At 34.3% G+C, this 72089-nt stretch overlaps 2 protein-coding genes across 2 annotated transcripts; both read right to left on the bottom strand.

Annotated features, from left to right (window-relative positions):
• Positions 1-38401: 38401 nt before the first annotated feature.
• On the bottom strand, positions 38402-40068 carry LOC115697853 (uncharacterized). Its single transcript, XM_030625008.2, has 3 exons — positions 39889-40068; positions 39447-39779; positions 38402-38888 (listed from the first exon to the last, which is right to left on the bottom strand). The coding sequence occupies exons 1-3, from the start codon at positions 39950-39952 to the stop codon at positions 38740-38742; spliced, it is 546 nt and encodes a 181-aa protein (XP_030480868.1). The 5' UTR covers positions 39953-40068; the 3' UTR covers positions 38402-38739.
• A 5524-nt stretch (positions 40069-45592) lies between these two features.
• Positions 45593-51604, bottom strand: LOC133029303 (uncharacterized). The gene is made up of 2 exons (XM_061101811.1): positions 51103-51604; positions 45593-45818 (listed from the first exon to the last, which is right to left on the bottom strand). The coding sequence occupies exons 1-2, from the start codon at positions 51536-51538 to the stop codon at positions 45811-45813; spliced, it is 444 nt and encodes a 147-aa protein (XP_060957794.1). The 5' UTR covers positions 51539-51604; the 3' UTR covers positions 45593-45810.
• Positions 51605-72089: the final 20485 nt, after the last annotated feature.

The raw sequence follows: 72089 nt of genomic DNA, 5'->3' as shown, positions 1-72089 counted from the left end.
GAAATCAGCAGAAACATTATGCTGATTAAAAATACAATCTGACGAAAAATAAGACTCTCTAGCGAGACAATGAGCAGCCCTATTTGCAGATCGCTTAACAAATTTTAAAGACACATTATTTAAAGGCGATATTAAAGTCCTAGAGTCTCCAATAAGTAATCCAAACTGAGAATGCATTAAGAATGAGCTATTAATAGCTTGAACCACAACCAGAGCATCAGTTTCAATCACTACATTGGACCATTGTTTCCTCTCTATCCAACTTAAAGACTCCTTTATTCCAATCGTCTCAGCTATAACAGACTTAACCACCCCAAGCCGTGATGCAGAAATAGCTTCAAGAAGGAGACCATTTGTGTCACGGGCCACACACCCAAAGCCAAACTTGTTTTGATTCTGAAAAATAGCCCCATCAACATTTATCTTGACCATATATGAGATACTGGCTTCCTCCACTGCTCGTCCACATTATTAATATTGTCAATTAATAATGCACCCGTAATCTGAGATTGAGCAGAAATATATTGGTCAAGCAACACTCTAGCCGATCGGACTACATCCATAGCAGAACAATTTTTTTTATTCCATAGCAGTTCATTTCGAGCAGACCAAAGTCTCCAACTAATGACTGCTGCCTCCTTCACCACAGCAGTAGATGCTATCTTAGAGAGATCAAAGAACCAGGTATTGAAATCGACATTATCAACACCAACAGGAACACTTGAAACACACCAGCAGGACCTTGCAAACCGGCACTCAATCAGCACATGACGAATAGTTTCCAATGCCGAGTTACAAAAAGGACAGTTGAAATCAACATTTACATTTTTAGTGCCAAGTTGAACCTTGGTAGAGAGGCATCCCACTAGAACACGCCACAGAAAATGTTGGACTTTCGGGGGTATGTCCAGCTGCCACAAAAACTTGAACAAAACTTGGTCATTAACAGCAACAGTAGCACGAGTAGCCTGCTGCAACAACCAGTAGGCACTTTTCTTAGTATAAAATCCACTATTTTCTTCACTCCAATGCCACTTATCAGTAATGGCATGCTCACTCAACTGGATGGATAATATCAAATTCTTATCCCTATCGGCAAACAGATCATTAAGAACATCAATATCCCAACTTTTAGATTGTGCAGAGAACAAGCTAGAGACATTGTGATTTAATAATCCAGGATGATCAAACAAGACATAGGGATTAAGTGGATCGGGAAGCCAAGGATCTAAGAGAATGCTTACAGTAGACCCATTGCCAATTGACTTCCTTGCACCAGCTTGAACCAAACCTTGCGCTTCCAAAATGCTTTTCCAAATAAAGCTTGGGTTTTGTCCCAAGGTAGCAGTAAGAAAACTACCCGAGGGATAATACCGAGCGTTATATATCTTGCTTACCAAAGAGTCTTCATTAGTCAAAAGCCGCCACCCTTGTTTACCAAGGAAAGCAAGATTGTAATCCCGAAGATCCCGAAAGCCCATACTGCCATCGTTCTTATGTCTACTCAACCTTTTCCAACTTATCCAACTCACTCCCTTAGACCCCGATTGTGATTGGGACTTCCACCAAAACTTAGCCATCAACCCTTCAAGGTTAGAGCAAATCTCCTTCGTTAACAAGAACACATTCATGGCATAACAAGGCAATGCCTGAGCAACAGACTTCAGTAAAACCTCCTTGCCAGTTTTCGATAGAAACCGACTCTCCCAAGTGAAGATTTTCTTCTTCATCTTCTCTTGTAAAAAACCAAGAATAGCTTTCTTGTTTCGGCCCAGAATACATGGTAATCCAAGATAGAAGCTATCATCCCCAGCCTCCACCATTCCCATGAGTTGACACAAACTAGACCGAGTATCAACAGAACAATTCTTGCTGAAAAAGACTGAAGACTTAGAATAATTCACCTGTTGGCCCGACGCTTGCTCATATATTTGAAGAAGGTGCATCACATGTGTAGCTTCACTCACATTCACTTTACAGTACACATAGCTATCATTAGCAAATAGCATATGTGAAACCTGAGGAGCACTCCTAGCCACTTTACAACCAGTCAACCATCTACGTTGCTCATAAAGAGTTAAAAGCGAAGAAAGACCTTCAGCACAAACCAGAAATAAGTACGGAGATATGGGGTCCCCTTGACGTATCCCACGGCCTGGTACAATCGGTCCCATAATCTTTCCACCATAAGTAACATTATATCTCATAGTCGACACTCAATACATTATGAGAGCAACGAATCTCGAGTTGAACCCCATTTGAACCAACATAGCCTCAAGAAAAGCCCAACCAACCCTATCATAAGATTTGCTCATGTCAAGCTTAACTGCCATAAAACCATCTTTTCCCATTCTTTTCCGTTTCATGTAATGCATAACCTCATAAGAGATCATAATATTGTCGGAAATTAAACGACCCGGCAAAAACGTACTTTGATTAGTAGAGATAACTGATGGCAAAACAGACTTCATCCTATTGGCAATCACTTTAGAAACGACCTTGTAAAGAACATTACAAAGCGATATAGGCCGAAGATCACCCATTCGCTCAGGAATTTTCTTTTTTGGAACAAGAACAATATTAGTTTCATTCAAAACAGAAGGAAACTCACCAGTAGCAAAGAAAACTTGAACCAGCCGCACCACATCATCACTTACCAAGTGCCAAATTTTTTGATAGAAGCCTGAAGTCATTCCATCGGGACCGGGAGCCTTATCGGGATGCATTTGAAACAAAGCTTTCTTGATTTCCATACGGGTAACTTCCTCAAGCAACAAAGCATTTTGGTGTTCAGTGACCAAATGAGGGACGCAATTAATGACAGAAGAAAAATCAGTAGCTGAATCATGAAACAAATGATGAAAGTAATTTACCACAGTATCAGGAAGTCCGGTTTCCCAGCCCACCCACTCTCCAGCAGTATTTTTCAGGTGCTGGATCACATTGGACCGTCTTCTAGATGTTGCTTTGGCATGAAAATATTTTGAATTACGATCACCCTCCCGCAACCATAATTGTTTACTCCTCTGCTTCCAGAAAATCTCCCTTTGCAAGTAAAGATTATTTAGTTGAAGTTCAGCCGCTTTGTAACAAGCAATGGAGTTTTGATCCCTTCCTTTCTTCCATTTCTTAATCTCAGCCTTACAAGCTTTAATCCTCTTCCCAAAATTACCTGTGTAGTCTTTCCCCCATTCTAACAAAACACTACCACAAGCTTTTATTTTTTCAGTAATAGGAAGGCCGTGGGACAGCTCCCAATTATCTTCAACAACTTTAAAACAAATAGGTTCTTTCAACCACGAATTTTCGAACCTAAAGGTACGTTTAGGGACATGAATTGGTTCTGAAACTGGAACCAAATGTAAAGGGAAATGATCTGAAGTGGACACTTCAAGGTTATATAGCTTAGCCAATGGAAACTTACCAATCCAACCTTGAGAAACAAGGGCTCTGTCAAGTCTAGCTTCCACCCAAGAATCCGTCCCTCTACCACGTTTCCATGTATAAGGATACCCATTCAACTCCATATCATACAACTCACACTCATCCAAAGTATCACAAAAACCCTCAATCAACCAATTCGGGTAAAGATTACCTCCGTTTTTATCTTGCTGAGAAGTTACATTGTTCATATCCCCCACTATACACCACGACAAGTCACTTTCCATCTTCAAAGACCGAATTAAATCCCAAGTACGCTTCCTCAAGCTTCGATTAGGTTCACCATATAACCCAGTCAACCTCCACTCCCCATGGTCACGGCTTTGGACAGAAACATCAATGTAATTAGAACCAAACCTTAGTAGTTGAACCTCCTCAGCATCACGCCAAAGTAAAGCCACCCCTCCACTCTTTCCTTGAGCATCCACACTGAACGCACCTTCGAACCCAATAGACAGTCGAAGCTTCTTAATCGCCTCTTTTTTGGCCAACGTCTCACAAAGAAACAACACAATGGGCTTCTTTTGGATAACAACATCCTTTATGAATTGGATAGTCCATGGGTTCCCAAGCCCATGGCAATTCCAAGCTATTAGACTCATAATGTTGGGTGGGCTTGGGAACCAAGACCCACCTTTGATAAGTTTTTTGGCCCAACACCAATATCCTCTTCCTTATCCATCATAATACACTCATCTGATGCCACTTCAGCATTCTCACAACAATCCCCACCCTCCATACGCCTCCTCTTAGAATCAAGAATAATTTTGGAAACTATATCCCCATCATTTATTTGGTCAACAGATTTCGTTAAACTATATCCTCTTAAAAAATTAATTTAAATTATAAACTTATTACGAAAAAAAAAAACAAAAATCTTTCTTTTCTTTTCCATATGTATTCTTCTTCCTTTTTTTTTTATCTCGAGTTTATTTGCTACTTCACTTTAATTAGGCATTTATGAAAATATCTCTTATGCAAAATCAAATTAGATTAGATTATTAGTTACGATTAAATTAAGACTCAATTATTAGTTAGAGGTCTTATATGGGCTCGTATTTGCTATGCAAATTTAGATTAGACTTGATTGGATTATTAGTTAGGATTAAATTACACTTTATTATATGTAAAAAAAAAATACACTTTATTTGTTAGCATTGGCATAGTAAAAAAAATCTAAATAAAGTGTAAACACTACTAAAAAATCCTGAATTTGCGTCGGTTTTACATTGTCGATCAAAGAATTCCTAACAGTCCATAAAATCGTCGCCTATACGAACGTTGCGAATACTGAGTAGAATCGACGATGGTTGAAAACAGTCGGGGAAATAGTATGGGCCACAATTTTAAACTGTTGCCTATACTATAGGTCACGATTTAAAACTGTCGCCTATAATGTTATAGGCACGGTTTTAAACCGTCACCTATATTAAAAGTTTTCAGTTTGATTATAATTTTTGTATTTTTCAGCAACGATTTTTGCCAATCATTGGGTTGCAAAAAAAAAAAAAGGAAAAAAAATTTACTTTTTCTTCCTGTATTAATTAATTTTTACTAATTTTTATATTGTCACTACTAATTAGTTAGGATAAAGTATAAATATAAATTAAAAATGAACAAAAATTAAAATACATACAAACTACGTACTGAAATTGAATTGTTAGTTATATGAAAGTAACTGGTTATAGTGTAAAGTATAAACAAAAATAGAAACTGATCATCATAATAGCCCTTGTCGCACTACATGTCTGTAGTGTTCAGACGTATTTAATCCATTGATCACGCAAAATATTTATCTCGTCATTTGAGTACAGATTGCTCTTACTCTGAAAAAAAAATAGAAAGAAATTATATATTAATTATCTTTATATATTAAAAGTGTCTATCTAACGACAATTAGTTTAACGATATTATTTTGTTTCTTCCGTTAACTTTAACAGAATATTCTTATTTAATTTATATTATTTTTTTAACAAAAATTTATATTATTTTAAACTATTCGTTTAAATTGATGGATTGAATTCTTCTAATTAAATAATTAACACTAAAATAAATAATATTAATAATAGCAGATATTTAAGATTTTAACAATATAATCCCGAACTCTCTGTTTGAAAAATAAAACTATATAATGTAAGATAGAAATTTCAGTCGATTATTCTCTTCTTCTATTTTTATTTTTCTCGGTGAAGTGCGATTTTGGGCTTCAGATCTCAATACATTCTCTCTCCTCTCCAGATCTTTCGCCACCGTTGATGGCGATTCAGCCATCTCCAACCAGCGTCTCCTCCAATAGCTATGTTCGCCAGCAGTAACAGTGTAGCACCAGCAAAGCCTGTTCAAAGAACATATATTTACTGTGTATGATTACTATGTTTATAAATATTATACTGTACCAGGATATAAAATGTCATTACTAATGTGTCTATAATAAGAGTATAGACATCCTCTTTCATTATAAATGTGTATTGAATAATATGTATGTTTTTGTAGAAATTAGAAGAGGGGCAATATTGTATTTGATCATGTGATGTTTCAACATGATTTTTTATGTAAGTTATGACAACAACAGATTGCAGACTCTCTTTTCTTATTTTTTTTTTCTAATCAATAATTTTGGATTTTAACGAGCTCTCATTTATTGGTTTAAAATGTTTTTCTTTTTAGAAAATAGACGGAGATGTTAACTTTCCTTCTCCAACCATTTCAGATCACAGTTTTCTAATCTCAAACCAATTTGTCCTTAAGTGAATAGAATTTCTCTTTTTTCTATTCTTAATATTTCCATTTTAAGAAAAAAAAAATATTTATTTTCAGGTAAAAAAAAAAAAGTAATTCTTAAAATAAACAAATTCCTCTTATGATGAAATCTATAAACTTTATAATGGGATAATTTTTAATGTAATCAAAGAGCATATAATTTCAATTAATTACATATATTTGGTCAATCTATCAATACAGACTGTTTGTGGATAATCTTCATTACTGTAAATTTACTATCGTAAGTTAAAGATTTTTATTTCATTTATAAAAACAAATTAAAATTATGTTCATATAATTTATTTAAATTTTTAAATTTGGGATCTTTTATTTTAAAATAATGAAAAATAATAAATAGTTAAACCTACTGAATATTAAATGTTATAGTGCAATTTCTCTCACCTAGAAACTTGAGACCAGACCCCTACTTAGAGGGCACGTATACTCAAACTTTCCAAAGAAAGCTGAGACGTCCCTGAGGGACTCCTCGAAGTTTTAAACCTCGCTTAAGATAGAATCAGCGAGAGGTGGCGAGCATGACCGAAGTCTAATCGCATCCGAGACAAGAGAGTAGCTCGCATATATCGAACTATATGCGAGCATCCTCCCCATGTCCGTGTAAAAACCAGGAGAACGATTCTCTATAAATGCGAGTTGGACCTAAGAACCCTGTAGCCTTTATAATGTAATATAGACTTGCATGTCTAGGTCCTATCAGCCCGTCATGCGATGTCCACAAGAGGCGACTACCTAAGGACGCAGACATCCCGAACATAATCGATAAACCCGCGAGTTTATCACCAAAATACGAACAGCCAACTCGCAGATTTGGAAGACGCATACGTTGAGGAACTTAGTAACTGCCGTTCATTTATTAATGTTAACGTTGTTTAGTTAATTATTGTAATTCAATGTTTAAAAACGGATTGACAATGAATGAAATCCTTGTATAACTAATTGGACACCTGCTTTGTATATAAAGGGGTGATCCACCATGAAATGGCACCTACGAAACTCTTGCTACAATGGACTAAGCAGACCGTGATCTGACTGAACCACTATAATTCTTTGTCTCATTATTATTTCCAGTATTTTGTTCATTATTTCTCATTCCCAGTTTGAGTACTCGCCATTCTAGGTTGAATACTCGCACTTGTTCTTCACGTAAATTTCTTTTTTGTTACTAATAATATTATATAATCTGGTGTTGCGAAATTCACTCGACAACATTTGGCGCCGTCTGTGAGAACCGAGAATTAAGATCTTATTCACTTCAAGAATCAGCGAATCATGGCTGGAAATCAAACAAACGGAGGAACTAACAACGGGTCCATCAACATTGGGATGATGAACGTACCGTTATCCAGAGCTGGAACGCCGCCTGTGGACGTCGTTAATGGCGGAGTAGGGAGGAGCAACATCAGACCTCTCAACTTGTTCCCAGAAACAACTGACCCTCAAGTCGGGGATAATGTCCACCGCATACATCATACACTATATTCTTTGAGTGCTCTCTATTCTAAGTGAGTACTCACATATCTATTTTTTGGTATTCAAGCAACTCTTAAATACTCGCACAAAATTGGTGTTGTAAAAATTCCTCCGACAACATTTGGCGCCGTTTGTGGGAAACGATATTTTATAATATTTTTATGATTTTTGGAGGAAAATCATGATGCGATGAACTGAGTATACACAGAATCAACCTCTGTTTAAACAGAAAAAATGTGAGCAATCTCAGCCCCAACACTCAGATATCAACCAAAATCAAGAGATCATCAACAACACTGTTCAAAGCAACATAAAAGATCCTAGATTAAAGAAAATTCACATCAGCAAAGTCAAATGAACATCTCCGTTTGAGATTATCCACAAATCCACGCGAAGAGATAAACAACCTCAACCTGAGAAAAACTCCATGTTAGCAAACAGAGAGAATTAAAGATTACATAATATATTCTGCAAGGAAGGAATGACTCTTACCACTATCTCGGACTTTGAAGCCGCCCAGACCTCGAGGAAGCTCAGATCTGGGAACCACTCAAGTCTAAGAGCCTGTCGAGCGTTATCCCTCCGTTCTTGGAGCTGCCTAAAATCTGATTGTTCTTGGATATTGGAACCGCTCAGGCATCGAAGCACCTCGACATTTCAATTTCCTTCAAAGAGATCGTAAATATCGAAGAACAAAATCTTATTCTCACAATAAGAGTTCTCAGATGACAACATAAAGGCTATAAATTCTAACCAAAAAAGAGCCCCTAATACCAAAGATTACAGATTGTTTCAGGAATCATAGCACCAAGAAATCGCATAGGCCAATCCGCGGAGACGGCGATTAGCGGCATGACTGCACAACGAGAAATCAAATTGCACTAAGAAAAAAGTAGCGATGAGGATGCTCAACAAAGAAAGAACAAACTGATCTCACTCACCCTGTCGTCGTTCTCGTTGCCGGAAGAGAGTCTAATCGGTAAACTCCAAACGACATCTTTATGTCTTAAATCAGAAACGTCTATATAAAGTACACCATAAATGGAAAATTAAACGGGTGAAATGGTTCAATTATAGAAATGAATGGAAGCAGCGATAAATTCGTAACTGGGAAGTACCCAAAACGCCACCTCCTTTCATTCTGTGTCAACGCTAATGCATATACTAAAGAGATGGTAAAGCATGAAGCCCTACAAGAGAGAAAGTTACTTTGGGCTTTGATGGTATCTCAAAACGGCAAGCCCATGAGTCCCAAGTAATAAATATCATCGACTGCTATTACTAACGGAAATACACATATGGCCTAACATATGGACCGTACAGTGGGTACAGCCCAAAAAATAGAGTGGAGATTACTCTTGTCCCCAAATTTGAGCTTATGATGGGCCTAGAAGCATGATGAATTCAAGAACGTTTCAAACACACAAGGCCCAATGTAGTCCAAGCAGCTTAAATTCCTTATTATACAGGTGTTATTCTCTCAGTTTATTTATTTAGTCCCCTCTAATATATATTTTTAATTTATAATTTATTAAAGTGAATATAATTTATGTGGGCATGCATTTAACGCTACCACACATCAAAGTTAAGTTTTATTATAATTGCGAAACTGGCGAGCCCAATGTATGCTCGTTCTCCCATAATTGCTTAACAAAATTATTATTACAGTTATTTATAATTGCAAATAGGTGAGCCTAATATAGTGCTCATTTTTGCATTATTGTTTAGCAAACTTGCTATTGTATTTCTATTTGCAAATTGGCAAGCCCTACAAGTGCTCATATTTTGCAAAATTATTTGATAAGTTTGCAATTATGCTTATATACTCTTAAAGAGGCAAACTCAAACACTTATTTTTTTCATACTAAAATACCAAGTATATGGCAAGCTCGCGATAATGCCCAATTATTTTTACCCATTAGCACATCGCAAATATGGCCAATGCGTCGCTTAGACACCACTCTGATTCAATCGGGCGCATAAACCCGAAAGGTTTGTTGGCTAACATCTCAGAAAAATAAAAGAATCGAACCCTACTGAAAAGGTTCGGGCGATGAATTAATTACCAAAGACAAAAGACTTTTTTGTCTCATTTTAGGGCCCGATGGCCCACTTGGTAAATACCACCCTCTTATATATCGAATATATAAAAGTAAAGAGGCACTATACATTAGAGGAACGAGAAGGAATCAATCAATGCTCGGACACTATATGTGCGAATAGCCCAACACCTACAAATTACCAGGTGCACTTTCTCCTTTATTTTAATCAAGTCCAATACTTTGGTCAAAATAATCATTTTATATTTGATACATTATTATTCGTTCAATTCTAAGAGAAATAGAAATATATCTGAATGCATGGTGAATCTATGATTTTACTGTTGGGTTTTATGCCCTAAATAAAACTCATTTTAGTATAATCAGGTTTACTTATTAATATAGATCAGAAATAACATTTAATGTTGCATGGTTCACATGATTTATTTCATGATTATATGTACATAATGTATAAATTCATCTGAAACCCTTTTCACATACTTGATCCTGTTTATTGTGCCGTCAACACATTGGAAAGTAAACATGACTATGTGCATAAAGTTTCCTAGATTTATCAGACATAGGGTTTTACTGATATGATAATCTACAACAGAGTTTACTTGCATTTGGAGAAGTGCTATGTTCTTTCCAGAGCATTGGTTAAAGTAAAGCTCAGGTTGGATGCATGGAGTATGCATCGGAAGGGACCGATATTGAACTTTGACTTAGATTTATTAAACTTACTATAATATCTATTCAAGTCAATATCGCCTAGTTGATCCTAGATCAAATGTTCTTAATCCTGTTATGATTAGGCTCAATCTTGAAAGGCTATACGTGTTCTTTGATTTATTAGTTAAGCCTACTTTTAGGTCAGGGTGATACGTACATTTTAGGAACACGGTAGTGCAATTGAGTGGGAGCGCTAACATAAACATGGAATCTATAGCTTCTATCTGGCGAATAGTAAGCAAAGGATGATCTCCTTCGAGCTTGACCAAACGAACATAAATGGTGGAGTACTCATTTCACATAAGCTGAAATATCATTTATACGGTGTCAAGTGTTTTAAGGAATAAATACATTGTAGGGTGTAACGGTAATTTAATCCCTTTACAGTGTAGATCATTCATATAGAGGATCATTGATCACATTAGGATTATAACAATGGATAAATAATGACGTGTCTATATGGTGGAACATATAGAGCATTTTATATACTGAGAGTGCAATTCTAAGTTCTATGCGTGGATTCAACGAAGAATTAATAAGTTAGTGAATTTTAGTGATAAATTCTTGATCTACTTATTGGAAGCTCGGTTATATAGACCCATGGTCCCCGCACTAGTTGAGATAATATTGCTTGTAAGACTCATATAATTGGTTTTGATTAATCAATTATAATTCTCAATTTAGACTATGTCTATTTGTGAAATTTTCACTAAGTAAGGGCGAAATTGTAAAGAAAGAGTTTTAGGGGCATATTTGTTAATTATGATACTTTGTATGGTTCAATTAATAAATATGATAAATGACAATATTATTTAATAATTATTTATAGTTATTAAATAGTTAAAATTGGTATTTAAATGGTTGAATTTGAAAATTGGCGTTTTTGAGAAAATCAAATGCAGAATTGAGAAAACTGCAAAATCCAAGTAAGGCCCATTACTGTACATGGTCGGCCACTTGGTTTGAATTTTTAAACTGATATTTTTATTATTTTAATGCCAAATAATTCAAACCTAACCCTAGTGGAATGCTATAAATAGATAGTGAAGGCTTCAGGAAAAACACACTTAAATTTTCTACTTTTTCATTCAAAAAAAACTGAGCCTTCTCTCTCCCTATCTTTGGCCGACCCTTCTCTTTCTCCTTTCCTCTTCAATTTCGAAAATCTTAGTGTGAGAGTAGTGCCCACACACAGCAAGTGATACCTCAATCATAGTGAGGAAGATCGTGAAGAAAGACTTTCAGCAAGAAGGAGGTTTCAGCATCAAAGATTCAGAGAAAGAGATCCAGGTTCAGATATTGATAATGCTCTGCTACATAAAGGAATCAAGGGCTAGATATCTGAACGGAAGGAGTCGTTATATTCCGCTGCATCCAATGTAAGGTTTCTTAAACTTTATATGTGTTTATTTCATCGTTTTAGAAAGTTCATATTTAGGGTGTTAATAAACATACTTGTGAGTAGATCTAAGATCCTGGTAAAATAATTTCCAACATTTACATGTGCTCAATTTATTTGCAAAATGGAGTGAAACATGACACTTATTTCTTGCATAATTATTTATAAGCGTATTGCAATACCTATTTTTCATATTCGCAAATTGGCGAGCCCAATGTGTGCTCATTTTTGCATGATACTTAGAGCCAACTATAATGCTCATTTTTGCATACGCTCACAAATAATTGGCAAGTCGAAAATAGGGTTCATTTTTTCCCACGATTATGTTTATCTAATCGCAAATTGGCAAGCACTGTCTATGCTCATTTTTGCATGGCTATTTAGGAGCCAAGTATGCTCTTTATACATTTATTCGTTCATTGGCGAGCCCAATGTGTGCTCATTTTTTGCATAATTATTTGGGCCAACTATGCTCATTCTTAAGTAATCGCAAATTGGCGAGCTATGTGCGCTCATTTTTGCTTAATTATTTAGAGAGTCTATTGCAATAACTATTTTAATAATCATAAATAGGCGAGTCCAAAGACTCATTTTTGCATGATAAAATAACAAATTTATTGCAAACCCCTGATGGTGCTCGGTACTTTTAATACTAGCACATCGTATATATGGCCAAATCTATGCCTTATTTGGACGATTCATGAAAAAATTGCCTCTCCGTCCTAACGGACAGTACAAACTCCAAAGAGTTCTGCTGACAGGGCATCTTGAAAATATAAATGATGATCGATAGTCATTATGAAAACCTCGATAAGGTAAAACTAAAGATCACCTGCAATGTGATAGATCAAATGTCCCTCAAGAAAAGTTCAACGATTAGACAGCAACATGTCATCGCAAGAACTAGGGGCATAAAAAGGGAGCAATTCCCACAGTATTTCCTTGCATGATCGAAACTTGCAAGAAGGTGCGACCGAGTTAGGGTCTAGTCGCACACTATGCATCGCATAGTAAAAATAATAAAAGCGAGACGTAGATAGAAGTTAGCACAGTCGCGACAAATATTGAGTATATACGATGACCCGGTGTTTCTCCCTCAAGCCTATGTAAAGACTGCATCTTTACCAGCATTTGGTCTGGATGACCAATGTGCACGACAACTTGACCAGAACCCGCGAGTTCTATGTTGTCAGCACACGAATGCCCGATACGCGACCCGTTTAGTCGCAGGCATTCCATGACTTAAGAACCCTGAGAGGATACATGAATGCCCGATACGCGACCCGTTTAGTCGCAGGCATTCCATGAGTTAAGAACCCCAAGAGGTTCATACGTGAATGCCCGATACGCGACCCGTTTAGTCGCAAGCATTCCATGACTTAAGAACCCCGAAAGGTTCGTACATGAATGCCCGATATGCGACCCGTTTGGTCGCAGGCATTCCATGTAATAAGAACCTCGAGAGGTTCATACACAAATTCTCGGTACGCGACCCGTTTGGTCGCAGGCATTCCATGTAATAAGAACCCCGAGAGGTTCAACACGAATTCTCGGTACGCGACCTGTTTGGTCGCAGGCATTCCATGAATTATGAACCCCGATAGGTTCACACAACAAAACAAACCCCGAGAGGTTTGTGCATTTATTCGAACCCCGTAAGGTTCATACATCAGTGCAAACTCCGAGAAGTCAATGCATCAATCAGAACCTCACAAGGTTCATAAGAACCCCGATAGGTTCATGCACCAATGAAAACCCTGCGAGGTCCGTGCATCAACACGAATTCTGAGAGGTTCACACATCCAAAAGAACCCCACGAGGTTCACATTTTTATTGTGGCATGATCTTATAAGAAACCTGGGACTTTAAATAATCAATCGAAAATGTGACGCCCAACATAACAAGGCATCATGATCATCGACAATCGCGGGCTCGGACTATTTTAAGTTCTCCAGCACAGAGCAAGCTATACTGAAGAACTAGGGGCATGTATTATCGGCATAAATTTACCCTCCCCGCGAGAAAGACTTGTCTATAGAGAACTCGTTGTATTGAAAGTGGCTCGCAGTACCGAGAGAAAGGATCTTGCAATATTAACTGAAAGAGATCTCGCTATATTAAGAAAGACACACCTTGCATGTTTGATGAAGTCGCAGTATCAATAGGAAAAAGCGCAAATACATACACCAATAAACGGAAGTCAACAGTCAAACATTCAAAGAGCATTCATGACAAACGTTACACATATTTTATAACCGTTGTAATTAATTTGATTAATAAGCCTGTTATTATTATTATTATTATTATCATTTTGTAACGGTCTTATTATGGCAATTATTTGTAACTGATGCCTACTACCTATAAGTAGGGACTTTTCCCTCCATTCAAAGGGGGCTGAGCTGAATAAAAAACAGAGCGAGAGTACTCTTTACAATACTATATTTACAATACTCGCATACATCATACACTATATTCTTTGAGTACTCGCTATTCTAAGTGAGTACTCGCATATCTATTTTTTGGTATTCAAGCAACTCTTGAATACTCGCACAAAATGGGTGTTGTAAAAATTCCTCCGACAACATTAAATGTTTTTTTTTTAAAAATTACTATTATATATTTTTTCAAATTTTATATTAAATATTTGATTTTTCTTAAAATAACATTATTTATTTAATAAAGTTATGTATAACAGTCTTCACTACACACTTAAAAATTATAATACATTATCTAAAAACACTATATATATTATTTAAAAAAAATAGTATATATATATACTGAAAAAAAGTAAATTACTAAATATACTTTATATTAAGCATTTAGTTTTTACAAATTATTATTTTATTTATCTTTCCATACTATATATTAAATATAGTTTATTTAGTATTAAATTTAGTTTATTTCTTTAAGTTATATTCAGTTTCCTTCTAAATAATATTATTTATTTATTTAAATTATGTACAATACTTTCAATATCTATTATAACAAATAAAAATTATAATACATTAAGTGTACGTATATTACACGTAACTTCAATTTAGTATATATATATATAGCTATAAATTTTTAGTGTTTCTTATATTTTTTTTTCTAAAGCTTAGCCAACACATAAGCATAATCATTGTCCATGCAATTTTCGAACTATTAGGACATCAACACTATGACCTAACAGAGACTGAAAGCAGCCAAATAAAGAATATAAACAAGAAACTAGAAACAGTACACTAGCTAAGAAAACATTGAAAATGTAAACAAAAACAAAACTCTTTTAAAAGGGTCATTACTAAGAACACTTTTCAAAGACAACAGTCAAATACTAAACCAAACATAATGATCATCATAAAGTCACTAAACAAATAATCCAAAATAAAAACCTAACTTCTAATCACTTGGAAGGGGTTTTGTTTGGTTGGATTGTGTTGAAATTCATAGAAACTTTTTGAGAGAAAGAAGAGCTTCTCTTTCTTCATTTGCTTCTCCTAAGTCCTAGCTAACTAGCTACCACGAAATTAGTGAAAGACAAGCTTACAACAGATCATCATTACTATGCTTTGTCTATTTTGTACTCAAAGTTGGCCTTGGTATACAAAACAAAACATACCCATTCCATTACTTTTACTTCAGCAATTGATTGCTTCAGTGTAATTGATCCATTTTCAAAGATGTTAATTGAACATTAAAAAAATAATAAGAATAAAAACAAAAATACAGCCTGAAACAAGTATAAGATATCATAAAAGGAATAAAATTCAAAAACATACCTATACGTATACACAAATTCTTAGCAGATAGGAGTTAAGAGACTTGAGTATAAAAGTAAAATTAAAATTCACAGTATCCATCTCAATGATTTCCAAGAAAGTACTCTTTACATTTTCTACTGACTGACTGCATGCTTGTAATAATTTAAAATCAATTACAATTTCTAAATTTATCCAATAAAATATACAAGTATCTATCTACTCTATTCTTAACATACCCCAACTAACTCTGCCACTAATTTAGAATTGACAGTTATCAATTAGGTCTTTAATAACTAGACAATATATGAATTTTGGTAAGTATCCCATCAGTGTAGGTGGTGACAAGTTTTACTACCAAAATGAACTAACCAAGGGAACACTTGAGTAATGTCCATTTGAATGGATTGATGCACACATGAACTATTTTTGGACTCATACACCAAAAGGATCATAGTTTCAAGAAGCTAAAGAACAAAAGTACCACCAACCTATGAATAATATTGGCATTAATTTCTTAAGAGCTATGAACAACTATTGCGCAAAAGGGATCCTAAATAAAGAAAAAAAGAAGGGTTTACATTTTTGAGTTTATCATTCTTAAACTCTCTCCCCTGATTATCATATTCACAACCAAAGAAAACTAATAGGAACTTGCCCACTAACAAATGGTTTTTACAACAGAAAAAGAAATAATAGAGTGGGAGAAAATAAAATGATATTGATATTCCAGGGAACTGGAAAGCCTTGTTCTCTCCCACAATTTCTCCGAACCAGCAAATGAACTCCCTATCTCTATTTATTCTACACTAACAAATCCTAGCTAGGTCCACTACTGATTTGGAGGCGCGAACATGTATTTTTTTGTTGTGGCAAACATATAAGTCTGTATAGATTTATTATATACAATTTTAAATCAAACTAGACAATATGAAAAAAAAAATTATGAAGAATTAATGAAAAATATCAAACAACAAACAGGGTGCCGTAAGCAATATATGGTTTGAAGGATGAATAAAAGGATGCTGATGAGATATGGCTTGAAAGAAAAAGGGAAAACAGAGAGACAGAGAGAGAGTCTTACCGGAGAGAGGTTGCTGCTTACGGTTGGGGCAACGACAAAGGCAGAGGCTTGCTGCTCGCAGTTGGGTCTCGTAAATGATGAACAAAGATATGAAAAATCAAAATGAAACCAAACAAATTGATGTGATCAATTGAGAACGGCAAAGAGTTTGAGAGAGAGAGAGAGGATTTGGTAGGGTTGTTCATCAAACCGCTCAAACCGCCTACACCGCACCACACTGCAAAAAAAATGCAGTTTGGAATTCTTTGCGATGCGGTCGCAGTTTGAATTTTTTCTAAACCGCGTGGTGTGGTGCGGTTTGCGGTTTTGTATTGTTAATATGAGGTTCAAACCGCACCGCACCAAATATTATTAAAATAATAATTTTTATATTTATTTAGGTCCAATTTGTGAAGGCCCAACCTAAGCCTACTAATTATTGTATTGTTAAAACTTGAAACTTTTTTTTTCATATTTATTCTCAAGCCTTATGGTATTTTTGACAAGTGTTGCTCAAATTTTATTGTATTTGTGATAGTTTAATTATTTAGTGATAGTTCAAACTGTTGATGGAATTTATTTTACCAGGATCTTAGATCTACTCACTAGTATGTTGTTTAAACACCCTAAATATGAACTTTCTAAAACGATAAAATAAACACATATAAAGTTAAGAAAACCTTACATTGATGCAGCGAAATTAATGTCTCCTTCCACTCAGATCTCTAACCCTTGTATCCTTTCTGTAGCAGAGTATAATCAAGATCTGAGCCCGAATGTCCTTCTTCTTCAAGTTTGATCCTTCACAGTCTTCCAATCTATGATTGAGTTACTGCTTGCTGTGTGTGGGCACTCACTCTTTCACTAGGGTCGAAATTGATGAAGGAGAAAAGAGGAGAGAGGGTTTCGGCCAGGTATAGAAAGTGGGAAGGCTCAGTTTTCTGAAGAGAGAAATTTCTGTCAAAAAAAGGTTATTCAAAACTTGTGATTTGACTGAGCCATCACTTTCTATTTATAGGCAACTACTAGGTTTAGGTTAGGAATTATTTGGCATTAAAATAATGAAAATATTAATTTGAAAAACCTCAATTAGTGGCCGGCCATGGTTTTGTAGTGGGCCCCACTTGTTTTTGCAGTTTTATCAAATTTTATCTCTATTTTCTCAAAAACGCCAATTTTCCAATTCTAACCTTTTAAATGTCAAAACTAATTATTTAATAACTAAAATAGATTATTAAATAATATTGTCATTTAATTTAATTATTAATTAGACATATAAAGTCTATTAATAAATAAATAAACCTAGAATCTCTTTTCTTTACAATTTCACCCCTGCTTAGTGAAAATTCATAAAATTAGACATAGTCTAACTTTAGAATTATAATTGATCAATCACGAATCAATTAATGAGTCTTACAAGCAGAATGTTCTCAACTAGAATGGGGACCATGGATCTATATGCTGTGCTTCCAATAAGTGAACCAAATTTACCAAGTAAATTCCTACTTATTAATTCTTCGTTGAATCCACTCTTAGAACTTAGAATTGCACTCTCAGACTTATATAGAGCATATTGTATGTTCCACGATATCAATATGCTATCTCATTTAACCATTGTTATAATCTTATTGTGATTTAAAGATCCTCTATATAGATGATCTACATCGAGATGGGATTTCTTTACCGTTCTCACCCCTCAATGCATTTTGCCCCTTAAAACACTTAGCTACATGTAAATGGTGTTTAGTGATCTAATAATTAGTCAGTTAAACAAGAGCTCATCCATTTACTTCTATTTGCTAAGCTCGAAGGGAATCATCACTTTACTTCTATACACCAGTAGAAGCTATAGATTCCATATTTATGTTCAGCACTCCCACTCAATCATACTATCATATTCCCAAAATATACGTTTCACCTTGACCCAAAAGTAGACTTAACTAATAAATCAAAGAACATGAATAGCACTCCTGAGTTGAGCCTCAGCATATCAGGATTTAGATTCTTTTAATCTTAAGATCAACTACTGATATTGACTTGGAAAGATATATATAACGGTAAGTTTGTAATATTTTAACTTAGTTGCAATATCGGTCCAGTCCAATGTATACTCCATACATTCGAAACTAGTATACTTTACTAATGTCCTGGAAAGAACATAACACTTACTCCAAGTGTAATTACACATCATCGCTGATTATCACATTAGTGTAAATCCAATAACACTGATGAAACAGGGACCAAGTCTTTTGATTCATATGATCACAAACACATTCCACTGTGTTGACGATACTATAATTGTGAATAAACATATGATCTGGATTAAACTGATTTTGTGTGTAAACATATTTAAACCATTAGCATGTAAAATTCATGCAAACATCAATCACTTCGAATTTCTTATATTGATAACTAATCAGATTGTAAAGAGTTTTATTTAGGGCATACAACCCAAAAAACCGCATAAACCGCACCGCACCGTACCATTTTCGCGGTGCAATTTTTGCGGTTTTTTAGTTTTGTGGTGCAGTTGCGGTTTGGAAAATTGAAAAAAACCGCATGTGCGGGTTGATTTGAAAAAATAGTCAAAAACCACACCACTTGCACCGCGAACACCCCTAGGATTTGGGGCGAAGAACGGTGTGAGAGAAAGAAAGGGATTGGGGCGAAGAACAGTGAGAGAGAGAGAGAGGGGGGGGGGGGAGGGTAAAGGGTCTGAACGCGTGTTGATGAGAGAGTAGGGTTTTAATTTAGTATCTCCTTCCCTGACGGTTTTGAACCGTCGATCAAAGTATGGACCACAATTCAAAACCGTGGCCAATGCTTTGCCCGACGGTTCTAAACCACAGGGAACATATTTTTTTTTTCAATTTTTTCTCCACATTTATAAATCGTTGCCTAATTTGTAAGAGTGTTAAAATCCTTGGCCTATAGTATACTATAGGTGATGATTTTCAACACTCAAATAATTCTTTTAGCGACGGTCCCAAAACAAAAAGCGTTTTTGGGAACGTTGCAAATTCTGCCTTTTGTAGTAGTGAAATTAATTTTTTTTGTAATATACGCTTATCTTCTCTTCCTATCTCTCCCAATAACTCGCGGCATAGGATAGACCAAAGAAGAAGGAGCGGTCTATTAAAGTGATGATTCAGGCAGCTAGGAAGAAAGGTTTGACGTCATTGGACATTGTTAAGAAGACAAAATTAGTGGTGGAACTGGTTGGAGTAGGCCTAATTGAATCCTTAAACCCCGACCGTGATTCTAAAGCCGTAAATGAAATCAGTGAGATCTTGACTTTGAGATCATCTCCACGGTAGATCCAAAGATAGGAAGAGATTCGTAAGGATTTCTCTCATTTCATGGAAGCATCTGCTAGGTGTGAGAAAGCTTCCTCCTCAAATTCTTCGATTTGGGAATATCATTCTAAACCTAAGTTCAAAATTTTAGGAACCGATAGAGGCTACAAGTAAGACAAGTCCTAGAGTCAAGATTGAGATGGAGGACATTACAAACGAGATCCGATTTTGGAACTTGAAAATGGTATTAAATGTGTTTGGGGCTAATCCCTCTGTAGGTGTCTTAGCTGGTTTTGTTAGAAGACTCTGGAAATAAAGGTTGATAAAGTGGGATTCATCACACACAATGTCTTCATTGTGCTGTTTGTGGATGAGGTAAGCAGGGATAGTGTTTTGAAGAATGAATTAATTTTCTTTGATAAGAAACCAGTAGTGATGAAGGCATGGGACACTTTTGTGGACTTTAATTAAGAAAGTGAATGTACATGTTGTTCCAACATAATTTGGAAAGGGAAATTTGAATTTATATGCTTAAATAATTAAAAATTTTTATTATTATACCAAAAATTTACACTATAAAAAAACTATACTTTTTTTTTCAAAACCCCAAAAATACCCCCTCACAATTCTCTCTCTCTCTGCATCATCTCTCTCTCTATCTCTCTCAGCCAACTCTCTCTCTCTCTCTCTCAACTCACAGTCGACCCCAACGCCACCCGAACCCAAACCCCATCCCCATCGGACCCAAACGCCACCCACTCTCGGACCCAAACGCCACCCACCCTCGGACCGAAACCCACTCTTTCTTCCTCTCTCTCTCTCTCAAATCGCAGAAAAAAAAAAAAAGTTTCAGAGCCGATGGTCGGACCCCAAGGTCCGACCATCGGACCTTTCTCTTCCTCTCTCTCTCAAATCGCAGAAAGAAAAAAAAAAAAAAAAGTTCACGGCTGGTCGGACCTTGGTGTCCGATGGGGTCCGACCAATCGGACCCATCGGACCCCAAGGTCCGATGGTCGGACCTTTCTCTTCCTCTCTCTCTCAAATCGCAGAAAGAAAAAAAAAAAGTTTCACAGCCTGGTCGGACCTTGGGGTCCGATGGGGTCCGACCAATCGGACCCATCGGACCCCAAGGTCCGACCATCTGACCTCTTTCTTCCTCTCTGAAATGCGAAGAAAAAAAAAAAAAAAAAAAAAGAAAAGTCCCACAGCCGAAGGTTTCGTGGGTGGCGTTTGGGTCCGAGAGTGGGTGGCGTTTGGGTCCGATGGGGATGGGGTTTGGGTTCGGGTGGCGTTGGGGTCGACTGTGAGTTGAGAGAGAGAGAGAGAGTTGGCTGAGAGAGATAGAGAGAGGGATGATGCAGAGAGAGAGAGAATTGTGAGGGGGGTATTTTTGGGGTTTTGAAAAAAAAAAAGTATAGTTTTTTTATAGTGTAAATTTTTGGTATAATAATAAATTTTTTTAATTATTTAAGCATATAAATTCAAATTTCTCATTAATAAATTAAATATTGGAGTGCATTTTCTCTGTTCAAAATCATTGGGTGAATTGGTAAACCCCTTATGCTTTATGAATACACAAAACAAAAAGAACGCCTCAACTTTTCTCGGGTTATGATTGAAGTGGGTTTGGCAAAAGAATTTCTTGAGGATATTTCATTTTTCAATGAAAGAAAGTGACGGTTAAAGTTTATTGTGAATGTGAGCTAGTTCTTTGTAATCACTACAAATATTCTAAGGCCCTCAATAGAGGAATGTTGGAAGAAGAACGTAGGGAGAGTTGAGACCAAAACAGAATGGGTTCCTAAGAATTTAGGGAAGAACCTTGGGACAGATGTCGCAATGGACATTGACCAAGATGGCTTTCAAATGGTTAAGAAAGGGGGGAAGTCAAAGGTATAGAGGTTATTCCTACTAAACATGAGAATAAATTTCAAGTGCTTGGAGAGGTTGGTGAATGCTCCATGGAGACAAAGGTTCAAGAGGATATTGAGGTTGAGCAAGATAGGTGTAACACCTTACTTGCTTAGGCACGCTACAGTAATTTTTTAATTACTGTGCAAGCCTTTGCTAATCAAAAGATTTCTCAAAAATCATGAAAATTAAAACTTTTGAATTAAAGTTTAACTTTAATAAATACAGAACTTTAAATAATTTTTGGGATCTCGTTTAAAAGTTTACAACATTATACAAAATGCATTTTCCACAAAATTGGTTCCTAGAAACTATAAAATAAAAGCTCATGTCGTCCTGAGACCCAACACTCCAGGCCTAACCACCCTTATATGTACAATCACTCGTAAGCTTTGGACTCACTACTGCTCTAGCCTTCGCCTTTCCCTTACCTACACATGCAAACATATTTGTGAGTCGATAAACTCAGTAAGAAAAGAATAAATCATATAAAAACCTACAGCTAGGCACCCATACACCTACCTACAATGCTTCAGATGAATCAAGAACGTTCTTAGCAAAAGTACGACCTCTATACTACATGCACTAAATGCTGGAACTTATTTTACCAGGATCTAGATTTACTAACATGTATGTTTCATTAGCACTCTATATATGAATTCTCCAAAATAATAAAATTAAACGCATAAGAGTTTAGAAAATCTTACATTGAAGGTAGTGGAATAATATGACTCCTTCCACTTAGATCTCTAACCCTTGTTCCTTTCTGCCGCAGAGTAATAATAAGATCTGAGCCTGGATCTCCTTCTCTCCTTTAGGTTGGTTAACCACCGTCTTTTGCACTATGATTGAGTACTTGACTTGTTATGTGTGGGCGTGGTACTCTATCACTATAGGCTTGAATACGGAGAAGAACAGCAAGAGGTGAAAAATCACTATAGAAAGGAGTCTCTCATCTACTAGTTGTTAGAGAATGAAAATTAGATTTAATTTGGTTAAAGTAGGTTGGATATTAACAATGCATTCCTAAATGGTAATCTGAAAGAGGATATATACATGTGTCAACCTGAAGGCTTTGAGGATCCTCAGAAATCAGATTATGTATGCAAGCTGCACAAATCCTTGTATTGATTGAAACAAGCTCCAAGAGCTTGGTTTGACAAGTAGAAGAACACTCCGCCGAATTGGAACTTTAAATATTCCAAAGTTGACACACCCTTGTTCTTTTATATCAGCAACAATATCATCATCCTTGTGTTAATCTATATGGATTATATTTTTGTTACCGGTAACCACAATCAAAAATTGAATGAGTTTGTTCAACAACTAAACAAACACTTTACACTCAAGGATCTTGGTGCTCTCCATTTCTTTCTTGGCATTGAAGTTGCAAGAGATGAAACAGGCCTCTATCTCACTCAAACTAAGTACATTGAAGATCTTCTAAAGAAAAACAATCTGCAACACCTGAAACCCTGTCGAACACCTACTACTGCTGGGAAATTTTTGTCCATCAATGATGGAAAGAAAATGAACAATCCAACAGTCTACAGAAGTCTCATTGGAGCACTCCAATACTTGTGTCATACACGGCCCGATATAAATTACTCTATAAATTTTTTTAGTCAATTTCTTAAAGCTCCAACAGACACACATTTTAATGCAACTAAGAGGATTTTGAGATATTTGAAGGGAACCAGAAGACAAGGCATCCATATCTGCTGCAGTGATAGAATGAACATCACTGGCTACTCTAATGCAGATTGGGCTAGTAATCTTGATGACAGAAAATCTGTAGGAGGTTATTGTGTCTATCTTGGTTATATACTCATGTTTTAGTATTCCAAGAAATAAGTTGTTCTGTCTCGATCCAGTACCGAATCAGAGTACCGTTCCCTAGGGCGAAGTATCGATCGATTTGGTCTGCTTTTTTATATAAAAATCCAAAATTCAGTTTACGGTCTAGATTGGTGCAATTCAAAAACCGACCGACCAATCCAGAACCTATCTTAAAAACGACCGTTTTGAACCTCAGTTTGGTCAGTTTAAACCGCCCAAAACGATTTTTTATTAAAAAGATGATCCAATTTATTCTATAAATATTTTATTGTATATTTTACAACTTCAAACATACAAATTAATTGTTCAAAACTAATTATCTTATTCTTTTAACTTTAATATTAATAAAAAAAAATGATATATTATTTTTATATATTATTAGTAACTATAATACATGCAAAAAAAACTTAATAAATTAATATATATATATGTATAACGGTCGATTTCGGTTTTTTCGGTCGGTTTATTACCAAACAAAAATTGACCGTTCAATGGCGGTTTTAACTGTTAGTTGTTTTTTTTTTCAGTTTTTGGTTTAGTTGGTTTCGGTTCCAACAGTGTTCGGTAGGTCGGTTTAAATGTTTTTTTGGATTTTATGCTCACCCGTACCGTGCCCTTGCCCAAGTTAGTTTAGAGATAGCCTGGATAAAGTCTTTGCTTGAAGAACTCAAGTTTCCTCAGCCTAAAAAACCAGTCACCTGGTGTGACAATATGAGTGTCAGTGCCCTGGCCTTAAACCCTGTCTATCATCCTTGAACAAAACACATCGAGCTTGATATACATTACATTCGTGACAAGGTTCTCAGCAAAAAATTGGAGGTTTGATACATACAATTTGTAGACCAGATTGCTGATTGTATGACAAACGGACTGCCTCTCTCAAGATTTTAGTATCTCTTCTCCAAACTCGGTGTGAAATCATCACCCTCTTATTTGAGGGGTGGTGTTAAGAATGGTGCTCTGCTATAGTATCCATGTAATTACTAAAGTTAATGGTGATTACTGTGTATTAATCATTGTTAGTTATATGTGTGTGTGTGTGCAGTGTATTTCTGTTATTGTGGTCTCCTTTATTCCAACATTAGGGCCACCTGTCCCTCTCCCATTGGTGTTTGTATTCCTACTCAGAGTATCAATATAAATTATTCCCCTCAGCCTCCTTTGAGTTGAGTTTTCATTTCTGCATTTGCATCTATTTCATTTGTGTTTAATTCTTATAATTTATTTATTACCAATGATTTGTTTATGATTTCAATAAAAAATTTAAAAAGTGAGTGTATATTATGCTAGCTAGAGTGAAATAGACACAAATTTTGATATTAGACGAAAGTACATGTATGTTCTTTGTAGCAATTAGGATGATTTCTTTGATTAGTACAAATTATGTGTAATTTACCATAGAAGTGTAGGATTTTGCCATATGATTTAGATTATGAACCCGTTTGGGGGAGCTTTTTAAAAAGCTAAAATCAATTTTAAAAAGAGTTATGAGTCAATATGTGTTTGGTAAAATTTAAAAATAACTTTTTTAAAAATTTCACTGAAATTTATAGCTTTTAGGAAAAGTTGGCCCACCCTAGCTTTGGGATTTTAGCTTTTAAGGGAAGCTACAATTTTGATTTAATGAATTTTTCACTTGATCCAATTGCCCTCATCTAATTTTAAAATTTCCCATTTACCAATTAATTTTAGGGTTTCTTACATTCTTTCAATCTCATCCTTATTCAAAAAGAAAAAACTCTGGTCAAAAACTATTCAAGAGTCATCTTATTATTATTATTATTAGTAAAAGTCTAATTTATTATTTTATTATATAAATATTTAAAAGAATTAAATATTATAAGAAAAAAATTATCGTAATTTATAATATAATAAATAATATTTATAAATATATTAATATGTATAAAATTATTTAAATAAATTAGATAACAAATGTCATACCTATTTTAGTAATTATATATTTAACAACTATTTAATCATTTAGCTTACCAAACACTTATATACAATTTTTTCAACTCACAGCTGTTTTAAAATTATATTTACCAAACATTCAGTAGCTTTTTCTCACAGCACAGTTACTGCTGCTTTTTCTCACAGCACAGCTACAACTGTTTTTTCCCACAACACAGCTATGCCAAACTGGCCCTATATATGTCCTAATAAAAATATAGATTGAATTTATTCTAGTATCACATATAATTGAAAAAATAATTAGATTGTATTTTACTATAGAAAGTTGATGTAAGTGAAGTTAAATTCTATATATTTATACGATTGTTATTTCTTTATTTGTTTATTTCTATTATTTTTGTTACTTTCAATATCAAATTATTTGTTTTCTAAATAGAAACAAAAATTCAATTATTTGAAACTTAGCTACAGTCTTTGTGAGATCACCTCACTCAGATGAGTTTATTACTTGAAGACGATACATATACTTTCATATTGGAATTTTCACAACACATACATTGTTCATCTTCTATTAATGATTCATAATTAAAGGGAATAAAATTATTATTTTACCTTTTTAATTATCTTTTGTTCCTAAAGTACTGTTGACTTTACTAGTGAAGGTTGTGTCGCAACTAGCTTGCAACTTGAGCGCTCGTAATCTTTTCTGTTCCAAAAAGTCAACCCTTTAGGGAATTTTTATTCAATCTGTAAGAAATAGATGTTGTATTTCTTAATATATGTCCCCAACTATATATATGATTGAATCTTTAAAATAATTGTTCTTGGCCTAATCATCCTGACAAACTTAAACGCATGAATCAAAGGATCGTATGTATGACATATAGAAGTTCATAGTAATCTCAGGATTAAGATTATCGTGTATATGATCACTAATTAATGTGTTTGATTAATACTAAAAAATAGTATTTAAACAAGTATTAACAAATCACATCTTCTCTAGCTCTACATCTTCTCTAGTATGTACAACACCTCCACTAAAGTGTCCTACCACACTAGTAACTTGGATCAAGCTCAAATGTTTTCATAATACTAATGGACCGTACTAACAGTAATTAATCTAAAGATTTCATACCTTTATTTTATAGTAAAATCTTTAAGTTCATTGATCTTCTAATAATAAATATAAGACTGAGAATCACATACATAAAAAACTTTTCCCGCTCTTCTCTCTCTTTTGTTGCTTCACTAGAGCTATGGAAAAAGGGAAAAAATGGTCGGAAAAGTGAAATCCAAGGGAAGGAAAACAGGACCATCATCTTCGGATAGGGTCATCAAGACTAGATCCATGGATGCGATTCTCGGAGTTCAAGAATCGGAGATTCCAAATGACAAAGAACCAATGGAACAGTACACAGAGCAATGCTTCTCGCCTGAAGAAACTGAATATCTCTTTGAGAGACGAAGTGAATTACGTCAAGATTTCTCAGATTGGCTCATTGTTGCAAGTAGGACAACTCAAGATGTTAGTGTTGGGAAGAATCTTTCTCCCCCAATACTCAGATCTAATATCGTGTGTAACTTGGAAAACAGTTTTGGGAGCTCCAAAACAAAGATCGAAGAGGAGATTCAAAGCTCGAAAAGTAAAGTGGAGATAGAATTTGAAGATATTGTTGAGGAAGTCAACTACTGGCAGCCTTCTCTAGTCTGCTATATAATTGGAGCCAATCCCCCTATCAACATACTTGAAGGATTTGTAAGATTTATATGGAAGGAATCAATGGTTAAAGTGGGTCTTCTTGCTAAGGGGATCTTCATCATATGATTCCAGAATATGGAGCAAAGGGATAAGGTGATGCAGCGGGGATATGTCTTCTTTGACAGGAAGCCTATGGTTATGAAACCTTGGAATCTGATTGATGATTTCACCAAAGAGGAAGTAACCAATGTACCAACTTGGATTCAGCTAAAAGGTATAGACATCAAATACTGGGGGGAGACTTCCCTATTCAAAATCATGGCCCAATTGAGAGAACCACTGCAAGTGGATAACATTACCAAGAATATGGATCGACTTCAGTACCCCATAGTCCTTATCCAGGTTAGCTTATCGCAAGAATTTCCCAACACGATATCCTTCACTGATGAATTTAATCATGATATTGATATGGAAGTCAAGTTTGAATGGATTCTTCTAGTATGTTATCATTGCTAGGGTATTGGACACGAGACTAATTCATGTAGGAAAAAAGAGGGTAAGGAGGAACAGGGGAAGCAGGTCTGGGTTCCAAAGCAGAAAAAGGTAGTGGAAGATAAGAAAATAGATGAAGATGGGTTTCAAAAAGTGTTTAAAGGGAAGAAAGTTATGATTGAGAAAGAAATAGGGGGAGATGTAGTGAACAACATGTTTGAGTCATTAGCAGAGTAGGAAATCATGGATAACATTGGAGGGGGGGGGGGGAGATCCCTCTACTTCCAATGGATAGACTCCTTTGTTGAAATGTGAGAGGGATTAACAACCAATAGAAGCTTAAAGAAATCAATGAATTGATTTACTCCAGGAATGATGGGTCTGTTAGTTTGTTAGAAACTAAGGTTCAGAATAAAAATGTGGGAAGTTGTATACTAATTTGTTTCAAGGGTGGTGTTTTTCGAATAATAATCCATGGTTGGATAAGAGGAGAATAATTTTGGCTTGGCAGCCTAATGTTTACACTGTAGACATCAGCTTTTGCACAAGTCAATTAAATCATTGTATTGTTCATTTTAAACAACATCTTGGGAAGTTCCAAGTTACACTGGTGTATGGATTTAATGATGAAAAAAGAAGAGAGAAATTATGGGCAGACCTGGAGAATTTAGCTAAGAACATTGATGAGGCATGGTTAATGATGGGGGACTTCAATGAAATCCTAAATGCCAATGAAAGAGTAGGGAACAAAGCTCTTTGTATCCCTTCTCAAGGATTTAGAGACTGTGTGGAGCAGTGTGGCATGAATGACCTGAAATATGATGGAAATTTTCTTACAGGATTTTTTCCAAGATTGATCAAGCTTTTATCAACTCTTCTTGGATGACTTCCTTTCCCTGCTCTGAAGTTGTTTTCTTGCCTGAAGGTTATTTTGACCATAGTCCTATTCTTGTGTCCATTTACCAAGATAGGTGTTATGGCAAAAAACCTTTTAAGTACTTTAACTTGTGGAAGTTGGCTCCAGGTTATGATGCAAAAGTTGCTAAAAGTTGAAAAAAAAAGGTAATGGGCTCTACGATGTTCAGAATTGTTACTAAGCCGAGGAGATTGAAGAATGTACTGAAAGGAATTAATAAAGAAGGGTTTTTTGAAATTCACAAAGCTAATATGTTAGCCAAGTCTGAACTGGCTGCAACACAGGGTACAATTGAGCAATGATCCTCTCAATGAAAATAAGATGATTGCAGAACAAGAGGCTTGTAAGAAATACACAGAGGTACACAATGCTTAGTCTCTTTTTCTTTCACTAAAAGCTAAAGTCTCTTGGATTAAACATGGGGATGAAAATTTTTCTATGTTCCTTGCTTCTCTTAAAGCTAGAAGAATCCATAATAAGATTTTTTTTTTTATTCTATTGAGGATGAGCATGGTATCTGGTGTGATGAGCCTAATAGTGTTCAAAAGGCTTTCCTGGAATACTATCATGGATTATTGGGGACTACTTTGAAGGATAGAAGGAGAGTTAATTAGAAAGTGGTACATCTTGGGCCTAAGCTTAATGATTATCACAAAAATGTGTTGAATGCTGAATATACTGCTCAAGAAGTGGAATAAGCTATGTTTTCAATTCTTGGTATTAAATCACCAGTTATAGATGGGTTTGGTAGTGCCTTTTTCCAGGATAATTGGCAGCTGATTGAACTAGAGGATGAAGAAGCTGTCTTATTCTTTTTAAACTCAAGAAAAATCTTAAAAGAAATCAACACCACTACTATCACCCTCATTCCTAAGACCACATGTCCAAAGAATGATGAAGATTTCATGCCCAAATCTTGCTGCAATGTACTATACAAGACTGTAACAAAAGTCATCTACAATAGATTGAGAAATATTTTGCCAAATCTTATTGCTGAAAACTAGGGTGGATTTGTGCATGGAAGGTTCATTGCTCATAATGTGTTAGTTTGTCAAGATTTGGTGAGATTATATGGGAGAAAGAATTGCAAACCAAGTTGCATGATTAAAATTGACCTTAGAAAGGCATATGATACCATTGAATGAGATTTTATCGAGGAAATGTTGGTGGCCTTTAGATTTCCAAACCAGTTTATTCAATTCATAATGAACTGCATTAGAATCCTAAAATTCTCCTTACTCAATGGATCTTAATGCAAAGAGAAGATTAAGACAAGGGGATCCCATGTCTAGTCTTCTCTTTGTATTAATGATGGAATACCTGTCTTGAATTTTTAAGAGAATTGGTGATTGGCCTGATTTTAAGTTCCATGATAGATGCTCAAGCTTAAAACTAAATTATTTGTGCTTTGCAGATGATTTATTGGTGTTCAGCAATGGTGACTTTGTCTCAATCATGCTCTTGCTTAAAGGATTTAAGTTGTTCTCTTCAACATCAGGCTTGCTTCTTAATGAACAAAAGATAACAATTTATTGCTTAGGCATGCGAGAAATAGAAGTTACCAGAATATTAGAAGCTTCTAAATTTACAAGGAGCTCTCTACCCTTCAAGTATCTGGGAATACCAATATGTTCAAAAAGAATCTCCAAGGCAGAATGCCAATGTGTGCTTGAAAAGATGGTTAGCAAGATCAGAATATGGAGCACAAGAAATCTTTCTTAGATGGGGAGAGTGACATTAATAAATTCAGTGCTCATCTCTATCCACACATACTAGTCTCAAATTCTGATATTGCTAAAGAGACTTCAAAAAGACATAGATTCAATATGTAGATCATTTCTATGGAAAGGAATACAAGAAGGTGCTGGCCCAGGATTGGTGGCATGGGATAGAGTATGTCTTCCCAAGGCTGCTGGAGGCTTAGGTTTTAGGAACATTCAGAATTAGAATGTTGCAACATTGGGTAGGTATGTGTGTGATATTACAAGTAAGAAAGATTGCTTGTTTGTGAAATAGATCCATAATGTGTACTTAAAAGATCAGCAGTGGTGGGAGTATGAGGCTCCTGTTGATTGCAGTTGGTATTGAAGGAAATTTGTTGGTGTCAAGAATATGTTGAAGGAGAAGACTGATCTTGCTGGTTTTATATTACAGAAATACAAAATTCAGCAAGGCTATAAAATGTCATTCAACAACAGTGTGAAAATCCCTTGGAGTAGAGATGTTTGGGATAGACTAATCATTCCCAAACACAAATTTATTTTGTGGCTGGCCCTTTGGGGAAGATTAAACACTAGGGAAAGAGTTATAAAATTTGACGCCAACATAGATAACACATGTTTACTGTGTGGGAAAGACAAGGAAATAATTAAGCATCTATTTTTTGAATATGAATATAGCAGGAAGTGCTTGAAGGATATTAAATTGTGGCTGTAATGGGTGTCGAAAGCAAAACCTTGCAGAATGTGACAGTCTGTAGTCCTGTGATCCGTAAGGGGAAACACGGGGTAAGCTGTACAATCCCACACCGCCTGGGGAAGGTCAAGTGAGATGATTCTGAGACTGTGTAGGTATGGGACTACACAGTTGAAGAGGGCTTAAATGGATTGATTGGTACTACCTATATCAACAAGGTGCATCTTGTTTTTCGGTAGCCCATCTCGAAAGAACTCCACAGTTAAGCGTGCTTGGCTTGGAGCAATTTCAAGGATGGGTGACCTCCTGGGAAGTTTTCCCAGGATGCGTGTGAGTGAGGACAAAGCACGCTGAAAACACTCGTGTTGGTCTGTAGGGTCAGTCATCAATCCAGGAAGCAGCCAAAGTGACGTACTCGTGTATAAGAGCCATTTATTCCGTGGGTGTAAGGACCCAATGGAGGCTTGAACCGGGGACGTTACAAGTTGGTATCAGAGCCTTGACCCAGCCGGAAGTGTGGTCGACGAGGACGTCGGAACCCGTAAGGGGGGGTGATTGTGACAGTCTGTAGTCCTGTGATCCGTAAGGGGAAACACGGGGTAAGCTGTACAATCCCACACCTCCTGGGGAAGGTCAAGTGAGATGATTCTGAGACTGTGTAGGTATGGGACTACACAGTTGAAGAGGGCTTAAATGGATTGATTGGTACTACCTATATCAACAAGGTGCATCTTGTTTTTCGGTAGCCCATCTCGAAAGAACTCCACAGTTAAGCGTGCTTGGCTTGGAGCAATTTCAAGGATGGGTGACCTCCTGGGAAGTTTTCCCAGGATGCGTGTGAGTGAGGACAAAGCACGCTGAAAACACTCGTGTTGGTCTGTAGGGTCAGTCATCAATCCAGGAAGCAGCCAAAGTGACGTACTCGTGTATAAGAGCCATTTATTCCGTGGGTGTAAGGACCCAATGGAGGCTTGAACCGGGGACGTTACACAGAAGCTGCTGCAAAGTATCAATCGAGCCAAGACATTTTCATTAGCTGAAAGAGTCTGCTGAAGGCAATTATGGCTAGCTTAGTTTACCATGTATGGAGGGCTAGAAATAATGTATTATGGAATCAGATCCTATGGTAAATCAGGGTGATAGTGCAAAGAATTCAGTATGAAAGCAAGCTAAGAATATTGGAGGTTCTCCATAGTAAAACCAAAGAGGAAGACAAGAAATGATTATTGAGTATCTAGGAATTGTTTGTAACTAAAATTTGTTGTTTGTATAGTTAGATAGAGTAGTCGGATGGAAAATGTATACAAAATTGTAAAATGTAATTGTTGATTTGAGCAATACAAGAACATTATTCATCAAAAATAAGAGAATTACATGCATAAACTTTAAAAAAAAAATTGATATTTATTTAATGCTATATAAATAACACTAGACATTGAATTAGTGAAAGTTAATTAATCAAGGTTGTAATAGAGTTTCTTGTATGTTTGATTCAGAGCTCTCATGTGAGATGTGACAAAATAAACTTTTGATTCTCTATACTCTAAATTATGGTATTGTTCTTGTCGATTGATCAACAAAGACCCGAGCCATATCTCGCGCTACTTTCACCCATATGGAGTAGTAGGCACAATCTAGTGTTGAACCACGTAATCTCTTGTTAATTGATTTCTGTTACGACTTTTTCTTGTATCTTTAGGTGACGTTTAGTTGAAGATAATAAAATTAAATAGAATGGAAAGAAAATAAAATAATTTTTATTCTATTCCTTTGTTTGGTTGCATTTTAAAGTATTAGAATGTCATTTCAATGGAATGCTCTTTCCACATTTTGATAGAATGATTATTTTAATTTAAAAGGAAGGAATGACTATTCCAATATAACAAGGAAACAAATTTAATGATTTTTTTTATATATATTTTAAATTTTATTCCATTCCATTCTTATTTCTATTCTCATTCCTATTCCTATATTTTCATTTCTTTCAAATAAATGCCACTTTAGTTCTTATGGCATGTTTACTAATAAGTAATGAGAATCAATGATAAGGGAGTCATTCCTTTACATTTGTTTATTTAATTTATTAAATTTAGGAGAGGGAGAACTTGACTAAATAAGGTAGAAAAGAAAAGGAGAACTCCCCCACCAATTTTCTAAGAAATACAATTAAGGTTATTGGATTTTATTTATTTTTATTTTATTTTTTAAAAGTAAATTGATAATGACAATTTTATCTTTTAAAATATGTCTTACAAAATAACTACCATATGCTATAGTTTAATTCAAAAGGGTAATTTAGTCAATTTAAGCATCACTACTACAATGTAGGCCTTTAGCTTCCCTTTTTTCAACCCAATTTATAAAAAGGGAAGCTAAAGGGTGTGAAAATATCTGCATTGACATTTAGAGGCAGTTTTTTGGTAAAAACCGCAGGTATAGAATATATATACATCTATGCCGTCGGTTGGGGGTTGGGGAAAATCAAGGTTTTTTTAATAACCCTATGGCGTCGGTTATTGGGTATTAACCGACGCCATAGGTGCTGCCTTTATTCAACACGTGGCACCTATGGCGTCTGTTAATACCCAATAACCGACGCCATAGGGTTATATATCAGACCCTTGGGCATCGTCTTCCTCATTTCACACCTTGCTAAACACGAAGAACAACCACCCACAGAGCCCTAAACCCACGAAAAAACCCTTGCCAACTACCACTAAAACAACCTCATTCTCTCTCATTTCTTAACCATTTGACCCCATTTTTGTCTTAAAATCTTTTATTTTCTATACTTAAACCTATAATGTAAAAAAGTTTAGTTTTTTCTCCCTCTATATACCAAACCGAACCTATTATAAAAAAAGGTGGTGGTATAACTCCGGCCACCGATTTTAGCGGAGAAAACGTTGAGTCTCAACGTTCATTAAGGTATAAATATGCTTTCTATTCATTTTATTTATGTACATTGGTATTATTTCGTTTTTTAGATTTTGTTTTAGAATTTTTTTATTTTATTAATATTATATTGTGTGTGTTCTAGAGGTGGTCGGATTTTTGTAGCATTTTATCGCCGGATTGCGTTTATAAGGTAAATATTTATTAACTTGATATATAATATATATGTATATATTTTTTTGTTTTATTATTGAATATGTATTTATATATATGTTGTGTGTATATATATTGTGTATATATTATTTGTGTATTTTGTGTATATGTATTGTATATATATTTGTTGTGAATGAGAATGAGAGGTAGTAGGAATTCAATTAGTTTAGAGTTAAATTTTTTAAAATAATGGTAGTGTGATATATAATTGATTATATATATATATATATATATTTGGAACACTTCTTAATGGGTAATACCCATTGATGAGCACTAAAAAAATTAATAAGGTAACAATCTAATAACCTTTTATGGTAAGTTTCCAACAATTATTTTTTTTAAAAAAATTATATTTATTTTTCATAAAATTAAAAATAATAATTACAACCAATAAATTGAAAAAATTATAAATTATTTTTAAATAATAATTGAAATTACTACTTTATTATTTTTTTATTATTTTATGAAATTGTGAGTTTATTAATAATTTATTATCGTAAAACTAAGAATCATTTACATGTATATTAATGTGTTTTTTTTTTATTAGGAGAATAAGAGCTTGATTGTGGAATCCAGTTGTCTTAATATTATTCATGCTCTTAAAAATAAAACGCTACAATACTTCTTAGTTTTTACTTAGGGTATCATTGTTAGAGAAATATTATTATCATCTAATGATTTTTTTGACATTACCATTAATCATTCTCCTAGAATAACTAATGAGGTGTTGTTCATTATTTATATTCTTAGGATTAGAATATGATAATCTTGTCTAGGGGTCAAGTATAATTTTTTGTGCTGAAATTCTTGTGTTGGCAACTGCCATTATTCAATAATGTTTTTATGACACTTTTTTTCTTCATTCATTTTTTTTGTTAAAATTTTTTTCATTGATTTGGTTCTTATAATAGGTTTTGGTAAGCTCAAGTATTTTAAAAAAAATAAAAACATATAAATGATTGTTAATAATTATGAAATTTAAGATTTTAGGTTTAGAAAAAATCTTATACATTTTATATGTATTAAAGCTTAAAGCTTAAAATTATTTTTTTTTTCTCAGTAATGCAATTTAGAATTCTAGTTTGAAGAAATTTTATAAAAAGATAAATATACACTTTTTTTCTTTTTAATCTTTAAAATATTTTTTATTAAAAAAAATAGTTTGGTAATTTTTTTAGTGTGTTTTATTTTTTAAATAACAATTCTATGTATAAATTTTTTATTTCTATTAATAGCTTTGTGTATTTTAGGAATATAGAGAATAACAAAATAGGAAATATTAATTTTTTAAATATTTAATTAATGACTATAAATATCAACCATTAAATATTTGATCCAATGGTCAAGAATAAAATACTCATATATGGGTAATACCCATTAAGAGCATACCCATATATATTTATATGTTATTTTTAAAAAAATTAATTATGGAAATTAGTAACTAGTAACTTGCTACTTTGTTTAATAACTAGTAAGTAATTTAATAATTAAAATTTTAATTTGGTTGTATATTGCATTATGTTATAGGTTGTGTGCTAATATTTGAGGGTCGACATATTTCGGTGTTGATCGGATTTGCAATAGGTATATCCATCTGCTAACCTTTTGTTAGTATAATTAGTTATCAATGCATGCTTAGTTGAGTTTGAATATCTTAAATATTCATCCGTAGTGAAGTAGGTTCTGCGAATACATGTACTGCGGTCGGATGGGTGGATAAATTTTGTATTGTTTATGTTAGTTTATTTGTTCTGTCTTGTTATATTTGTTTTATTTATTACTTTACCCACTTTTAAAATTTTTGGGAATGTCCAATTACAGCCGTTATGCTTTCAAAATTTGGGTAGAATTTGGATCAAATTTTATTATAAAAAACATAAATGCTAAAGGAAAAGTACATAACATAAATAACTAGGTTATTACTCGCTAGTTGTAAGAAATTAGGTTACATAACACATTCATATTTGACTCAAAACATGTTTGTGTTAGTAGGTCTTTATATTTGACTTAAAACATGTTCGTGAAATTAGGTGACATTTGTTTTGTTTGTTACTTTAGGCACTTGTCTTGTATAATCTAATTGATGTGCCCATGCATTTATTATACTTAGTAGGTCTTGATATTTGACTCAAAACATGTTCGTGTTAGAAGCATAATTATCAATGTCAAAGTTCATATTTGAAAGGTTCTAACAACTGAGGTAACTTCTCTTATAAATTAATTAATAATGATTAGTGGAGTTTGAATATCTTCAATATTCAACCATAGTGAAGTAGGTTCTGCAAATATATGTGATGCGGTGGGATGGATGAACAAACTACTGTTATATATGTGTTATTTGTCGTTATACAAGCATGTTTAGATTTTTGGAGGACATTTAATTACAACCGTTATGCTGCCGAAATTTCGGTAGAATTTGGATAAAATTTGATGAACAACCACCACATGTTCTTTATTCATTGAAATATCGGGTAAACTCTATTTAATTCTTTAGTGCTAATTGTTCATTTCTATATTATGACTTCAAATTATTTTTATACTATCTTACTTATATTCCAATATAATTTAGTAGTGCGCATTGGACGCTAGAGGTCGTTACGCCAAAGAAAATTATCCATTTAGACCCTGTATGTGGCCGCCCAATTCTTGAAGAAATTACTCAAATGATCGGAAGGTAATAATTTAATGACTTCTTATGTAACAAATTTAAATTAACTAATGAATTGAAATGCTAATATAATTTTTCAAAACAGTGCATTCAGATATATAAGGGACGCACATGAGTATCTTGGCCCGTGGCAAGGAATTTCACAAGAAAATTGTCAAAGACAACCTAAAAGCCAAGATATGACTGACATCGTCGCACGTGCAAACCCCAATCGTTACATACAAGATCAAAAAGTTGTAAGTTTTAATTATTGATTATAGTATTTATTATAATAACAAATATATAATATACATATATGTCAACTAATTAATATAAATTTTTAATTTTTTTAACAGTTTGGGGGTAAGGGGCAATACGATCTAAAAACTGAATTGTTACCATTACAGCGAAAGTGGATAGAACGATTGATGGCGGTGATTCACGGTGACGATTGAGATTGAAAGGTCCAAGAATTTTTCTTCCTTATGTAATTTTTTTAGATTAACTTGTAGTTAGATTTATTAACTTATTAATATTTTGGACTAATTTTACATTAATGTTTGTGTAATATTTAATTACTTTTATGAAATGAAATTATGTATTTTAGCTAATTTTAAAATTAATATAAATAATATTTAATTTACCTTTTAAAAAATAAATATGTAATTTAAATTAAATAAAATAATATATAAATTAATAAATATATAATTAAATAAATTATATAAAATTAAAAAAACAGAAAAAGCTCATTTTTGGCGTCGGTTCCTTTGCCACATATGGCGTCGGTTGTTTATAACCCCTTTAGTGTCGCCCTGATCAGCGTCGGTAGCGAATTTCGCCAAAACCGACGCTGAAAGGGCTTAAAAACCGCCTCTAAAAGGGGTTTTTGTAGTAGTGCATTCCGATTACTTTTTATAATAAAATAAACAAGATAAGTCACTATCATTCCATTTCCAAAAAGTTTTAGTGAATAATATATTACAAATATTGATTTTGATTATTTTTTATTTATTATATTGCATTTTTCTATTACTTTATTTCGATTTTGAATACTGCATTAAACGTATCATTATTGTTCTCTTTGTTCAGTTAATTGTTTCTTGTTTGGTGTTTTGAGATATTGCAAATACATTATATTATTTTTGTTGTCACAATTTTTTTTTTTTTTAGTCATAATTTTTGTACTCATGTCATGGTACTAATTTCTTACAATCTTGTAAACATATTCCCTTAAATTTATTTATAAAAAATGAGATACATCATATAATTTAAATTTTAATCGCGTTCTTCAAGTCCATTAACTAACAATGTACAAAATAAATATAGTCTTTAAAAGAATGAACTGTGGTGTTAGCAGCTAATAACTAGTTCCAATTTTGAAAAGCAAAATAAATATTAAATATAAAATATCATAAATATTCATTAAATTCAAACATTAATAATTGAAGAGAGAAATATATAAAAACAAAAAAAAAAAAAAAGTAACAACACATATCAATATATATATGAATCTGAAACTCTTATTCGTAAAATAAATGAACATTATACAAATATTACCATTCTTCATATTATCATATATATATATATAGTATATATTATAAAATCCCAACAACACCAACCATATAAACACTCTTCAAACAGAGTGGATACTTACAAAATATATATATCAACCCCAAATCTGCAAATCCCATTTTTCTCTCTATATATATATGCTATTTATTTCTCTCACTCTCAATACCATACAAAAATTAGAAAGAAAAAAAACAACTTTGCCAATTTTTATAATACTGTGTGTATATATATATATAATAAAATCATATATGATAATAAATGATTTTAATTAATTAGAGGGTGCAGCTGCAGGTGTGGCTACGAGTCCTGCCACAAATGGTGCTACTGGGCCAGGGGCTGCACCAGAGCTCATCAGCTCCACCATGGCTCTGTGTGGGTTGTACCTTTGCTTCTCACATAGGTCAGGCAAAAACACTCCTGCACATATATATATATATAGTCAAATAATATGCACATGTATTGTGACAAAATGGCTTAATTATATTCTACAAAAAGTAATCTTATGCACCATATAGCTTTGATTTATTTAGAAGCAAATCCATAACAAATTTGGTATAATTAATATCATGAGGGGTCTTATATATGGTAATAAGAAAGAGAAATTTGACCCAGAAAACAAAGAGAAAAAGTCAATTAAAGAGTCTTTAAGGTTCATTTTTTTTGGTGGGGCCAGCAATATTTTTTTTTATATTTATATTTATATTTATTGAAATGGTTCTGGTTCCAGAAGGTTTTACCAATTCTTATATTACAAAGTGGAAGGCCTGTTTCACAAGTTGCTTAATTTGAAAAGAATAAAATAATTATAAACTCAAAAAGAAAAATGAAAGAATTTTCTAACGTATTGCTTTTTCTTCCCAAAACAGTTACATTCATAATAACCAATTATAACATTAATTTTCTTTTCAATCACTGGTGAAATTAATAATATAAGTTATAATTAATTAATGATTAATGATTATGATATATAATTACCTTCTCCGGCAGCCAAATTGAAGTAAAGGTCAACAATGTTGGGGCAGTTTTGGTAGCAATCTTGAGCACAAAGCTTGGCAGTGAATTGAGGTTCCATTAGGTAATCAGAAGAAATCCCAACTGACTTCCTATCAACCCCACAAGCCTTCACACATTTCTCCGTTTCAATGTGTTCGGCCAACCTCTCAACAACCACTTCTGATGTCCGACATTGGTACTCAACTCCCCCGTCCTTGGAGACCGTCGTAGACGTCTCCAAGAGACACCTCTTCCCCGAGGAGGCTACCGCGAATGCACAAACGTCCAATGGCAATTCCTCACATACAATCTCACCTAAAAGAAAAAAAAAACATTGCATAATAATTTAGATATGTACCACGCATGCATGCATGCATGCATAAATTCAAAAGCTCAAAAAATATATAATTGAAATTATACGTACCTAGGGCTGCTTGGAAGAATAGGGTTGACATGAAGAGAGCCAATGGGAGTTTTGAGAAAGCCATATTTGAATTTTGAGTCCCAAATAAATAAAAACTCTTTTAAGAAAATATATAGAGAGAGAGAGAGATGAAGAGAAAGAGAGAAAATTAGTGTTTGTTGTTCGATGGTACAAAAACGTTGGCAAGGTTTGGACTTATATATAGTAAAGAGGAAAGAGGGGAGAGAGAAGAGTCTATATTACGTGGTGGAAATACAAAGAGGCTTAATTAAGAATCTTTAACATCTAATAATAATAATTTTAGAAATTAATGAAAAAGCTTTTTCTCTAAATATATTTATTGCCAATTAAGAATCATTAATAACGCGTTTCATGTATATACTCCAATTCTCTCCAAATTTAGATCTACACTACGCGTATTTGTGAGAAATTTATTTATTAGAAGATTTTTTAACAAGTGTTTAGTATATTCTAATAAGTTTGGTGTGAGTATTATATGGTCCTTTTCTAGTAAAAATAATTGATTAATTAATGAATATAAATATTGATTTATTTTTATTACTATATACTCCATGCAAGTTGAGATTTTAATTGCAAATTTGAATGAGTTTGTTGAAGATTTGGGTCTACGTTTCGTCGTTTACCTTTCGTTTTCGTTTCTTCTATTCTGAATAAGGGGACCTTTCTCCTTTAGGTGTCATAATCGAAATTTTCTAGGAATAATGAGAACGGAATTGATGAGAGTTTAGGGTTTGAAAATAAAAGTTTGAAGGAATTTCTTGGCTCTTTCATTAATTGTCCCGTCTATATAAATATATATAATTATTTTTATATACCATTCTCTCACAATACTTAAAAAAAAAGTTTATATGCAATGATATATGACTTTTAGTAACAATTTTTTTTTCGTTAAAACATAGTATTTAGATAGAAGTTGTTTCTAATATTATAAATTTAGTTACAACAAATATTATGACTAACAACACATTTAGTCCTAACAATATTGTAATTTTTGTGACTAATAGTTTTAAGCGCGAACTTTTTAGTCACAACATAAAAATAATGATTTATAATTAGTTATAATTTTGTTACTTTTAGTTACAAGTTTTATTGTGACTCTAAAAGTAAAAAATTTTGTAGTGAAAAATTAAAAATAATAAACACAAGATATTAGAAATAATAAACATAAGTAGCTTTTTGTAAGTTATTAAGGTATAAACTCTAAATTAATTTTATTTCATATTATTGTTAAGACTAGTCAACATCCCGCGCTTCGCGGCGGATGTATTAAATATTTTAAATTATATATAAAAAATAAATTATGTATTTTAATTAATAATAATTACTTAGTAAAATTATATTAAAATTTTAATTTTAATATTAAAAAATACGTGACATAAATACTTAAAATATTAAATTTATTGCTAATAAATACCGAAATTTAAAAAATAATAGCATGAATCTTCAAATTTCTAAACTTAAGAGTTTTAATGGTCTTGAACAGAGACCAAGCCAAAGAATAAGAAGAAGACAGATTTGAGTTTGGATTTAATTCATTTATGGTTTAATTTTTATTCTGATGTGTGTGTTAAGTTTTGGGTTCGAATTTTATTGTGTGTATTTTTAATTTTTGAGTTAGTGTTTTACTGGAGTTCTACTGTTTGAGTTTGTATTTATGAGATCTTTTTATTTATTTATTTATTTATTTATTTTTATAAATTTTGAGAACTTAAAATTTGATGTGGTTTCTATTGATTATTGGGATTGAGAGTTTGATTTTTTATACGGGAATTAAAGTATGCCTTTTCGTTTTATTGATTTAAAAATATGGGTAAATACCATTTTGGACCATCTGTTTTACAAAAGTTACCAATTGGACCCTGTGTTTTGTTAAATGATAAAATAGACCCTGTATTTTCTAAAATAGTACAAATAGGACCCTGAATTGATTTTTTGTCAAAATAAAGTTTAATTATAATCCGATCTAAAAGTGCTATGACAAAATTGTTTACATTTTTTGTATCTGTTCGTATTAAGCATTGTCTTTAAGTTGGTTGTAATAAAAAAAAAAGTTGTCAAAAATTAAGCTCAGGGTCCTATTTTTACTATTTTAGAAAATACAGGGTCCATTTTGTCATTTAACAAAACACAGGGTCCAATCTGTAACTTTTGCAAAACACAGGGTCCAAAATGGTATTTACCCGAAAAATATTAGTAGAAAATTATGAAATGAGAATTTTGAATATATGAAAATATAATTAAAAGATAGAATTTGAATCGAGATCAAAATTTATTGTTAATCTCCTTACAAAAAAAATGTTTATTGTTAATCTGTAAAGATAATATGGCTGGAAGAAGGTGGAAAAATTAATTTTTATTTCATTTAATACGTATATAATGTTTTTTTTTTTGAATAATATGAATTTATTTTTATTATTTTTTTTCTTTTAAAATTATTTTTTTTAAAAGAATTATTAGTTTGGCCGATACTATATTTATATGTAGCACTTTATTGATCAACTAACAGAACGTTAAGTTGGGTGTTAAGTTTAAAAATTTTAGAATATCAATAGGAACTACAATGATGACATCAACTTTATATGATCGAGATATAAAAATAATACATTATGAAAAAGTTTAATTCATTATCTCACACCTGTTTCTTTTACATAATCTCACACTTACTTTTTTTGTTATTCAATTCATAATGTTTGATTCATAATAAATTCTTTCTACAAGAAAAAGACACCTTCCTATATTCTGTAAAGTAAAAAAAAAAGCAAAACTTCACACATAGATATATAGTTATGAATACGTATACATATAAATAATTTAATATTATTAATTTAGTTTATATTTATTCTTATGTGTTTTTCTTTTAAATAATTAATTTTTGATAGATATTTTTATAGAAAATTTATTAAAATAATATTAAAATATCAATTTGTAAATTTATGCTCTAATAAAATATTAAAAATGAGAGAATTAAGGAGAAAAAAGAAAAATAATTTTGGAAAGATTTTAGAGCGCCACCTCACCGTCTCATACTTCTCTTCTATATATATAGAAGATTTATATATATAATATATACATTGATATTTTTTTGAAATTTATTTTTTATTTTCTAACTTTTTTTAAAATATTTTATATATTTATAGAAAAATTATTCAAATAATAGTAAAATATCAATTTGTAGATTTATGCTTTTTTTATATAGAAAAATTATTAAAATAATAGTAAAATATCAATTTATACATTTATGCTTTAATAAAATATTAAAATTGAAAGAATTAAGGAGAGAAGAGATTAATAGTTTTAGAGTGAATTTAGAATGACATGTCACCGCCTTATACTTCTCCTTTATATATATATATATATATATAGATTATAAATATTTTTATTGAAAGAAAAGAGAGTAATAAGATTATTGTATGTTGTTTTAATTAATCATCCATGAATTTGTTTGAAGGATTCTATTAAGTATACTTTAGGGTTTTTCTTATTTATCATTAGTTTAAAAACTTTATATAGCATATTTGTTTAGTGATTAAATGATTATATTTATGGTTTTCAATCATAAATTATATTGTGATTAATGTATATAAAGTGAATTGTTTTTTATATTGGGGAAGGGAAATTTTGGGATATGAGAAAAGTGTGCAACTACTAGTTTACTAGGTTGTGTCTATGACTGCTGTTATCGGAGGAATTCAGATAACACTAAATAAAATAAAGGTTTTGATTATTTAATTAGAAAAGAGCGAGCACTCAACCTAGAATGATGAGTATTCAAATGAAGCTACGAAGATAAATAGAAAAATAATGAAAATAACGAACACAAGAAAATATAGTGGTTCATTAGTCTGTTGGGTTTTGTGCCCTAAATAAAACCCTTTACAATCTGATTAGTTATCAATATAAGAAATTTGAAGTGATTTATGTTTGCATGAATTTTACATGCTTATGGTTTAATATGTTTAATATATATATATACATAAAATCTGTTAAGTTCAAAACATATATTTATTCACAATTACAGTATTGTCAACACAGTGGAATGTGATTGTGATTATATGATTCAAAAGACTAAGTCCCTGTTTCATCAGTGTTTTGGATTTACACTGATGCGATAATCAGCGATGATGTGTACTTACACTTGGAGTAAGTGTTATGTTCTTTCCAAGACATTGGTAAAGTATACTAGTTTCGAATGTATGGAGTATACATTGGACTGGACCGATATTGAACTTAGTTAAGATATTATAAACTTACCGTTGTATCTTTCCAAATCAATATCAGTAGTTGATTTTAAATTAAAAGAATCTAAATCCTGATATGCTTAGGCTCAACTCAGGAGTACTATTCATGTTCTTTGATTTATTAGTTAAGCCTACTTTTGGGTCAGGGTGATACGTATATTTTGGGAACATGATAGTATGATTGAGTGGGAGCGTTGAACATAAATATGGAATCTATAGCTTCCACTGGTGTATAGAAGTCAAGTGATGATTCCCTTCGAGCTTAGCTAAATAGAAGTAAATGGATGAGCTCTTGTTTCAGTGACTAATTCTTAGATCACTAAAACATCATTTACAGATAGCTAAGTGTTTTAAGGGGCCAAATACATTGAGGGGTAAAAACACTAAAATTATCCCATCTCGATGTAAATCATCTATATATAGGATCTTTGATCACATTAATATTATAACAATGGTTAAATGAGATAGCATATCTATATCGTGAAACATATAGAATGCTCTATATAAGTCTGAGAGTGCAATTCTAAGTTCTAAGAGTGGATTCAACGAGGAATTAATAAGTAGGGATTTACTTAGTAAATTCGGTTCACTTATTGGAAGCTCAGCATATAGATCCATGGTCCCCATTCTAGTTGAGACCATAATGCTTGTAAGACTCAATAATTGATTTGTAACTAATCAATTATAATTCTAAAGTTAGACTATGTCTAATTTATGAATTTTCACTAAGCAGGGGTGAAATTGTAAAGAAAAGAGATTCTAGGTTTATTTATTAATTAAGAGACTCTATATGTCTAATTAATAATTATATTAAATGACAATACTATTTAATAATCTATTTTAGTTATTAAATAATTAGTTTTGGCATTTAAATGGTTAGAATTGGAAAATTGGCGTTTTTGAGAAAATAGAAATAAAAATTATGAAAACTGCAAAATCCAAGTAAGGTCCATTAACACCTATGGCTGGCCACTTGGGTGAGGTTTTCCAATTAATATTTTCATTATTTTAATGCCAAATAATTACTAACCTAAACCTAGTAGTTACCTATAAATAGAAAGTGATGGCTCAGTCAAAAAAAAAGAGAAGTTTTTCAACAAGTTTTTCTTCAGATTGCCTTTTTCAGAAAAACTGAGCCTTCCACTTTCTCTCTCTATAGCCGACCCTACCTCTCTCTTTTTTCCTCTTCACAATTTCGAAACCTTAGTGATAGAGTAGTGCCCACACACAACAAGTGGTACCTCAATCATAGATTGGAAGACTGTGAAGGATCACACATAAAGAGAAGGACATTCGGGCTCTGATCTTGATAATACTCTGCGACGGAAAGGATACAAGGGTTAGAGATCTGAGTGGAAGGAGACATTTGTAACGCCCTTCCTTACGTAAAATAAGATGCCATAAATAAACTGGCGTTAAGATACTAATGTTGCCTTTATTAAAAAAAAAAAAACTTTTCAAAACATGGGTACCCAGTTGAAAATAAAGTATTACCACTTAGGGAAAAGTAATAGAAAATTTAAACGACAACATCCTCGATAAGTTTAATAAATTAAAAAAAAAACTTTCAGCGGAAGATGGCCAAGACCACACGCAGTTACATGATCACACGAGATACACCCCATGCTGCCCAGACTCAACTTGTCACCGAAAGCTTACAGGCTTACTTATCTGCACATAGGGGGTAAATAAGGGGTGAGCTGCAAAGCCCAGTAAGGAAAAAACAAAATACTATGTACCAGCATTCACACATCATAGCACAAACATATACATCAAACATACAACAACCTAATCATAAGTATAAATAGAGGCAGCCACACAAATACTGAAATACCACACACTCACACTCACAATCACACTCCAGCTTCCATACAAATCTAAAGTGTCTTACGTTCTTAACCAGAACGCAGTACCAATAACCAGTGCACCCTTACGTACACTGCCTCACTTACCACATCACCATACATGTGTGGTTTCCAACCACTTCCAAGTACCTGGAACATGATTAAACAACCATATACAATTCCTCGATAAAACACTATTTCACCGAAACTATCACATTCCACAGTTTCAATACAATTTATTCAAGCAATCATACTAGATACTCAAACCATATAAAAAGCAAGTATAAAGTATAATTATTTTTCCTTACCTCAACTCCGCTGTAATTAACTCCTACGATACCTTCTAGGCCCTATAACAATTAGTGAAACCCTTAGTCCACCGATAAACTCAATATATTTATTATTCTTACTGTACAGCAAGTTTAGCCTAGAATTTGACTTATAAAACGTTTGAATTAGAAGTTCTACTGTTCACAAAGTTTTTAGTTAATTGAAAGACCTTTCTAACGGTATAAAGATCACCAAAATCGGAGCTATAACCTAGGAGTTATGCATGTTTTCTCAAAACAGTTTCTTTAAAATCCTGGATCATGCCGATTTCTGAATACAGCCTAAAAATAAAAGTTTTAAAAATAGTTACACCCCGATCTAGACAATACTTTCTTCATACAAAATGTAGCTATTTTTCTAAGCTTTAAAACGAGATAAAGATCTTTTAAAATGGATCAAAAGTGAGAGATATATTGAATTTTTACTGAAGACACTTTTTCTAAAACGAAACTTAAAACGAAATACCATAACCGAGTAAAGATCCTAACTTTTGACTGGTAAGAACTCCAAACTAGGGAAAGGTTTCTTCAAAGAAAATATGGATTATTGAATTATCTTTCTAACAGTACAAGAATTGCTGTAAAATAATAGATATCGAGAGAGATATTACACTTTTACTAAGGCAATATCGAAAAGAAATTTTAAAAAGCTGTAAATCGACAGTCAGTGTAAAACATGAATTTTTTGACATCGAAATAATCAGAATTAGGAAAGAATTTCTTCATAAAAAAAATATAGATCATTAAATTATCTTTAAAACGGTACCTAGATCACTGAAAACGGACCTATGGTTAGAGAGATATGATAGTTTTATGAAAGCCTATTTCTTTGAAAACGAAAATAAAAACAAGTACGAATTTTACCTGAAGATTTCGAAGACACGGAACGATGATCGGTTGATTGCTAACCCCGAAGCTCTTAAGATTAAAACAATTGATTTGGTTCAATAGAGAGAATAAAAAAAAAGGAAATTGAGAGATGGTGAGAATAAAGGAATACGATACTATCTGGCTGCTAGGGTTCTAGAGTATATACGTATATAACATATCGTATAATAGGTTTAAATTTAAAAATAAAAATCTAACTAATCAGATAAAATTATGCTGATTTAAATTTAAATTTTAAATTTTAAACTAACTAATCTAATGCTTCACTATTTATTTATTTCACTATTTAATATATATATATATATATATATTTTTCTTTTCTAGTTACACACGCACAACAACAACAACAACAACAACAACAACAACAATAATAATAATAATAACAATAATAATAATAATAATAATAATAATAATAATAATAATATAATTGTATCACACTTAATATACCAAATACCAATATATGTATATAAACTGGATATTACATTCTACCCTCCTTAAAGGAAATTTCGTCCTCGAAATTAGACTTACCAAAAAGTTCGGGGTACTGTTCTTTCATGTCTCCCTCCATTTCCCACGTTGCGTCCCTTTCTGAACGGTTGCTCCACAGAACTTTTACTAGAGGAATACTTTTGGACCTTAACTCCTACGTTCCTCTCTCTATAATGCGAATTGGTCGCACTTCATAACTCAAGTCCTGCTTTAGCTCCATTCTTTCGTAGTTCAGCACGTGTGATGGATCCGACATGTATTTTCGTAGCATAGAAATATGGAACACATTATGCGTCTCAGCTAATACTGGTGGCAATGCCAGTCGATAAGCTACCTGTCCCACTCTGTCCAATATCTCAAAAGGACCTATAAATCTTGGACTTAGCTTTCCTCGCTTTCCAAAACGCATAACCCCTTTCATAGGTGACACTCGAAGGAACACTTTATCACCCACTGCAAATTCCACATTCCGTCTCTTTGCGTCGGCATAACTTTTCTGGCGGCTTTGTGCAGTTACCATTCTATTTCGAATCTTTTCTACCGCTTCAGTGGCCTCTCTTACTAGGTCTGGGCCTAAGTATCGCTTTTCGCCAACCTCATCCCAGTGTAGTGGTGATCGACACTTCCTCCCATACAACATTTCATAGGGTGCCATCCCTATTGTAGATTGATAGCTATTGTTGTACGAGAACTCCATTAGTGGCAAATAGTTGCTCCAGTTACTTGGGAAATCCAACGCACAAGCTCGTAGCATGTCTTCTAGTATTTGAATAGTTCGTTCCGATTGTCCATCAGTTTGAGGATGGAATGCTGTACTCAACTTCAGTTTTGTGCCCAAAGCACTTTGCACACTTTCCCAAAACTTAGAAGTAAAAACTGAACCTCTATCAGATACAATGGTCTTTGGGACTCCGTGTAGCCTTACAATTTCTTTTACATACAGTCCAGCATATTGCTCTGCATTGTAATTAGTGCGCACAGGCAGAAAATGTGTTGATTTAGTGAGTCTGTCGATAATCACCCAGATGGAATCCTGTTGTTTGCTGTTCTTCGGTAACCCTGTCACAAAATCCATAGCAATATCTTCCCATTTCCACTCAGGAATATCAAGAGATTGCAACAGCCCTGCAGGTCTCTGGTGTTCGGCCTTAACTTGCTGGCAGGTAAGACATTTTGCTACAAATTCTGCTATATCATTTTTCATTCCCGGCCACCAATACCTACCTTTCAGATCATTGTACATTTTGGTTGATCCTGGGTGTAAAAAATAGGGTGTAGTGTGCGCCTCTTGTAAGATTTTTGATTGCAACTCCGCTTTCTTAGGTACACACACCCTTGCCTTGTATAGTAGAATACCCTCTTCATTAATTGAGAAGTCCCCGACTTTCCCATTTTGTAGTTCGACCCGCTTCTTGATTAAAAACTCATCTTGGGCTTGTTCTTCTTTGATATTCTCTAATAAATTTGATTCAATTGTGAGGTTAGCTAGCTTTCCTGTTACTAACTCTATTCCAGATCTCTCAATTTCCTGTTGCAACGGCACTTTTAATGCCCTTAACATTGATAAGCTTGCATAGTTGCGTCTGCTAAGTGCATCCGCCACTACATTAGCCTTTCCAGGATGGTACAGTATCTCACAATCGTAATCTTTTACCAGTTCCAACCACCGCCTCTGTCTCATGTTGAGCTCTTTCTGCGTAAAGAAGTATTTTAGGCTTTTGTGATCTGTGTATATTTCACACTTCTCTCCATAGAGGTAGTGCCTCCAGATTTTCAATGCAAAGACCACTGCTGCCAACTCTAAGTCATGAGTTGGGTACCTTGTCTCATACTCCTTTAGCTGCCTAGAGGCATAGGCTACCACCTTCTCATTCTCGCATCAACACACAGTAGAGCCCTTGCTTTGATGCGTCGCAATATACTACAAATTTGTCTTTGTTAGTTGGAACACACGGGACGGAGTCGTTATGAGTTTATCTTTCAATGTCTGAAAGCTTTCCTCACATTTATCTGTCCATGCAAATTTTTGTTGCTTTCGAGTCAAATTTGTCAATGGTGTGGCTATTTTTGAGAACCCTTCAACGAATCTCCTATAATATCCAGCTAGTCCGAGGAAACTCCGAACCTCACTTGAAGTTTTTGGTTTTGGCCAGCTCTTCACTGCTTCAATTTTCGCAGGGTCCACCTCTACCCCATCTTTGGACACTATATGGCCTAGAAACGCCACTTTCTCCAACCAGAACTCACACTTTTTGAATTTGGCATACAATTGGTGCTCTTTGAGTCTACTTAGAGTTAGCCTTAAGTGCTCCTCATGCTCTTCCATTGTCCTTGAATAAATGAGTATGTCATCAATGAATACCACCACAAACTTGTCAAGATATTCCTTGAATACTCTATTCATTAAATCCATGAAGGCTGCTGGGGCATTGGTTAACCCAAATGACATCACTAGAAATTCATAATGCCCATACCGTGTTCGAAATGCCGTCTTTGCTATATCTTCCTCTCGGACTTTCAATTGGTGGTACCCAGATCTCAAGTCGATCTTTGAAAAGACGATCGCCCCTTGTAACTGATCAAACAAATCATCGATGCGAGGCAAGGGATACTTGTTCTTTATAGTCACTTTGTTCAGCTCTAGATAGTCTATACACATCCGCATACTACCGTCCTTCTTCTTGACGAACAACACTGGCGCACCCCAAGGTGAGTAACTTGGTCTAATGAACCCCTTGTCTAAAAGATCTTGTAGTTGAGCCTTCAATTCCTTCAATTCATTGGGAGCCATGCGGTATGGAGCCCTCGAGATTGGTGCTGTGCCTGGCGCTAACTCAATCACAAATTCTATCTCTCTATCTGGGGGTAGCCCTAGTACGTCTTCCGAAAAAACTTCTTGGAATTCACATACTATGTGGACATTCTCTGGCTTGAGGGTGGTTTCTCTTGACTTGTCTACTATGCTGGCCAAGTATGCTTGACATCCTGCACGTATCATCTTTTGTGCCTTCAGGGCTGTAACTAGCGGTAAGCTTGACTTGACTTTGATTCCTTCAAATATGAATGCCTCTCCAGATTCAGGGGTGAAAGTCACTGTCCTCTTTCGGCAGTCTATTGTTGCTCCATGTCGTGATAGCCAATCCATACCCAAGATAAGATCGTAATCCCTCATCTCCAGCTCTATCAGATCTCCACTAAGTTCCTTGTCTGCAATCCTTATTGGCGCATCCCGCACTCCTCTAGATGATATCATAACCTCGCCCGAGGGCAACTCCGTCATGAACTTATAACTAAAGTTTACATACGGTAGTTCTAACTTATCTATCATCTTTAAAGCAATAAATGAGTGCGTAGCTCCAGAATCAAATAAAATAGTACATAGTTTTCCAGAGATAGAAATCTGACCTGCAACCACAGTGTTACTAGTCTCAGCCTCCCCTCTGGTTAGTGCAAATACTCGAGCTGGGACAAGTTTGTCATCCTTGAGTTGATCACCCTTTTGTGGACAGTCCTTCTTATAGTGGCCTGGTTGCCCACACTTGTAACAAGTCTTGCCTTTCAGTCGACATTCTCCCGGATGCTTACGACCACATGTTGGGCATAGGGGGTACTCCACATATGGCTTCTTCCCTTTGTAGTTATTGGACCCTATCTTGTTTCTCTTGTCGGCTTCGTTGTGTTGGTTACTTGGCAGTTTTCTTTTGTTATCACCACCTCCATTACTGGCCTTTCTGGCCTCCCACCTTGCTGTATTGTCTTTCTGTATACGACTTTCACACAACTCAGCTTCTAGGGCTTTTTCCAGTACCTCAGCATACGTGGTTGCCCTTACTCCTGACATCGCTATGTCCCGACTTATTCGGGAGTCGAGCCCTTCAGTAAAACGATGAACCCTCAAAAACTCAGTAGGAACCAGATCTGTGGCAAACTTTGCTAATCTGTCAAATTGCCGAGCATACTCTGTAACTGTTGACTTACCCTGCCTCAGGTTCGTGAACTCATTAACTCTAGCTGAGCGTATTGCTTCATTGTAGTATTTTTTGTTAAAAACTTGTACAAAGTCAGCCCAGGTCATTGCGGCCACATCCCGTGTATGTTTAATAACATCCCACCAGATGCGGGCATCCTTTTTCAATAAACTAGCAGCACAAGCTACACTATCTCCGTTACCGAGCCGCATGTACTCAACAATACCTTCCACTGTTCTTAACCATTCCTCAGCTTCCATTGGATCTGAGCCCCCTTCAAAATTTGGTGGGTGTTGCTTGCGGAACCTTTCATATATTGGTTCCCATCGACCCTCCGGCACAGGCATGTATTGCACCGGCAAAAATCGATGTTGTCCTTGATTGGATTGTTCCTGACGGTTGTGAGCCTCTTCATCTCGCTTCCTAATTTCTTCCCTGAGACGAGCAACTTCTTGCGCCAAATCTTCTTGTTGTGGTGGCACCACTACAGGGGCGTTTTGGTGTTCTTGACCAACTACCCCAGCAGGGACTTCGTGGTTGCCCCCACCTTGACCTGGTTGTTGTCCATTTACAGGGGCATTTTGATTCTCCTGGATCACCGCCTCGGCAGGGACATGCTGGTTTCCCCTGCCTCGACCGCGAGCACTTCCTTGCCCTCGACCTCTAGCTCGGTCTCTTACAGCCGCTCTTTCATTCAACCGGGTTGATCTTCTGGGTTCACCGTTTTCCATCAAATCCCTTAACTTGTTCTTCAAAAGAAAGGAGATGGTAGCGGTAAGAAAAAAAATAACCAAAGATGTATCTCGCTCAAAAAGGAAATATCTATACACTAAATTATATAAACTTAAAAAAAAACGTAAATCATCAAGCAACAATTCACCATGTAAAATAAATAATCTTCACTCATAAAAAAAATTACACTAATAAGAAAATTGTTTGAGTTATACTAAAATTCTAACTCCGAAGAATCAGTTAATTGTTTCGATTAACCATACCCTAAACTTCTAGCTAACTAAAGGAAAATCAAAAGATAAAGACTAAACCAAATTTAACATATACAACATAACATATATAAAGCATACATACTAGATGACAAGTTGATCCTTTGCAGCGATGGTGTGTATGTCGCGTGAATTCAAGATCAATGTAACTGTGGCTCTGGTACCATTTGTAACGCCCTTACTTACGTAAAATAAGATGCCATAAATAAACTGGCGTTAAGATACTAATGTTGCCTTTATTAAAAAAAAAAATACTTTTCAAAACATGGGTACCCAGTTGAAAATAAAGTATTACCACTTAGGGAAAAGTAATAGAAAATTTAAACGACAACATCCTCGATAAGTTTAATAAATTAAAAAAAAACTTTCAGCGGAAGATGGCCAAGACCACACGCAGTTACATGATCACACGAGATACACCCCATGTTGCCCAGACTCAACTTGTCACCGAAAGCTTACAGGCTTACTTATCTGCACATAGGGGGTAAATAAGGGGTGAGCTGCAAAGCCCAGTAAGGAAAAAACAAAATACTATGTACCAGCATTCACACATCATAGCACAAACATATACATCAAACATACAACAACCTAATCATAAGTATAAATAGAGGCAGCCACACAAATACTGAAATACCACACACTCACACTCACAATCACACTCCAGCTTCCATACAAATCTGGAGTGTCTTACGTTCTTAACCAGAACGCAGTACCAATAACCAGTGCACCCTTACGTACACTTCCTCACTTACCACATCACCATACATGTGTGGTTTCCAACCACTTCCAAGTACCTGGAACATGATTAAACAGCCATATACAATTCCTCGATAAAACACTATTTCACCGAAACTATCACATTCCACAGTTTCAATACAATTTATTCAAGCAATCATACTAGATACTCAAACCATATAAAAAGCAAGTATAAAGTATAATTATTTTTTCTTACCTCAACTCCGCTGTAATTAACTCCTACGATACCTTCTAGGCCCTATAACAATTAGTGAAACCCTTAGTCCACCGATAAACTCAATATATTTATTATTCTTACTGTACAACAAGTTTAGCCTAGAATTTGACTTATAAAACATTTGAATTAGAAGTTCTACTGTTCACAAAGTTTTTAGTTAATTGAAAGACCTTTCTCACGGTATAAAGATCACCAAAATCGGAGCTATAACCTAGGAGTTATGCATGTTTTCTCAAAACAGTTTCTTTAAAATCCTGGATCATGCCGATTTCTGAATACAGCCTAAAAATAAAAGTTTTAAAAATAGTTACACCCCGATCTAGACAATACTTTCTTCATAAAAAATGTAGCTATTTTTCTAAGCTTTAAAACGAGATAAAGATCTTTTAAAATGGATCAAAATTGAGAGAGATATTGAATTTTTACTGAAGACACCTTTTCTAAAATGAAACTTAAAACGAAATACCATAACCGAGTAAAGATCCTAACTTTTGACTGGTAAGAACTCCAAACTAGGGAAAGGTTTCTTCAAAGAAAATATGGATTATTGAATTATCTTTCTAACAGTACAAGAATCGCTGTAAAATAATAGATATCGAGAGAGATATCACACTTTTACTAAGGCAATATCGGAAAGAAATTTTAAAAAGCTGTAAATCGACAGTCAGTGTAAAACATGAATTTTTTGACATCGAAATAATCAGAATTAGGAAAGAATTTCTTCATAAAAAAAATATAGATCATTAAATTATCTTTAAAACGGTACCTAGATCACTGAAAACGGACCTATGGGGAGAGAGATATGATAGTTTTATGAAAGCCTATTTCTCTGAAAACGAAAATAAAAACAAGTACGAATTTTACCTGAAGATTTCGAAGACACGGAACGATGATCGGTTGATTGCTAACCCCGAAGCTCTTAAGATTAAAACAACTGATTTGGTTCAATAGAGAGAATAAAAAAAAAAAGAAATTGAGAGATGGTGAGAATAAAGGAATACGATACTATCTGGCTGCTAGGGTTCTAGAGTATATACGTATATAACATATCGTATAATAGGTTTAAATTTAAAAATAAAAATCTAACTAATCAGATAAAATTATGCTGATTTAAATTTAAATTTTAAATTTTAAACTAACTAATCTAATGCTTCACTATTTATTTATCTCACTATTTAATATATATATATATTTCTTTTCTAGTTACACACGCACAACAACAACAACAACAACAACAACAACAACAACAACAACAACAACAACAACAACAACAACAATAATAATAATTATAATAATAATAATAATAATAATAATAACAATATAATTGTATCACACTTAATATACCAAATACCAATATATGTATATAAACTGGATATTACAACATTATTCCGCTGCAACCAATGTAAGGTTTTCTTAACTTTATATATGTTTAATTATCGATTTAGAAAGTTCATATTTAGGGTGTTAAACAACATACTTGTGAGTAGATCTAAGATCCTGGTAAAATAAATTCTAACATAGTCCACTGCTGCAAGGATTTTCGTCTTGTCTCATTCATGTTGGATCACTCCTATATATACAAAGCAAGTGACTTTTGGTTACACAGAACTTAATTGATTATCAAACCGTTTTACATTAAATATTAACAGTAAATTGAGAAAAACGTAAATGGAATAAATGAAGAACAGTTGAAATCTGTTTCACTAAATACAGCAACGTATGCGACTTCCATAGTATACAAGTTGTCTATTCATTTACTCGCACAAGCTCGCATGCTTAGGATGCGTTCTATTAAAACGAGACTAACGGGTCTCGTACTTAGGTATTTGCGTCCTAATCGAGTCGCATATGTGGATACCTTGTCAGCGTCGATAACCTAACACATGCAAGGCCTTATCGAGTCATCAAGCATGCTAGTGTTGGAATATTTTACCATGATCTAGATTTACTAACAAGTATGTTGATTAACATCCTTGTTGACCGAGGTTTTCAGCAACTAATATAATAATAATATTTAAGAAAGTCGTAAGGAGTTAATGCAAGAGATTTTTACGTGGTTGGGGTATTAATGGGCCTTAATCCACGAGTCTGTGTATCTATGAGAGTATTTATTACAGAGAATAGTCTTGGTGGTTTTTCTCTCTAGTTCTTACGAAACCCAGAATTCTCGACCCCTGCCTTAATGATTTTGGGGGGTATTTATAGTATTTTTGTGGGATGATCCCCAGAATTGAGGTACATGTCTTTCTGTAATATTCAGTAAAGGCACACATTCCCAATGAATACATCATAGGAAATTAATGGTCTAATTCCTAGGCTTTTTAGGGGTTTAATGGATGTAATCCATTATCCTCTCTTGACTGATGTGATTTCTCATAAAGTAGTCGTCACTAGGCTCATTAATCATAGCGTAGTAGCTGCAGAAGGGGGGTTACGCCATCAGACTTTAATACTTATCGCAGTTTCAATACGCCTTCTCCCATGCGGCATTAAATGCGAGGTGACTGTTCAGATATGATTTGATACCTCCCGGAGGTGCTTCGTTGTAGCCTTGCTCTCCGGGAGTATATGAAACCTTCATGCCTACTCCGGGAGGCATGTTGAATGCTGATCCTTTTGATTAAGGAGACCTAGTCGAATTATCTCAAAGTCTTGCTTCTTCAGTCCACGTGTCACAGTCCGTTTGGTCCACGTATTTTGGACAAAATCAGGGGCAACATTTACCCCCAAGCCTTGTTTGGTAAAAAGTAAACAAGGCTTGCTTAGATGCCTCCGGTTGCCTTATTAACTTCCCGGCACGTGCCTTGGGCGCGTGGGGATGCATTTATGACCATCATTACTGTAGTTATTCGCTTTTTGCAGACAACGATTCGTTTCCTGTCCATTTAACGATACGGCACATTAAATGGGTGTCAGTCGAGTACTCAAACGTTTTCTACCGCCTTGATGCATGTTACGAAATTTTATTTTTACTACGCAAGTATACGCAATCAAGTAGTATCTCATGCAAGTGAGGTCAAACCACAGGGAATTGGATTAAGTACTACTAAACTATACTTATGATTCTATTTGGAAAAATAATAATTTTTGCAATTTAAAAGTAAATAACTCAGAAAATTAAAAAGAGAATAAACAACGATTAATCAAGATGAGAGATTAGGGAGGTGAATCCTGTTGATAAGCTACCAATGTTAATACCTAATTGCGATCCTTATCTTAATGTGAATGACAGATTATGAATTAACCTAACTCTTTTCAGATCTTTTAGGTTCTAAATCTTATGTTCTCTAATTAACTTCTTAATTAAATCAACACAAAATCAGCATTAAGCAATAATCTATTCGTCACTGAGGCTATGCAAATACTTTCGTTTCACATCAAACCTAGACTATCCAATTTGAGCATTCTCAATTCTCACTTTTCAGATTTCGAATTGAGATCATTAAACATGTAAAAGGTGATCAAACTTGCACATGGAATTAAACACAAATAAAGATAGTATTCACAAACAAGATAAAGGAATGGCAATTATTTATTAACTAGGCATAAACTTAAACAACATTCATCATCCTCCCTTAATGGGAAATTTAGTTCATCATAACTCTAAAAACATCCATGATTAATTCAGAAACAAAACTAAACATAAAAGGAAGAAATTAGGGTAAAAGAAAGAAACTAGAAGGTGGTATCGCTCCGGGTCTTCAAGATAGCTTCCTCTCCACCTTCATCCACTTTTTAGGTCTTTTTCTGCTTAGGTTGACCTTCAGAGTCGTATTCCTTATATAGGGATGAGAGGTGTGCCTCCAATTGAGAGAAAAATCAAAATTAGGTCAAAACTGCGTTTTCTGTACCAAGTCGTGACTAGCCTTTAAGCTGGTCGCGACTATAGGCAAAACTCGAAAAACCGAGTTTCTGTCAAATCTCGAAGTCGCGACCAGAGTCGCGACCATGAAAAAGGGTCGCGACCTGGCTCTTTGGAGGTCGCGACTACTGATGCGTCTGGAGCCGATTTTTCCCATTTTTTTGCCAGTTTGTCCCGTCTTTTCACCATTTGACTGAATTTGAACTGTAACACCCCGAGTACCTGAAATAATGAAAATCAAGCGTAAAACTGCTCCAAAAGACACCAATAGATGCAAAAATGCTAACTTTACAGACTCGAAACATAGGCTAAATATAACCTAACAAATTCCCCCAAACTAGATTCTTACTCGCCCCCGAGTAAGGTAAAAAAAAACTAACTACGCTATCAGATAATCACTACGCTGCTGACTCATGCTCTGCTTTCTTCCTTGCATAAACTAGAATTTCGACCCTACTAACTCTAACAATTAACTCAGATGCTCAATTCATAACACTATGTACAACCACAAAAATTTATTCATATGTGAAACATTGTTATAAAAGTTTTACTCTTTCCAACAGTTCCACAGCTCGATAACTCATAAGCATGCATGCTTACCTTTCTCCACTAATGTTGACAGTATCCTTTGGAATCATTAGGTCTTTTCAAGGTTTAGGAAATATGGCTCAAATATTCAGGGATAGAAAAAATACAATTTATGGTTCAAGATATCATAAGCACACAAACAGAACTCACAAGCTTCTTACCTTTCTTTTTCAAAACCCCATAACGTTCCCGCATTTACCAAGATTGAGAGAAGATATCTCTATTATTATTATTTTTCCAATATCACTGAAGTTTTTTTCAAACACATTTTTACTTATTTATTGTTTTTTTTTTTCATTTTTTTCATCATATTTCATTTTTTTTTCAGTGACATTGAATTACACATTTTTTCTCTTCTCAATCTTACAAGTTCTTCTCCCTCTCACTATTTCCTCACACTAAATGTTTCTCCTCCCCCAAACTAACTATGTAGCTTATGATATCATGGATAACATGGTGAAGAAAAATTAATAGTGTGGTTACAATTTTTTGAGTCAATGGGTGAAAAATATAACAGGTTTAGGCTCAAAAGGTTAACTAGGGATACACATTATTACGGTAAACTTGAAAGGCTCAAACTATCCAACAAATACCTAAGTCATATTCCAATTGAACACTATCAAGGATTTCGTCTCAAAAGAATAAACATGCAAGTTCTAAGTTATCCTGTCAATCTTACCACAAACCATAGTAAAACAATTATAACAATTTTCACAAATTGAGTAATTGCAATTGTACACAGGTTTCTAAGCATCCAAACTAATCCAAAGAGTTAACAGAATCAAGCACACAGTTATTTTACAATTTCACATCACATTACACTAATCAGCAGTATACAATTATCCTCTAGCTTATTGCCATTCCTTAACTAAAACAGAAAATTAAAATGCAGAAAATTTAAAGAAAAAGGAAAGGAAACTTACCTGAGCGCCACATCAACAAGCGGTTGACGCCCGTAATAAGCATCATGCTGGACAACTTGAAAGTTGTTTTTAAAAATGCCCTCAAGCTTGGCATGTAATGAGTTTGAACCAAAAGCCACACCAACAACACAAGACTTTCGATGATGAGCTTGGGGAGAAGCCTTTCGTAGCTCGTAGAGGATATAATATGGTGTTGATGAAATATATGGATCCATTGGTGGTTTGTTTGTCAATATCATTGATGCAGTTGAATCAGTGATGTCATGTTCTTCCTCATCCTCCAATGTCACAGTTTCAACACTTTCATCTAACAACCCTTCTTCTTGTTGCTCACTCTTCACTTGGCTATCCATACCCTCACTTATGATTTCATATTCAATGATTTCCTTTTCACAAGGATCTTGATCTTCAACTATAGGCTCATTATCTTCCTTGTATTCACATAATGACCCTTCTTCATTGTACCAACAACTCTCATAACTTTCATCATTGGAGTTATTACATTCTGAATCATGAGTCATTGAATTATCACATAAGGATCTCACCATGTCAGTTAAGCGGTTAATCTCTCCTGGAAGTGATTGTAGAAGTGATAGTAGTTGCTCCTCTTTTTAGTTTGTTGGGATGAATTTGGGCAATACGGTGGGTATTGGTGACTCCAACCCTGAAGTGATGGATTCTAATGCCAATCGTAATCAAAATCTGCCATATCATTCAACAGATTTATTACATCATAGCCTCTCATTAATAAAGGTGCTCCAGTTGCCTCTGCTCCATAATCAACCCAGCTTCTTGTTTCATCGTTAAGTCCATTATACAAGAGCCATGTAAAACATCCACTTGAGAAAGTGGGATAACATCTCTCTCCAAGCTCTATAAATCTCCTCCAACTAGAATAGAATGGTTCATTGTGTTGTTGGACAAAATCCTCAAGATATAGCATCTGGATTTATCTTGCAGTTCAAACTCATAAGTAAAACATTAGTAAAATTAAAAATAAAACTAAATTAGTACTAAAAAGATAAAAAATTGAAACAACAAAATTTATACTAAAACTAAAAAGAAAAACAAAATTAGAACAAAATTTAATTTTTAATAATATTACAAAATTTAATGTAAAAGAAACAGATTAGAAATAAGCAAAAGAATTAACCAAAGTAGAAGTTAGTATAATTTTATGTAATATTAATCTTTAAACAATTCTCCGGCAACGGCGCCAAAAACTTGTTACGAAATTTTATGTTTAGTACGCAAGTATACGCAATCAAGTAGTATCTCACGCAAGTGAGGTCGAACCACAGGGAATTGGATTAAGTACTACTAAACTATACTTATGATTCTATTTAGAAAAATAATAATTTTTGCAATTTAAAAGTAAATAACTTAGAAAATTAAAAAGAGAATAAACAACGATTAATCAAGATGAGAGATTAGGGAGGTGAATCCTGTTGATAAGCTACCAATATTAATACCTAATTGCGATCCTTATCTTAATGTGAAGGACAGATTATGAATTAACCTAACTCTTTTCAGATCTTTTAGGTTCTAAATCTTATGTTCTCTAATTAACTTCTTAATTAAATCAACACATAATCAGCATTAAGCAATAATCTATTGGTCACTGAGGCTATGTAAATACTTTCATTTCACATCAAAACCTAGACTATCTAATTTTAGCATTCTCAATTCTCACTTTTCAGATTTCGAATTGAGATCATTAAACATGTAAAAGGTGATCAAACTTGCACATGGAATTAAACACAAATAAAGATAGTATTCACAAACAAGATAAAGGAATGGCAATTATTTATTAACTAGGCATAAACTTAAACAACATTCATCATCCTCCCTTAATGGGAAATTTAGTTCATCATAACTCTAAAAACATCCATGATTAATTCAGAAACAAAACTAAACATAAAAGGAAGAAATAAGGGTAAAATAAAGAAACTAGAAGGTGGTATCGCTTCGGGTCTTCAAGATAGCTTTCTCTCCACCTTCATCCACTTTTTAGGTCTTTTTCTGCTTAGGTTGACCTTCAGAGTCGTATTCCTTATATAGGGATGAGAGGTGTGCCTCCAATTGAGAGAAAAATCAAAATTAGGTCAAAACTGCGTTTTCCGTACCAAGTCGTGACTAGCCTTTAAGCTGGTCGCGACTATAGGCAAAACTCGAAAAACTGAGTTTCTGCCAAATCTCGAAGTCGCGACCAGAGTCGCGACCATGAAAAAGGGTCGTGACCTGGCTCTTTGGAGGTCGCGACTACTGACGCGTCTGGAGCCAATTTTTCCCATTTTTTTGCCAGTTTGTCCCGTCTTTTCACCATTTGACTGAATTTGAACTTTAACACCCCGGGAACCTGAAACAATAAAAATCAAGTGTAAAACTGCTCCAAAAGACACCAATAGATGCGAAAATGCTAACTTTACAGACCTGAAACATAGGCTAAATATAACCTAACAATGCACGCTTGTCCCAACAGTTGGATCTGTAGAATGCGAATCGATTGCTATTCTGACCGTACGATGATGGTCGATCACAGCTGTCTCACACCCGTTCTGGCCTATAAAAGCCAGCCTTCTCATTTCATTTGGTTACTTTCACCATTTCACCAAATTTTCTCAGAGCTTTCACAGAGAGGTAAGAATTTCAAGAACCATAGATTTCTTGCTTCTCTTCCTTCGCCGTTGCCAATCATCCCTTTACTGGCGATCAACACCAACCCACAGCCTTCAAACTTCATGTAAGTTCTCAGTACACTTTACACTTGCTTACTGTTTGTTTATATTACATGTTTACAGTTTCTAGGTTGAATGTTGAACTTCTGGGGATAATTTTGCTTGAGTTTTCTGTGTGATGCGTTAGATTCCTCTTTTTTGTGTCTTGATTGCTCCTTTTTACTACATTTCTTTTGAGGAATCGCCTTTACCTTTCGTAATAACGCCTTTAGGACTTAGAGTAGTTCATGCTTTCTCGGCTTTGCCTTTTTTCCCTTTTACCTCTTTCCTTTTGCAATGTCACTGCCTTTGGGGTTTTTGCATCCGATGCTTGCTAAGGAAAGTCTCTTAGGGTTTCCTTATTTGGCAAGCGTTTGGAGGGGGCCTCTTTCCAGCAGTTAGGGGACCCCCATTCCCTTTGTTAAACATTAGGGTTTGGTTTGGGGCCTAACTGCTGGATTTTCTCAATTTTTTCAGAACCAAAATGTCTGCTTCTGCATCTAGTTCCTAGTCTTCCAAGAAGGGCGCGGTTCAACTAGCCACCCTGGAAGAGGTCATTAGGGGTCCCGTGGCTCGGGAGAATTTTAAGTATCGTGCCAACGGTTGGGAGGCGGACGAGCTCCAATCCACGTTGACTTGTGCCCACCAGCTCGAAAAGATCGTAACGGTGGCAGGTATCAATCCATCAGCCTCCGGGACCTTCCACCGGCAGCCTCGGGACGAGGAGACACCCAATCACAACTATGGGGGCTTCGGAGGTTGGAGCCAGGCCCATCTGATGTCCGGGGCCATGCTCCCTCTTCAGGACTACTTTGTTAATTTCTTAGTTTTTGTTGGCCTCGTGCCGTATCAATTAATTCCTCAAGCATACTGCCTGCTTTTAGGCTTATTTATTTTGTACGCTGCCCGGAGCTGGGGTTCGCCCAGTCCGGCTGAAATTTTATATTTTTACGAACTTGTATCCGTCCCCAAGAAGGGGGACAAATTTAAAGATGGATTTTTTGGACTTCGGTCCCACCCTTTGAATGAGGGCCCAGTCCTTTTTAATTACCAGAACCACATGAAGGAGTACCGCCACCGCTTCTTCTTTTCCTTCGGTTTCCAGGCCATGGACCGCCCGGAGCTTCTTACGGAGTGGGTTAGGATCCCTCCATACCTGCGGACCGCACCTACTCAAGTATTCCTCTAGCGGGCTAAGACTTTCTCTACTTACGATAGGAAGGCCCTCAATGTTGGGGACTTAGTCACGACAGAGAACTGTCGAAAGCCAAGCTGATATCCGAAAGTCAGTCGGTGGATGACTTTAACCTTTCCAAAGTCATCTGTCCGAACGTAAGGACTCCGGCCGCGGAAAGGGCGCTCCGTGTAGATATAATTACTTCGGCTGAGGAGCAGTATCAGAAGTATCTCTTCAGGAGGGAACAGGAGCTAGCTTACATTAAGGCCCAGGCTGTAGCAGGGAGGACCCTTCACCTGGAAGCTGCCCCGGAGCGGAGGCCCTCCAGGCCCAAGCCTTCGATTCCGGTTCCTAACACTGGTGCTCCAAATGCCAGTACTTCAGGTTCCGGTAAGTCTCCTTTAGTAATTCATCATGTCCCCTCTGTCCGAGAGTATACCCAATGTAGGCCCATAGGATTCGATGAGCGCCTTTCTAAGTTTAGGATGTCGTCCACCCGGTGGGGCTATCATGGCAAAGAATACTATTTTTCCCACTTGGGCCATTTCTTGGGTCGGTCCCGGATGGGCCCTGGACCTCCTGCACCCATTCCCCTGGATCATTCAGCCCACTTGTCCTCCAGTTGGTTTCTCCCATCGGACAGCTTTCTTGGGGATGAAGAAGCCAGCATTGTAGTTCAAGACTTTGCTAGGGCTGAATTAGAGAGTCAGGGTAGGATTAGCTTTATTGCTTTCTTGTTGGGCGCATGCCTTCTTATGGTTATTCTAACACTTTGTTTATTTCTTTGTTGCAGCAGCCAAGCCAATGGAAGATCTCCTGGCTACCGTTGCTGAGGCCTACAGCCCGGACGCTTCTCTGCCTCCAGCATCATCCCAACTGGTGACCACTGGGAGGTCATCGTCCAGTGCCCTCTTGGGCACAATAGTCTTGGTAGACAAAGAAGGGGAAGTTGAGGAGGAGGAGGGCGAAATTACGGCCGCCCTTGAGCGCAAGCAGAATGGTAAAATGGTTGAGGCCGAGTCTTCCAAGCGGCCTTGGAGGAGGGACACTCTGGCTGTTAGCACTGACTCCTGGATTCCTTCCGAAGCGGAGGAGTACACTATGACGCATGACGTTATTCTCACCCCGGTCCCCACAGACGAGGAAAGGTAAATGCTCCGCGTTGCCAAACATAACTACGCCCTGGACGAGTTCAGCCGGGGACATGCTGAGGTGGAGGCTCTGAAGAAGATCCTGCGGGAGGAGCAACAGAACACCTTGCGCGAGGACGCCTTCAGGAATCCTTTGTTGTAAATTATTTTACCAGGATCTTAGATCTACTCACAAGTATGTTTATTAACACCCTAAATATGAACTTTCTAAAATGATAAAATAAACACATATAAAGTTTAGGAAACCTTACATTGGGTGCAGCGGAATAATATGACTCCTTCCGTTCAGATATCTAGCCCTTGATTCCTTTCTATAGCAGAGCATTATCAATATCTAAACCTAGATCTCTTTCTCTGAATCATTGATGCTGAAACCTCCTTCTTGCTGAAAGTCTTTCTTCACGATCTTCCTCACTATGATTGAGGTATCACTTGCTGTGTGTGGGCACTACTCTTACACTAAGAATTTCGAAATTCAAGAGGGAAGAAAAAGAAGAAGTGGCAGCTAAAGATAGGGAGAGAGAAAGGCTCAGGTTTTTCTGATTCAAAAAGTGTCAGGAAAAAGTGTAGAAATTTTAGTGTAATTTTCCTGAAGCCTTCACTATCTATTTATAGCATTCCACTAGGGTTAGGTTTGAATTATTTGGCATTAAAATAATGAAAATATCAGTTTAAATTTCCTACAAAAGTGGCAGGCCCTATACTAGTCGATTTGGGCCTCACTTTTTGCAGTTTTGCAGTTTTACCTTTTCTGCATCTGATTTTCTCAAAAACGCCAATTTTCTAATTCAACCATTTAAATGCCAATTCTAACTATTTAATAACTATAAATAATTATTAAATAATATTGTCATTTATCATATTTATTAATTGAACCATACAAAGTATCATAATTAACAAATATGCCCCTATAAACTCTTTCTTTACAATTTCGCCCTTACTTAGTGAAAAATTCACAAATAGACATAGTCTAAATTGAGAATTATAATTGATTAATCAAAACCAATCATATGAGTCTTACAAGCAATATTATCTCAACTAGTGCGGGGACCATGGGTCTATATAATCGAGCTTCCAATAAGCAGATCAAGAATTTATAACCTAAATTCACTGACTTATTAATTCTTCGTTGAATCCACGCATAGAACTTAGAATTGCACTCTCAGTATATAGAATGCTCTATATGTTCCACCATATAGACACATCATTAGTTATCCATTGTTATAATCCTAATTTGATCACTGATCCTCTATATGAATGATCTACACTGTAAAGGGATTAAATTACCGTAACACCCTACTATGTATTTTATCCTTAAAACACTTGACCCCGTATAAATGATATTTCAGCTTATGTGAAATGAGTACTCCACCATTTATGTTCGTTTGGTCAAGCTCGAAGGAGATCATCCTTTGCTTACTATTCGCCAGATAGAAGCTATAGATTCCATGTTTATGATAGCGCTCCCACTCAATTGCACTACCGTGTTCCCAAAATGTACGTATCACCCTGACCTAAAAGTAGGCTTAACTAACAAATCAAAGAACACGAATAGCCTTTCAAGATTGAGCCTAATCATAACAGGATTAAGAACATTTGATCTAGGATCAACTAGGCGATATTGACTTGAATAGATATTACGGTAAGTTTAATAAATCTAAGTCAAAGTCCAATATCGGTCCCTTCCGATGCATACTCCATGCATCCAACCTGAGCTTTACTTTAACCAATGCTCTGGAAAGAACATAGCACTTCTCCAAATGCAAGTAAACTCTGTTGTAGATTATCATATCAGTAAAACCCTATGTCTGATAAATCTAGGAAACTTTATTCACATAGTCATGTTTACTTTCCAATGTGTTGACGGCACAATAAACAGGATCAAGTATGTGAAAAGGGTTTCAGATGAATTTATACATTATGTACATATAATCATGAAATAAATCATGTGAACCATGCAACATTAAATGTTATTTCTGATCTATATTAATAAGTAAATCTGATTATATTGAAATGAGTTTTATTTAGGGCATAAAACCTAACAAACTCCCACTTGCACTAATATAAAACAAAAATTGCGTTTCAAATAATCTCAACACCTTGATATACACATCAAGTGTAGTAGTAGTAAACTCCTTGTAATAGGATCTGAAAGGTTGAATTAAACACAACCTCTTCTCCACCATTACTCTTCCTTTAATCACAAAATCATTGATAATGTGAAATTCCTCTCTATATGTCTACTCTCTTGGGATACTGGATTCTATATCTTTGGCAACTACTTTTGGTTAATCAGGAAATTAACACTAGTAGTTTAAGGCAATTTGGAATGATGCCAAAAATGTATGTGTAGGTTGAGATTTTAACAGATAACTAACGAGTGTAAGAGTGAGGAAAAAACTTGTTAAAATTTCCCCTGAAAAGAAGAATATTTTCAATTAGGGGGCCATTTCAACAAATTTTAACCCAAAACCATTCTTCATATTCATTTCTTAGTAGTACAAATTGATTAAGACTAGTGGCAAAAAATATTCCGAGATTGGTCCGGGCCACATTTCACAAAGGGGTACCACTATCAGAAATGTGAGATTTTCACTATTTCGATTAAAACGATCGTTAGTGCAAGAAAACTAATTTTTCTCTCAACGTGTCAAAGAGAAAAGTGATGCACAACGGTCTTGGCTAGGCTCCCGTGAAATTTCATGATCTTTGGAGATGTGTAGGTTGAGATTTTAACAGATAACTAACGAGTGTAAGAGTAAGAAAAAAACTTGTAAAAATTTCCCCTGAAAAGAAGAATATTTTCAATTAGGGGGCCATTTCAACAAATTTTAACCCAAAACCATTCTTCATATTCATTTCTTAGTAGTACAAATTTATTGTGACTAGTGGCAAAAAATATTCCGAGATTGGTCTGGGCCACATTTCACAAAGGGGTACCACTATCAGAAATTTGAGATTTTCACTATTTCGATTAAAACGATCGTTAGTGCAAGATAACTAATTTTTCTCTCAACGTGTCCAAGAGAAAAGTGATGCACAACGGTCTTGGCTAGGCACCCGTGAAATTTCATGATCTTTGGAGATGTGTAGGTTGAGATTTTAACAGATAACTAACGAGTGTAAGAGTGAGGAAAAAACTTGTTCAAATTTCCCCTGAAAAGAAGAATATTTTCAATTAGGGGGCCATTTCAACAAATTTTAACCCAAAACCATTCTTCATATTCATTTCTTAGTAGTACAAATTGATTGTGACTAGTGGCAAAAAATATTCCGAGATTGGTCCGGGCCACATTTCACAAAGGGGTACCACTATCAGAAATTTGAGATTTTCACTATTTCGATTAAAACGATCGTTAGTGCAAGATAACTAATTTTTCTCTCAACGTGTCCAAGAGAAAAGTGATGCACAACGGTCTTGGCTAGGCACCCGTGAAATTTCATGATCTTTGGAGATGTGTAGGTTGAGATTTTAACAGATAACTAACGAGTGTAAGAGTGAGGAAAAAACTTGTTAAAATTTCCCCTGAAAAGAAGAATATTTTCAATTAGGGGGCCATTTCAACAAATTTTAACCCAAAACCATTCTTCATATTCATTTCTTAGTAGTACAAATTGATTAAGACTAGTGGCAAAAAATATTCCGAGATTGGTCCGGGCCACATTTCACAAAGGGGTACCACTATCAGAAATGTGAGATTTTCACTATTTCGATTAAAACGATCGTTAGTGCAAGAAAACTAATTTTTCTCTCAACGTGTCAAAGAGAAAAGTGATGCACAACGGTCTTGGCTAGGCCCCCGTGAAATTTCATGATCTTTGGAGATGTGTAGGTTGAGATTTTAACAGATAACTAACGAGTGTAAGAGTAAGGAAAAAACTTGTAAAAATTTCCCCTGAAAAGAAGAATATTTTCAATTAGGGGGCCATTTCAACAAATTTTAACCCAAAACCATTCTTCATATTCATTTCTTAGTAGTACAAATTTATTGTGACTAGTGGCAAAAAATATTCCGAGATTGGTCCGGGCCACATTTCACAAAGGGGTACCACTATCAGAAATTTGAGATTTTCACTATTTCGATTAAAACGATCGTTAGTGCAAGATAACTAATTTTTCTCTCAACGTGTCCAAGAGAAAAGTGATGCACAACGGTCTTGGCTAGGCACCCGTGAAATTTCATGATCTTTGGAGATGTGTAGGTTGAGATTTTAACAGATAACTAACGAGTGTAAGAGTGAGGAAAAAACTTGTTCAAATTTCCCCTGAAAAGAAGAATATTTTCAATTAGGGGGCCATTTCAACAAATTTTAACCCAAAACCATTCTTCATATTCATTTCTTAGTAGTACAAATTGATTAAGACTAGTGGCAAAAAATATTCCGAGATTGGTCCGGGCCACATTTCACAAAGGGGTACCACTATCAGAAATGTGAGATTTTCACTATTTCGATTAAAACGATCGTTAGTGCAAGAAAACTAATTTTTCTCTCAACGTGTCAAAGAGAAAAGTGATGCACAACGGTCTTGGCTAGGCCGCCGTGAAATTTCATGATCTTTGGAGATGTGTAGGTTGAGATTTTAACAGATAACTAACGAGTGTAAGAGTAAGGAAAAAACTTGTAAAAATTTCCCCTGAAAAGAAGAATATTTTCAATTAGGGGGCCATTTCAACAAATTTTAACCCAAAACCATTCTTCATATTCATTTCTTAGTAGTACAAATTGATTGTGACTAGTGGCAAAAAATATTCCGAGATTGGTCCGGGCCACATTTCACAAAGGGGTACCACTATCAGAAATTTGAGATTTTCACTATTTCGATTAAAACGATCGTTAGTGCAAGATAACTAATTTTTCTCTCAACGCTTTAATCTATTTTTCAATTAAAATTCGAAATTCCAACTTTTAAGAAATGCAATTTCGAAATTTGATTAATAAAATAACGAAAAAAATATATTTTGAAAATTATTTAAATTTAGTTGAAAAAATAAGTTTCAACTAAAAATAATTTTCTATTTAATTAAGTGTCATGAAAAAGAAATATTTAAGTATCATGGTGAAAATCAACTTAGATATTTAATTTTCAAATTAATTAAATGTATTAAATTCAAGAAATAAATAATTAAGTGTAAAGAAGGCTTAATTATTAATCTCTAGTTTAATACTAGGAAAAATATACTTAAAATAAATTGTACCAAAATTAATTATTTAAACAATTAATTTCACAATTTATAATATTTTCTTATTTAATATTAGAAATAATAAGTAGTCTAGAAATAACTATCTAGAAAATATCTTATTTGACTATGTATCTTTTCCACAAAATTTGAAAAAGTATCTAATTTAAGTTGTATTAGAAAAAATCTAGAACTTAAATATTTTCAAATTTAAATTTAATTAAATATCAAAAATTAAGTTGTAACCACTTAATTTAAAAATATTCCATTTTACGTTAATATTCGAAAAGTATTAGCTTAAAAAATATCTAAAGAATCTTAATAACCAATGCCTAAAATTCCTCAACTTAATTTTGAAATTTTAAATCCAAAAGATATTCAGATTTAAGTTGGTTAGTTGTAGATAACTAAATATCAACTTAAATAGGAATATTTAATGAAAAATTTAAATTAAGCTCCAAAAAGAATCTAGATGGTTATAATTCTATATTTAATTAAATACAAAAAATACATATAGTTTAGCTTAGAATAAAAAATTCTTTAAACTATAATTTTCTTAAATTAATTTCAAAATAAATAAAATTAATTATGTTGCTAATCAATTTTATTAGGTTAAACTAGTTTAATTAACCTAGTACAGTTATTCAAATCAGGCAAATGGGCCTTCACAATTGGGGTGGTTCATGTGAGGGGGTGCTGGGTTCAGTATGTCGTACCCACTACTATGGCTCCCAACTCTCACACAAGGCCCAAAAGAGAGGAATTTAACCTTAATAAGAACAACTGTTATTAATTGAATAAGCCCAAAAACTAAATGGGCCTAAATAAATTCTATCAAGAACTATGATAATTTATTTTAGCAACAGCAACCTATATGCATCTATAATAAAATTAAACATATAGGCTCACACAGGCACACTTTGGATGGGTCCTATCATGTTGCTAGGTCATACACAGATGAAAGTAGTTTGTAAATATACCTGTTACAAATTATTATCTTGACCAAGGGAGCCATCAGATCAATAGATCTGGCAAAAGGTAACCATGGCTATTTGCAATCAAGTAATAATAGGTTTTGAAAACTTACAGACAAGCTAAAACACATACTCCTGCAACAAGGTTAGCTGGATAGTTGGATGTAGGATTTATTTAATTTTAAATTAAATTATCAATTTCGAAATTAAATAATTAATTTAAAAAAAATCAAAAATTAAAAAAATTTTGAAATAAAAAAAAATCGAAATTAAATTAAAATTTAAATTTAAAATTTAACCTACAATTTTGAAAAAATTAGGTTTCAACCAACCTAAATATCATTTCAAAATTTGCTAACTACTTTTAAAATTTAAATGTTATTTTATAAATAAAAATTAAATAAAAAATTAAAAAAGATAAATGAATATCTTTTTCAGATTTTAAATGTAATTTAAATAAATAAAATAACAAAATTTAAAAGTTAGTAAAATATCTTATATCTATTTAAAATTACAAGATTATAGTTATCTTATTTTAAATTTAAATAAGATCAAATTATTTAAAAAAAGATTTAATTTAAAAAATTTAAAAACTAACCTTAAATTTAAAAATAAGATAAGATATAATTAAATTTAAAAATAAGATAGATTATTAAGCAGATAAGATAGATACTAACTATTTTAAATTCAAATTACACTAATATCTTGAATTAAATTTAAAAAATATTAAATTAATTCAAAATGATAATTAGAATTGAATTAGGAATAGTAATAGTATAAATACAGAACTACACAAAAAAATCGGAAGTTAATTCCATGAAAAAGCATGAAAAATCGAAGAAAAACGAAAAAATTGTGAGCTGTACGGACAGTTTTCGCGATTGCAGGAAAATTTCAGCACAACTCCAATTTTTTTGAATCTTCAAAAAATTATAACTAATTCAAATTAAATCGAAATTGAGTTCTGTAAAAAAGTAACTTGCTTAATTTTTTCCATACTATCCAATAAAAATAATTCCAGAAACATATATTCAATTATTTTTAACGAAAATTCACAAACACCAATCAATCATCAAATAACACTCAATACAACATGATACCATCCAAAAACAAACAAACAATCGTTTTAAAGTCCAAATTTCTTGCAAGTAAATCAATTACCATGGCTCTGAGGCCAGTTGTTGGAAATTATTTTACCAAGATCTTAGATCTACTCACAAGTATGTTTATTAACACCCTAAATATGAACTTTCTAAAACGATGAAATAAACACATATAAAGTTTAGGAAACCTTACATTGGGTGCAGCGGAATAATATGACTCCTTCCGTTCAGATATCTAGCCCTTGATTCCTTTCTGTAGCAGAGCATTATCAATATCTGGACCTAGATCTCTTTCTCTGAATCTTTGATGCTGAAACCTCCTTCTTGCTGAAAGTCTTTCTTCACGATCTTCCTCACTATGATTGAGGTATCACTTGCTGTGTGTGGGCACTACTCTTACACTAAGAATTTCGAAATTCAAGAGGGAAGAAAAAGAAGAAGTGGCAGCTAAAGATAGGGAAAGAGAAAGGCTCAGGTTTTTCTGATTCAGAAAGTGTCAGGAAAAAGTGTAGAAATTTTAGTGTAATTTTCCTGAAGCCTTCACTATCTATTTATAGCATTCCACTAGGGTTAGGTTTGAATTATTTGGCATTAAAATAATGAAAATATCAGTTTAAATTTCCTACAAAAGTGGCAGGCCCTATACTAGTGGATTTGGGCCTCACTTTTTGCAATTTTGCAGTTTTACCTTTTCTGCATCTGATTTTCTCAAAAACGCCAATTTTCTAATTCAACCATTTAAATGAAAATTCTAACTATTTAATAACTATAAATA

Source organism: Cannabis sativa, chromosome 7 (assembly GCF_029168945.1).
Source record: "Cannabis sativa cultivar Pink pepper isolate KNU-18-1 chromosome 7, ASM2916894v1, whole genome shotgun sequence".
Taxonomy (NCBI): domain Eukaryota; kingdom Viridiplantae; phylum Streptophyta; class Magnoliopsida; order Rosales; family Cannabaceae; genus Cannabis; species Cannabis sativa.
This window is presented reverse-complemented; position numbering and strand designations above follow the sequence as displayed.

What these genes read in the sequence shown, in the direction of transcription:
- LOC133029303 (XM_061101811.1), bottom strand. Translation starts at nt 51,538, where the DNA reads ATGTCAGGAGTAAGGGCAACCACGTATGCTGAGGTACTGGAAAAAGCC.
- LOC115697853 (XM_030625008.2), bottom strand. Translation starts at nt 39,952, where the DNA reads ATGGCTTTCTCAAAACTCCCATTGGCTCTCTTCATGTCAACCCTATTC. An exon ending in ATTCTTCCAAGCAGCCCTAG is followed by an intron (nt 39,780 to 39,888) that starts GTACGTATAATT and finishes TTTTTCTTTTAG; the next exon opens with GTGAGATTGTATGTGAGGAA. An exon ending in CAATTTGGCTGCCGGAGAAG is followed by an intron (nt 38,889 to 39,446) that starts GTAATTATATAT and finishes ATATATGTGCAG; the next exon opens with GAGTGTTTTTGCCTGACCTA.